The 70,875-nt window shown below is 44.3% G+C and overlaps 3 protein-coding genes across 5 annotated transcripts; 1 reads left to right on the plus strand and 2 right to left on the minus strand.

The window, feature by feature from the left end:
- The first annotated feature begins 7,227 nt into the window (after positions 1-7,227).
- On the plus strand, positions 7,228-38,219 carry SLC2A12 (solute carrier family 2 member 12). Its single transcript, XM_074580673.1, has 5 exons — positions 7,228-7,544; positions 15,677-16,999; positions 33,818-33,940; positions 36,100-36,232; positions 37,917-38,219. The coding sequence occupies exons 1-5, from the start codon at positions 7,421-7,423 to the stop codon at positions 38,011-38,013; spliced, it is 1,800 nt and encodes a 599-aa protein (XP_074436774.1). The 5' UTR covers positions 7,228-7,420; the 3' UTR covers positions 38,014-38,219.
- A 6,020-nt stretch (positions 38,220-44,239) lies between these two features.
- TBPL1 (TATA-box binding protein like 1) lies at positions 44,240-57,870 on the minus strand. Of its 3 annotated transcripts, XM_074580676.1 has the most exons (8): positions 57,515-57,790; positions 56,561-56,658; positions 51,118-51,304; positions 50,739-50,821; positions 49,759-49,822; positions 47,927-48,030; positions 47,732-47,826; positions 44,240-45,495 (listed from the first exon to the last, which is right to left on the minus strand). In XM_074580676.1, exons 3-8 carry the CDS (start codon positions 51,250-51,252, stop codon positions 45,425-45,427), a joined length of 552 nt encoding a protein of 183 aa, XP_074436777.1. In that variant the 5' UTR covers positions 51,253-51,304; positions 56,561-56,658; positions 57,515-57,790; the 3' UTR covers positions 44,240-45,424. The 3 variants fall into 3 exon arrangements, with proteins under 3 accessions (XP_074436777.1, XP_074436776.1, XP_074436778.1); XM_074580675.1 differs by lacking the exon at positions 56,561-56,658 and having other exon boundaries at positions 57,626-57,870; XM_074580677.1 differs by lacking the exon at positions 56,561-56,658 and having other exon boundaries at positions 57,515-57,870.
- Positions 57,871-65,471: 7,601 nt separating this feature from the next.
- On the minus strand, positions 65,472-70,752 carry TCF21 (transcription factor 21). The gene is made up of 2 exons (XM_074578300.1): positions 70,117-70,752; positions 65,472-68,502 (listed from the first exon to the last, which is right to left on the minus strand). Exons 1-2 carry the CDS (start codon positions 70,564-70,566, stop codon positions 68,413-68,415), a joined length of 540 nt encoding a protein of 179 aa, XP_074434401.1. The 5' UTR covers positions 70,567-70,752; the 3' UTR covers positions 65,472-68,412.
- Positions 70,753-70,875: the final 123 nt, after the last annotated feature.

Below are 70,875 nucleotides of genomic sequence, written 5' to 3' on the forward strand. Positions count from 1 at the left end.
GTTTTTAAAGGGTACTTTTAAAGAAGATGCTAACAGAAAAGCAGCAGGAATAAATAGCTGTGCAGTGAGTCAGTAGGTGTTTTTCAGGCCCTAGAGGGAGTTGTGAAGAGCAATGAGCTCTGGACTGGATCTATTACTTGTTCTATCAAAAGAGGTCAAGAACTTTTCCAAAAGACTTTTGTAGAGTCCGATAAAAATACATTGGTATAAATCAGTGCCTCTCAAAGAGTAAGAACAAAATGCAAAGAGAATGACATAGTAAGAAACCACAGAACTCAGAATGAAGAAACTTGTGTTCTCAATTCTGTCATGTACTTGCTAAGTGACATCAGGCTATATTATTTATTTACTTAGTATTACCCACTTATTGATATATTTAGAGTTTATTCATTTGCAAAAATGACACAACTGGCATAGCCTAAATATTGCATTTATTGAATTTATCTTACACTTATAAAAAGCATCCTTGCAAAGCTACTCCTAAATTGCAATTCATTTGCTGCACAACAGTAATAACAATTATCTCCTCTATTCACAGTTCCTCGAGGATGGATCAATTCACTTTCTTGAGATAGCTTTCTCTGCCTTTTTTGTCTAGTTTTCATTGCTCTGTGACTGGAATTTTGGCACATTTTCCCCCTTGTGTGTGGGTGTCAATGCATCAACACTAATGGGAAAGGATACTTGTGCTTTTTTAGATTGGTACTTTTTTCTGGAATAAATGGTACATTTTTCTCGGGGTTTTTACTCTGTTGCTTTCTTTTCTCTCCGTGTCTTTTTCCTTCCCTCGTCCTCCCAGCCTCACGCACATTGTCCTGTGCTAGCTATCTTATGAGCCTCTTCTGGAAATGGTGAACTATTAGTTCTGAGAGCAAAGCTCAGCGACTACAGATGCAGACAACATAACTTCAGCTGGTATGTCAAGAAAATCCTCTCCACAGTTTTGCTGCAAAGCTTTATTTCCATATTTTAGAATAAATTAATTGGGAGAGTTCTACTCTCTTCTTTCTGAGTCATAAAATCTACAGGGAAATAAGATGACCTTCTTTACTCCAACTCTGGTAAAAGTGGCTTAAGAAAACTGATTCAGAAAGCTCTTCAGCTCTTGATTCATTCCTGTTGGCTTAAGGACAACTTTCCTGTCTCTCCACAGCCCCAAACTCGAGTGATGAGATTGCTGGAAACGCAGACAAATACAAACTATAACCAGAGAATTTAGCAGAATTGCCCACGCCAGCCTCACAGATTTTTCAGGCAGATTATTCAGCAATTTAATGTGAACATCTTATCTTACCTTATCTTCTTTTCCCAGCCTAACTGTGCATCTAATTATAAACTGTTTGGTCAGTTTTCAAAGCAAGGAATTGAAAAAGTATCAGAAAAGATGATTTCTTGCCAACTGCACTTGGACAAAGCCAGCAGGGGAATCTCATGACGGTGTTACACTCATACCCCTGGCTGGTCTCCTCACCCTCTCCCGCTTTTGGCTTTTTTATCTTTTCCATTCTTCTGCCTCCTGAGGCGCGTGACCCTCTGCCCGGCCTCACAGGGCACAGCTGCGGAGCTGGGGATCGTCCTCTTCGCAGCGTCCATGAGTTGTTTGCCTGCCCTGCTGTTTGGGATTTCTTGCTTTCTGGAACTCTCCCAACCCCCCTGGTTTCAGGGGAACTCCCTTCCCAGGCAGCAGGGAGAGGGGCAGAGCGGGTGCAATCCTTTCCCACCCTGCAAACCCTCCGGCAGCCCCCCTGCCCCTGCTCTGACCCACACCTCTCGCTCTCGGGCACACGGCGTGAGCCAAGGCCTTGTTTTAACAGCACAGGCTGGCCAGGCAGGGACAGGAAAAGAATAGCGAACTGAAAAGTAGCAAAGCACATTCCCTTTTTCCCTCCTTATCCCGTGCATGTCTTGTATCAGAGTTTTGCTTGTTTATTTCTGTTCTGCTGGGAAACAGATACAGGGCCCTGGGACCAGGACCCCCTGGCCACCAGCAAGTGTTTCACAGTCGCTGCATTTCATGAGATCCCTTTACGATTGCCTTGGCTGCAGAACCAGCACAGGCTGTTTGCTTTCCCTCCCTCGGTTTGCTTTCATTGGCTGGAACCGACCTTTTTCCCCGTTCCTTCCTTTTCTGGGATGCCAGTTAATGCCAGTTAACACCAATAACAAGGATGCCTCAGCTTTTCACCTACAGTTGCAAAAAGAGATTCTCGCACCTGCTGAGCTGTGGCTTTTCACTATCAGCTGGCTACTGATGATGCTGCAAAACATCCCTCATACCAATGCCATGCCAGGCAGCAGATCTCAGGACAAAATATTTCACTTTTTTTTTACTTATGGAGTAATTTTTCTCCAAGACCTTATGTAAAGAAATATTTATCACCCTGAAACAGTGTTTTTGGCACGGGGTGTAACTTAGGGAGCAGGTCGAAGCTCCCTAGTACCTCTGCAGACTCTCAGCTCAGCATGGCAAGGGTGTACTGCCCTCTGGGTAGCCCAAAGGCAAGGCCTCAGAATAACGACGTCTTACTTTATTTTTTGTCTGGCCATTATGGTTTGTGCTGTGTAGTGGCTGCCTTACCATCTGTGAAAGCTAGGTACCTCCTGAGGTCACCACAGGGGACAAAGCTAAGCCATTGCTATGTTGCAGCTGGCATAGATACTGTGAAATAAAGGCAGAACTAGGGAGGAAAAATGGGTTGTTTGGCCTTTATTTTCAGGAGAAGATTGCCCTGCTGGATTTCTGGGTAAACAAGTAGGTAAACATTTAAAAATCGGTCTAGGCTCTGGCTTCTGAGGGGAATGTAGGTAGCACTGAACTCCAGGTTTAAACACAGTTTTAAAAGAAATCCCACTGTTTGTCTAAATTTTTTTTTTCCTATTAAAAAAAAAGAATTAAATTCACTGGTATTTTCGCTTAACATTCATCGCTTAAAATCTGTTCATCACAAGATTTGGGAAGTCAATGAAAAGCAGCCTTATCTTTTTATTACTTACTCCTGGCAGGTAGTATGCTTCTTGTTCAGGGGAAGGTGCAGTTCCTGACAAGCTTTTAAGTTCTCCCAAAGTATATAGGTGCCAGCAGCTGTACATAATCAGTATATTTAGTTGAAGGACTACATTTACAGGGAAGGTTTTGAACAGAAAGGGCTGCAGTTGCATTACACCTCTCACTTCTGTCAAAATTAGAAATACCTTACAGCTGATGAGTCCAACCCAGCTGGCAGCTGAAGAAGGACACTCTACAAGTGTGACGGGAGTGGAGATGCCTGCCCAGGCTGTCTTCATAGAGATTTGCAGAATCAGTTTTGGGTGGAACTGGGATAATGAGGGGACAAAGACGGGCTGCAAAAGTTCTTCACAAATGCAAGAAGAAGCGATGGATACTCCCAGTCCCACCCATGCTGTGCTGCAAGCTTGTCTTGATAATTTCACACAGCCATCCTTATTTCAGCAAAGCAGACTCCGGTCAGCCGGATGGCAAAAGCCAGGAGTAAAATTAAGTAGTCAGTTCTTGCATACTCATTACCTGAGATTTTCTACGTGAAACCTTCTGTAAGTTCATATGTACAAACTTAAAAATTGAGAATATCTGAATAACCCTGATGCAAAGAGAGCGTGAGATGGGGGAAGCCCATCATCTGTTCAGGCTGTTCAGGACACTTCACTTCCCACTGCGCATTCCCCCTTTAAATCACCCCCCGCTTCTGCCAGACCTCACCGAGAGCCTGGAGAGCCCCTCATCAATTCTCTGTGAAGCTGAACCTGCCCTTTAACCAAATGCTGAACTGAACTGCGTTTTCCTCTGGGCTCCTCAGCAGGCAGCGGGGTCGCTGCCCTGGGGCCAGCCCTCCCCAGGCAGCAGCTCTGGGCAGGAAGAGTGAACCCCAGAGCATCCTCCAGACTCGCACGTCTGGGGACATGCGAATGTCCATCCCTTACTGGATGCGAGGGAGGAAAGCTGCAACCAAGGACGAGAAGAAGGCTGAGATACTTAATGCCTTCTTTGCCTCCGTCTTCAGCGGTCAGACCAGCTATCCCCAGGGTGTTCAGCCTCCTGAGCTGGAAGATAAGGATGGAGAGCAGAACAACCCACCCATAATCCAGGAGGAAGTAGTCAATGATCTGCTTCTGCACCTAGACGCACATAAGTCTATGGGGCCGGATGGGATTCACCCAAGAGTACTCAGGGAGCTGGCGGGAGAGCTCACCAAGCCTCCCTCCATCATTTATCAACAGTCTTGGTCAACAGGGCAGGTGCCAGATGACTGGAGGGTGGCTAATGTGATGCCCATCTACAAGAAGGGTCGGAAGGAGGATCCGGGGAATTACAGGCCTGTCAGCCTGACCTCGGTACCAGGAAAGATCATGGAGAGGATCATCTTGAGTGAGCTCTCACGGCAAGTGCAGGGCGGCCAAGGGATCGGGGCCAGCCAGCATGGGTTTAGGAAAGGGAGGTCCTGCTTAACCAACCTGATCTCCTTCTATGACCATGTGACCCGCCTTCTGGATGTGGGGAAGGCTGTGGACTCTGTCTATCTGGACTTTGGTAAGGCCTTTGACACTGTCCCCCACAGCATTCTCCTGGAGAAGCTGGCGAATCATGGCATAGACAAGTGTACTCTTCGCTGGGTTAAAAACTGGCTGGATGGCCGTGCCCAGAGAGTTGTGATTAATGGGGTGAAATCCTCTTGGCGGCCGGTCACCAGTGGTGTCCCTCAGGGCTCAGTTTTGGGGCCGGTTTTGTTTAATATCTTTATCAATGATCTGGATGAGGGGTTTGAGTGCACCCTCAGTAAGTTTGCAGATGACACCAAACTAGGTGGGAGTGTTGATCTGCTTGAGGGTAGGAAGGCTCTACAGAGGGACCTGGACAGGCTGGATCAATGGGCCAAGGCCAACTGTATGAGGTTTAATAAGGCCAAGTGCCAGGTCCTGCATTTTGGTCACAACAACCCCAAGCAACGCTACAGGCTTGGGGAAGAGTGGCTGGAAAGCTGCCCGGCAGAAAAGGACCTGGGGGTGCTGGTGGACGGCCAGCTTAACATGAGCCAGCAGTGTGCCCAGGTGGCCAAGAAGGCCAACAGCATTGTGGCTTGTATCAGGAATAGCGTGGCCAGCAGGAGCAGGGAAGTGATGGTGCCTCTGTACTCGGCACTGGTGAGGCCACACCTCGAGTCCTGTGTTCAGTTCTGGGCCCCTCTGTACAAGAGGGACATTGAAGTGCTGGAGCGTGTCCAGAGGAGAGCTACCAGGCTGGTGAGGGGTCTGGAGACCAGGTCATTGGAGGAGAGGCTGAGGGAGCTGGGCATGTTTAGCTTGGAGAAGAGGAGGCTGAGGGGAGACCTCATTGCCCTCTACAACTACCTGAAAGGAGGTTGGAGAGAGGTGGGCGTTGGCCTCTTCTCCCAGGTGAATAAGGACAGGACCAGAGGAAATGGTCTGAAGCTGCGGCAGGGGAAGTTCAGATTAGATATTAGGAAGAATTACTTTACTGAAAGAGTGGTCAGGCACTGGAACAGCCTGCCCAGGGAGGTGGTTGAGTCACCATCCCTAGAGGTGTTTAAGAAACGTCTAGATGTGGCATTTCAGGGCATGCTCTAATGACAGAGATTGTAGGGGTTTTTTTTGTGTGTGTGTATGGTTGGACTCGATGATCTCAAAGGTCCTTTCGAACCATGAAGATTCTATGATTCTATGACATGGCTTTGCTCCCTGCCTGCTGAGCTGCCGTGGGTGTCTCGGCAGTTCTCTGACTTCTCCAGGACCATTACATATAAAGGCAATCGGGAAGTGGGAACATGTCTGTGGCTATGAAGTTAGCTGAGTTTCCAGAGGTGGGGGCTGTTAAAGGAGGTTGGTTACACACCATGTTATAACAGAGAAATCCTGTCACAGCTCAGTTTAATCTTTGAAAAGGCTTCCTCTCCTTCCCCAGACTAAACATCAGAATGATTTATTTAAAAGTTGACATTACTTTTTGCACGTATCCCATGAGGAAACAACACCTCTCTGGCTGTGGCAAGAAATTGTTAACAGCCCTGATAGCATCCCGTACAGCCTGACAGGTGGAGATTTTACATGGAAAATATGTTAGACATGAGAGCAGAGCCAGGCTGACTCATTTAACTCCACACCAAAGGCACTACCAAAACCAAACTCCTGTGGGAACCGATGCCCCCGTGGCATCGCTGGCACTCCAGCTTCTGAAGCTGACAGTAATCAGCTGTCAGATGGGGCACTGACTGTGTCTTTTGTCAAATTTTCTTGTTAAGCAAGCACCGATCAAGGGTGTATCATGCCTGCTCCACTTAAGGAAGAACTGTTTATGGATTCTCCTTCCTGGAATGTTGTAAAAGCTACCAACTTTTCACCTCTGCCTTCCCTCTCATGCTATCTGCAGGCGTTAGTGTATTAAAACAAAAACAACCAAGACAAAACAGCAAGTAATGAAAGAGAGAAAGAGCACAAACAAGAAGCCTGCAGCACTGCCAAATTATACAATGGCGGGTCCCACTGGGGATAGCCTGGACAATTTGCCTCACTGAGGCTAGCGCGTGTGCTGAGAGCACCCAGACCCTCCTGCACCAGGACCAGCACCAGGACCAGTATCAGGATGGGGCAGGCAGCCCCTGTAGGTAGCCCCGCTGCAGTCCAGCCCCTGACCACTGCTTCCACCAAAGCTAGTAGGGATGGAGTGACTCCTAGCAGCCCTCAAAAGCAAGCCTTTGACTCAATGTAACTGAAACGGTCTCAATTTTCCCACAAATAATTGTCATGGGAGAGAGAGTGGCTTCCCTTTCGTTTGCTTGTAAAACAGCACCTGCATCTATGCCATGAAAAATCCTGACTCCTACTGTCACTGACTGCAAAGGGCTGCCATGGCTTTTTTTCTTCTCTGCTATTTCTCACCACAACTTGCTCATAATTCACGAGAATGAAGCGGTGCTGTGTGTCTGTGCTGGGTTGCCCTAACTTCAGCTGCCACAACAAACGCTTCAAATCCTCCCCATCCGCGCGCCTTCTCTGTTAAAAACCTGTGTGTGTGAACACCAGAGAGAAGAAAGTGCAGGGAAGAGAGAGACCCTTTAAGCTAATGGGTAAGGAACATGCATCGAGCTGCGCCTGGACGTCTGATGCCTCCAACAATTTGTTAAAAGGCAAAAGCAATACTTCCGACAGACGGCCCTCCCCTCGCCTGTAATAGGCTCCCAAGAATAGCAACAGCCTGTGTCACTGCAAAGGGCAAAGCCTTCTGAAATAGCAACAAAAGTTGTTCACAAGCCACTTTGTGGTTTGCGTTTGGTTTCAGCCAGCTTCAGCAAACTTGTTGCCATGGGGGAAATAACCTGTGCTCTCGCCGGCCGGGGAAGGACCGCTGCCCTCTGAAGCGCTCCCACCCCAAGGTGCACAGAAGGCGGCGATGGTACCTGGGCAGAGCACGGAGGACCTCGGCCAGCTGAGCCAGCCGATGAGAGCAGGGGAGGATGAGGAGAGCAGCCGGGGCAGCCGCCACCACCAGCTCCCCCAGCTCCCGGCTGCAGCAGGTAAAGAGCGGCAGAGGCGGAATTCCAGCTGTTGGGCAGCAGCTGCCTGCCTGCGGGAGCCCTGGCTCAGGGCTGGGGGGAAAACAGCCCCGGCAAAGCCAAGGGGCTCTCGGAGCACCCTGCCTCACTTCCTAAAAGTGCGAGAGGGGGAAAACGTGGGTAAGGCAGGGAAACGCCAGCGTGAATCTTGAATGAAGGTTTATGCGATACTTTTCCCAAAAGGCCTCGGTCCAACTGTTCGTGCATGGGCTGCCTGTTGTGTAAATCCCTTTCCTTTGTGAAGATCAGTCACCTGAAATAATCGGAGAACCCACTGCCATCTAAGATAACAACGGTGCTCCCTCCTTGCATGCTCGGGAGCAATTCAGCCCTTGTCACTGAAGCGGAGGGAGGCCAGGCAAGCACCGCACCTGCTCAAGCAGGGGAAAAGTGCGGGGTGGGGGCACGGGGACTCCCTCCTGCCTTTTCTCCCCCAACATTTCATGAAGAAACAGGGTTTCTGTGCTGGCAACCTGAAAAACCAACTGTATAATTTCTTCTGCAAAGATATTTGCGAGCTGAAGCTAAATTTCATAGCTTCTACCCAGCTGTCCTGGGTGGGAGCTGTGTAGCTGTAGCTACCCAGCTGCATTGCTGTCCTACCCAGCCAGTTTTTCTAAGTTACAGCAGGGTTTTGCATCTTGAGCCTCTTTCACTGATCAAGGGGAAAATGACCCATAATGGTGACATTTCTCACCCACAAGACAGCTTTAAGCAAACGGCAGAAATGACTGTGTACCAAGCAGATTTTTTTTCACTTAAAAATGAATGAACTGACTAACCCGTGAATATTCAGATGCCACAGGCAGAAATGCTTTTTTGGAGTGTAACAGTGATCAGTCCAGCAACATCTACTGATACTGGAAAGCAGAGGAAGCAGGGATTAATAAAGAACAGAAAGCCAGTTGGTGTGCAGACGTATTTAACATTACCTTAGGGTGCGGGGGGAGCAATGCAGATGGCTATAGGACAGCATTACCAAAGGGAAGCACAGCAGTTACAAGAAACAGACAGCGAAGTTACTGCAGCACAAGGGCTACGGCGTCCAAATTACACACTTGGCCTTACCCTCAGAACCTGAGGAATTTATAATTACCTAGGTAGGAATTAACCTGTTGATTCTTACTGGAAAACAACAAAACAAAACCCAAATCCCATTTAATGTAACGAAGGACCAGGCTGCCTGTTGACGTAATGAAAATACATGGCAGAGCACTAAGAGAGATGGAGAGATGGCCAGGGTGGGTCTGTCCAGGATCCGCTTTCCCTGTCTTTCCATCAGTGCCAGCGGGCTGTTGTTCATGAAATTCGAATATTCCTCACACAACGCATTCATCAGGCTTACGCTGTACAAAGTATACAGTGCTTCCCACCATGGCAGGGGTTTAGATCTGTGAAAATGTGTGATACATCAGCTTCCTTCTGCCTTCTTTTTTAGTTCAACTTACAAAATATTTGGTTTGGTTTTGCTTTTCACACTTGGGTGGGAGGAGTCACATATGTCAAATGGTTGTGACCCCACATAGCCCTGACATTATTTTTGGGCAAATTTAATATTTTCTGAGATTTTCCAGCTCTGCTTGCAACATAACTTTGTCCCAAAGCCACCATTTGTTCCATCCCGTAGGGTCTTCTTGGGCAACCATTTTAGATCCCATGCCAGACTTCTAGATGGACAGTTAAATCAGATGTATCCTTGCTAATAGAAGAAATGCATGTCTTGAGCAGCTACTGGATGTAGAGAAACCTCAGGCACTAGAGCAGATCAACAGGGTAACATATATCTCTTTACACCAGATAACGGGATGAGACAGAGAAGATGACTGTGACAGTGCAGCAAAGATCATGATGGCATAAAAATGGGATAATCACCTTTTACGAGAAGCAAACCCATGATTTAATTATGCAGCAATTCCCAACACATGCCATTAAATATTTATCCTACAAAACCACGTGATACGCATGCTTTACACTTTAGCAAAAGGCTTCTCTAAAGACAATTTGGGGAATTTACAATATTTCCTTGTAAAGGCAAGCTTTTTCTATTTCAGACAGCACTCAGATGGAGAAGAAAGATGTTGTTGAAGACAGTTTAAAATTTTCAGACACAGATGCTGTAGTTTTAAGATTTCTCGTGGGTAAAAGTAGAAGCCTTTTTCCCCAAAAAGTGAGATTACGTGCTGTGGATTTGTATCCATGCAATGCACTCAACTCATCATGATTTTCTAACCTGTGTTTATTAATCAAGGGTTGACAGAGCTTGATTTCACCTTCCAGATGCCTAAATAGATGAAAGAATCCCCAAGGATTTAAAGAACATATATTTGACCTTCCAGTAAAATACTTTCTTTCCCTCCCAAACTGAGACATTTCTCACCTCAAATTAAATCAAAGGCAACAGAAGAAAGCGCCATGTTGGAAGAGATTGCTAAATCCCCTCCTATCAAAATAGATGTATTTGCACAGGTCACATAAAGAAGTAATCTCCCCCCGATCCCATCCCACTAGTTCTCTGTAGGCACACTGCGCATTCTCTTGGGAGAACGGAAAGAAAAACTACATCACAAAAATCTCAGTGTCTGGACTAAGGCGGAGCGTGGTACTGCCCAGGGCTGGCAGGGGCTCCCAGGCACCTTTCCCAGAGCTCTGCCGCACATGAAGCCAGGGAAGAGTGGCGTTTCCCAGCTTGGACTGCTTGCAGATCTTCCCTGGCACAGATTATTTATCCGTAATGCCAATAAAATACATGCACAGACCAAATGTTTTGCCTTCAGAAGGACTGTATTTTCCCAAATATGCGCTTGAAAATAAGTAAAGGGGCACACCCTTACTACTTGGCCCCATCCAGTCTCATCAGCGGTACACTGTGCTATACTACAACTGCGCTTGGTCTCCTTTTCAGGAACCAAGCATAAACATTTCCAGAAAACGTTCCTAAATACAAGTTTGTTTGCCAAGTAGTGCTGCTTTTGACCTGAGTAACAGTTGTGAGAAACCATTTTGTTTGCGCGGGGAAACTAGAGAATAGACTTTCCAATCACTTGTCACATACCAGCCACACACTCGTTAGCCATGGTGTTTGTTGCAGGCAGAAGGAGAAATTTCTCTGGAAGCCATCATTAAAATATTTTATTCCCCTGGGCTGCACACTGCCATCTATTTTGCAAGCATCTCATAAAAATAAGAGGAATATATATTTCAAGAAGCTTTTTTTGAAAAAAAGAAATGCCTAAGAACTGCCAGCAACATCATTAAAAATGACACTTAAAAGGATTGTGAGTACAAGTACTGCTTTATCTGGAAATGTTAAAGGAAAACATATGCTGAAGTCAGAGGGAATTTTGTCTGGAGGAAGACCATGAAGGAAAACCAAGCAGAGATTTTGGGCTTTAACTCAGCAGGCAGTTCTGAACAAGCAAGTCTTAGGTACATCAGTTACAACAAAACTTCATAGTGATATAAGGATGGTTCTCGGCAGAATAGTGCCTGTGAGGGACAAGAAACACCAAGTTAACTTCTGAGTTTGCTGCTGCTAATGCAGAAAGATGATGTGTCTCCCTCTGCATCACATCAGAATCTGCTTTTCACTCAGGGGTCTGCTCTAATTACAGCCCTCCACTATGACTGCGGGCATGTGTCACCGAACACGTGAACAAGGATACCAGTTGACCCAGTAAAAACAAACCAAAGAAACATTAAGACATTTCTCAAGCTGGTGTACTTGGAGAAGCAAGAAATACATAGGTTTGAGTGCTTCCCTAGCAACTTCCCAGGTGTGCAAGCTCCCCACCCAGCTTGTACAGCCTCTCTGATTAAAAATAAATAATCACCTCGGTTGCTCTGACCTGAGGACCACAGGCTGAGGAGACCACAGTCTGGATTGTAAAGAGCAGTGCTGATGGTGGACTGCGTCAGGGTATTTGACTTGGCGCTGTCATTTTGAATCAGAAACTGGAACCATACAAAACTGACAGTCGCACACTTAAAGAATTAAAAGCTGTGCAGGACACAGACCTCAAAGTACCAATAGGAGACACTGCCCACGCTGCTGCGTTTCTGCTGCAGAGCCCTAAACTCAGTTTTTGTCCCTCTGTTATTTAACATCTTTTCTCAATTGCCTGGAAGAAGATAGTAACAGATTATTTGTGGGTGAGAAAGGTGACGGGTGATTAGTAAATGGTGTATGTCACTGGCTGAATGCAATTTGCATGGTTTGGCCTGCTGACTGCGAGTGAATGTGTTGTCTGGGGTTCCTCTCTGCTAACTTTAGACATCTGCATCTGAGCAAGCTGCACAGATTCCTTTTATAGGCAGTGGAGAGAAATAGGCATCTGACCTACTTCAGTCATCTAGAAGTGCCTATTTTTCGCAAGTGGTTACAGAAGAAAACTAGAGATGCTGTAGATCTCTCACAGTTAGGCAAGTTGAACCCATCCTATGTGTTTTAATACAGGCAAACGTAAAGTGAGTTGCATGCCTAGCTAGGATGCAGGAAGGCAGGCCACACTGAAAGGAAAGGCAGTGCCTTGGAAAGAACCCAGTCAGAAAAGTAATTTGTTGTCCAATTGCTGTCCAACCAGCAGAAGATGAGCTCCTGTACGCATCTGTGGCAATCCTCAGATGAGTAGAAGGGGAAATGTCCACCAGGAATGGGACAATTACATCAGGTTTCTATCTGGCACTGTGCAACCACTGCAGGAGCACTGGGTCTGGCTCAGGATTTCTTGAAGAAGTTGATAATTTGGATAGAGTTCAGAGAACAGGGCTTTGAACACTTAAGGGACTGGTAAACTTGTAAAGCCTCACAAGCTAAGTAGCTTATCAAGAAAAGGTCTGTGGGATGACTCAATGACAGGGTATAATTTTGTACTTAGTGAACACAGCTAAGTGCAGGCAAATGGCGAATAGGATGCAATTGTTGGAAGCTAAAGTTGCAGAAATTAAGTCTAGAAATAATTTACAGATAATTTACAGTGAAAGCAATTAACCATTGGTACAACTTATGACTTAAAGTCATTGGTTTTCAACCACTAGCAATTTTTAAATCAAATCTGAATACTTTAAATGTCCTCGTTCAAAATAAAAAGGTCCTTTATAGGTGTTTGAAGGTTTATGTTGTGTTGCTCATGAGCGCCAGACTGGATGACCACAATGGTCTCTTTTCGCTTCATAATATAAAAATTAAAGCAAAATCTTAGGTTAAATCTACATGGCTAAATGACGTAAAATGCAGATATCAGCACTGAGCAGTAGACTGGGTAGAGCACTGTGCTCAAATCAGCAGCGTAGCTTCTGATACCCAAGCTCATTCATTCAGCACAACACTGTGCTGTTACCAGCCCTGATTTCCAGCCAGATTCCTTGGAAGGGTATATTTTCCAGATCTAGTAATATACAGCGAGCAGGCAAGTCAAAAGTATAAAGGGGAGGGAGAAATTAGGTTTTGCAATGATAAAATGTATGTTGCATGCACGCATTGGAGGATGGAGCACATGTAGCACAAAGCAGCTTAACTGGAGTCAGTAGTGCTTCCACTGAAGTGCTGTTTAGTGTGTGAAGGAAATACAGCAGGACCTTGCCCTAACCCATGCACTAACCTCTGTTTAAAATAAGTGCAGTGATCTCAGATACTGCAGACATAAAGGAAGAAAAAGCTTTAGACATAATACAGACATGGACAACAACAATATTAAAAAAAAAAAAGATTGTTCCATCACCGGAGTATTTTGCAAATTTGTTTCTGACATTTCCCTCAAGCTGTCCCACCTCCATCGCAATAAATCTACCATCCACCCTAGCCATCTGAAAGACTGGTCACAATATTCCCATTTCCCCCATGCTATTATGTCCCATCGTTAACAAAACCACGTGGGTTTTGCCCATCTCTTATCTATCTCTGATTTGCCAGCCACACCCAGAGGCAGAGTGGGCTGAGGTGTGCTGGGTACACTCAATAGAATCACAGAATCATAGAATCATAGAATTGTAGAATGGTTTGGGTTGGAAAGGACCTTAAAGATCATCCAGTTCCAAGCCCCCTGCCATGGACAGGGACACCTCCCACTAGACCAAGTTGCTCAAAGCCCCATCCAGCCAGGGATGGGGCATCCACAACTTTGCTGGGCAACCTGTTCCAGTGCCTCACCACCCTCACAGGAAAGAATTTCTTCCTAATGTCTAATCTAAATCTACCCTCTTTCAGTTTAAAACCGGTACCCCTTGTCCTATCACTACACTCCCTGATAAAGAGTCCCTCCCCATCTCTCCTACAAGGCCCCCTTTAGGTACTGTAAGGCCGCTATAAGGTCTCCCTGGAGCCTTCTCTCCTCCAGGCTGATATAGCTGGGGGCTGCTGCTGCTTGACTTCTGCTTGCCTCAAAGGGACCAAACCCACAGCCAGGTAGGAGAGCTAATAGGTGATACTTACTTTAGTAGACTTAATGGACTTACACATCTCCCCTGACCCTGGAGAAGCAGTTCATGTATTATATACATACATATATGTGTGTGTGTGTGTGTATATATATACACATAACAGTATTCTGCTACCCTACAAGATAACCGACCTCCTGTGGAGTGGCTGCAGGGCATGATAGTGGGCTCATGCTGAAAATTGTTAGGAGAACCCAAGGTGGTGTGGGGCACAACCGTGCCAGGGACCATGCCAGCAATTTAGTAGGATATGTGGCCACATGCCAGGGTCTGGGCCTGGGCTCCGGCACTGTTTATTTTAGGAGTGCAGATGTACCACTAGGGCTTCCCTCCTCCCCTCTTTTCACAATTTGCTTTAGAAATGTAATATCCTCTGTCAAATGGGACTGATCCTCGCCAATGTGCTCAAATGTGACTGGCATGAAACTCCAGGCAGTCAGCGTGATCAAAGAGCCTTAATGCCTTAGAAAAATAAGCTAAAAATAAACAAAGTCTATGTATCATTTTCAATTAGACCATACACCACTTTCCAGCCAAGCTGGAAAGTACTTGTTCCAGGAGAATTAACTGAAATACAGACTCTGTTATGCTGCAAAAGCTACCTCTCCTCAGACACGTCCTCTCTCTCCAATTAACCAGAAAATCAGAAGTCAATTTACTCTTTTTCTAGTTGTGTCTCAGCCAACATCATGATGAGAGGAAAATCATGCTGGGAGAAAGAACAAGACCAACAATAACAAACTGATATATTCCTCAAGGTTTAGGGTGCAAAAGGCTTCACAGTTAGTGAATATGATCAGCTAAATCTATCTTGTAACAATAAACAATGAGTCGCAGTTGTATAAAATGAGTTTGCTTTAAGATGGATGTTCAAAGGCATATAATCTCCATTTGGTTTATGTTTTCACCATCTGTTTTTTATTCCTGACATTGTGGCTGTCATAAACTATGCAGAATATTTGATCCTGATATTCCAAAGAATCTGAGATTAGTGATGAGCAAAGCCTGGAAAGTTCACGAATTTGTACTTCAAAGATTGGTTTCCCTAGTATATCCCAGCTATCTGGATCAGCCTGGTGCTCAGTGGATAAGTTTCCATTTGGAAAAATAAAAACACTGGTAGCAGCAGCCTTCATGGCATCCTCAGGTGAAGCAAAGGAATGAGTAAGTGGCAAGGGAAAACTTAACTCATTACTTATTCAAGTGAAGGTTGAATCAATTTGGCTGGGAAACTGCTGCTTTCCTTGTCCATGACACACTATTGGGTGGGCAAGATTTCCTCAATTCAGTACAGGAAAACCACTGAAAACGTCTCATGGCAAAAATTTGCTTTCTCACTGAAAGGTTGTATTGTCAATGTTGCCTTTTGCAATAATGTTCTCAGGCAGAAGGTTTGATTATTTAGGGACTGATAGAAACCTTATTGACTTCTGATCAGGAAGATAAGGAACCCAAAAGCATTAAAATTAAAAAGGGTTTTATTTTTTTTTTTTCATTTCAAAAATAGCCTTTTTTGTCACCACTTTGTATGCACCTAACTGCTTTGCCTAAAAGTTACAAAAAGATTTTTTGGACTGGTATATTAAATAAAGTTATTATTAGCTGTCAGAATGTTGTGGAAGTCACACTTTTAAGTTTTTGTGGTTTTTCTCTTGTTTCAGGCTGTGGAACATTTACTTTTCTATCTTCTGCCATTGCTGCCGTAAGTGGACTTCTGATGGGTTATGAGTTGGGCCTTATCTCTGGAGCTCTTCTTCAGATGAGCAGCATATTAGCACTGTCTTGCAAAGAGCAGGAAATTGTTGTAAGTTCCCTGCTTTTTGGGGCCTTATTTGCATCCCTTACTGGTGGATTCCTGATAGATCGCTTTGGAAGGAGACTCGCTATAATTATTGCATCTTCTTTACTTGTGCTGGGGAGTCTGATTTTACTGCCCTATGAATCGTATGGGATACTTATTGTGGGACGGATTGCCATAGGTATTTCCATATCATTATCATCAATTGCAACATGTGTGTATATTGCTGAGATCGCCCCACAGCACAGAAGAGGTCTCCTCGTATCATTAAATGAACTCATGATTGTGATAGGCATTCTCTTTGCCTATATTTCAAATTATGCATTTGCCAGCATATCTCATGGCTGGAAGTACATGTTTGGCCTTGTGATTCCATTAGGTGCTTTGCAAGCTATTGCCATGTATTTTCTTCCTCCAAGTCCTCGGTTTCTTGTCATGAAAAATAATGATGAAGCTGCAAGAAAAGTACTGGAGAGGCTACGGGAAACATCGGATGCTACTAAAGAACTTACTGTGATCAAGTCTTCCCTGAAAGATGAACATCAGTACAGTTTCTTGGACCTGTTTCGTTCAAAAAACAACATGAGGGCCCGAATGTTGGTAGGACTCACTCTAGTCTTTTTTGTGCAAACAACTGGGCAACCCAACATTTTATTTTACGCATCAACTGTTTTGAAGGCAGTTGGGTTCCAGAGCAATGAAGCTGCCAGCTTGGCTTCTACTGGAGTTGGAGTGGTTAAAGTGGTCAGCACAGTCCCAGCCACGGTTTTTGTGGATCAAGTTGGAAGTAAAACTTTTCTGTGTATTGGCTCTTCTGTTATGGCAGTATCGTTGGTCACTATGGGCTTGGTGAACCGTAACATACATGTGAATTTCACCAACGTCTGTAGAAGCCAACCTCCAGAGGATTTCTTTCTCCAGAGACCAGGAAACGTCACGCATGTCTCCAATGGGAGTCTCAAGGACATCTTTGCTAGCTTGGCTTCACCAGAAAGATTGTCATTTGACGCACAGAGAAGCCCAGATGTTGCCAGGACAGAAGAACTGAACAGGACTGCCCTGGCAGGAGGCAAAAGCACAACAAGGTCTCACATGGAAAGTGAAGAGGTTCCTGTTGTCCTGAAATGGCTCTCACTGGCCAGCCTGCTTGTTTACGTTGCTGCATTTTCCATAGGTCTTGGACCAAGTAAGTGTTTCATTTTTCTAACTCTTTCTAATGATTTACTTACAACTGGATTAAGTGCTGGGATGACATGTCCAGCTTGGCACCAGGCAGTTCCCAAATTGGGCAAAGCAGTGTTTTCTGCTAATATGTGCTGGTTTTGTCACAGATCATCCTGGTGGGCCTGGGGTATACTTTTTAGAAAGAGGTCCTGCCCATTTAGGTCAAAGGCCTAATCTCCCTTCAGTTCAGTGATATTAACAGCTCCTCTTCAGTGAAGTTAAGAACTGCTGTGAGCATTGTACGGCAAAATTATGGGGGGCCTGGCTATCTTTCCTTTTCCTAGGCTATTATGCCCTTACATTGGAAAAATTAAGATGTAGGCATTTGCTGCTGCAAACTCATAAACCCAAGATAATGATAAGCTCTAGACTGCTGTATGGTATGACACCATCAAATCCATGAAATGCCAACATGCCTGAGTCCCACTGAGTATCTGGCCCCCTGACTTTATGATAGTCTTCAGATATAGGAAAGACATTCAAGGTATCATAGTTCATGAGCAAACTGTGGTATCATCGCCACTACCTGTGCTGAACAGCACAACTGGAAGAACACAAAGGTGCATCGCTGTACAACCGAGGTACCGCTGCAGCCGCCACCACACTTGCACAGTTCCCACTCTCTCCAGAGGAGAAAGTCTGCCATTCCCAGAGATTAGCGATGAAATATCTCCATTTTGTTTTGTTTTGTTTTAATAGCACTGGCGTATTATTGTACTTTGAAGGGGTTGATTTTTTAAGCCACGCTGCAAAAACCGTACGCACGGAGTCCATTATTTATTAACAGACTTTATGTGCTTTTGTGCCCTGGCTCAAACTTGCCTTGCAAACACTCTGTACTCCTGCTGAACTATTATTATAAAAAGCTTGCCACAAGAATACAACTCAACAATTGCACTAACAGCAACTCCCCAGCAGTATTTATTTATTTTAAACATTACTCACTGGGAGAGCTGCGTGAGATAAGCACTCATTGCCAGGGCAGCGAGCTTGACTGTGTTATTGCAGCATTATTCTTTCCCTTGCAGACCACCTTGGGGCTGGATCCTGCTTTTAATGACATAGGTTCAAAACCAGGAGTGCAACCCTGAAAACAAAATGTTACTTGAGCTTTTACTTGGGTCTTTCAAAGGCAGGGGCATGTGTTCAGGCTCGTCCGCCTGTTGGAAGCTGCTTTCCTGTTGACCTGGTTGTAAATGCGTTCTTAGTTCCATGAATTGGCCCGATGTGACATTAATGATAACAATGTCTACTTCCTTGAGGGCTATAGAAACTGAGGTGTGTTTGCCAGGCTAATCTGAGAAGTCTTTGAGGCCCGCGCTTGTTTTCTGACCTCTTTCTTGACTAAGAGCACAAATGCTCTCAAACAGCAAATGGGAAAGAACAGGCACTGTCTCAGCTCCAGCATGTTGAAATCGTGTATGATAAAAAGTCGCAGTGAGGCAATTTAAACTGACAGATGTGTTTGCATAGCAAGTGAAGGCCAAGTCCGGGAGAGATACAGGTATTTCAAAATGCAGAGAAGTACTTTCAAGGCACTTCCATACCTTTAAAAATAATAAAATGTTCAGTTAAAATTGACAATGTATAGAAAATGCAAGAGTCAGAGAATCAAGAGGCTGTTGGAATCTGCAAAGGATCTATTGTGGTTAAATAGTCTGGCTTGGGACGTGAGGTTATGATTTGTGTTTCATGCGCAGCCTTCAACATCTGCTGCTTGGAGTACAAATCCTTTGCTGTATTTCAAAAGGCTAGCTTTCTTATCCTTACACTAAGAAAGTGTGCCTTTCTTAGTGTAAAGAAAAAAAACAACGAGCCCTTCTGCTTATATAAAGTGAACAGTTTTAACATGTTTATGTTATTCATCTCTAAATCTGGTCTGTGATCTGGACCAGAGCATTAGCCGTTGTCTGCTCTGCAGCGGGAGGGAGGCATCGAGGCTGCGTTCGCCGGCTGCTGTGGCCAGGCGATGCCCGGGTGCCTGGGGACAGAATCACTGTAACCTCAGTTACATCTCATACTCCACCCAATATCTGCCCGTCCTGCTGGCTAAGGTGAAGGTAGTGCTGGGGATGTGTCTGTCTGTAACCTACAGATCAAATCAGCCTCTTCTGGACAAAGAGCAGAGAGGATCTTCCTCTTTTCCCTCCACCCCACAAGGCCATTTCTGGAACAAATTCACCCACTTTATTTTCAGTCCATGCTCCTGATGTTCTGTGGGGATAAAAGAGGGTCTATGTAGCACCATTAGGAAAATGGCACACGCTTCATAGGGCAGATCACGCAACCCGAGCTCTATTGTCTTTTTTTAAACTACTTTGTCCTTTTTTTTTCCCCTTCCTTTTTTGGGATTTTGGTCAAAGAGCTAGTTATAGCCCAGATTTGCATAGCAGACATTTATAAATGTTGTATTTTTCCATGATTTCTCTTTTGTCTCCAAATTACACGAAGTATATGGATTTTTTAATGAACTAAACATATGCTAAATATATTTATCGCCATTTATCAAAGCAGCCAGGCAGCGCAGCGATGAGCACTCAAAAATAGACAGTGAGAGATAAAAGCCATTTTTGCATTATAAAAGAATTCACAGACTAGCAAGCATCTGCTTACTCACTTTTTTGATTCTGGGGTGCTCTGTATTTATATCATTTATCTTAGGCAAGATAAAAGGAGTATTTCTGCTGCTCTGTTTCGGATTAATTATGTTTGATGAATTGCGATTCAACTGCTTGTTCACACTCAATTTCACACAATTATGAGGACGTTTTGTAGGGGCAACAAATCAGTGTTACATCACGTCGCAGAACAGCACATGCCGTCTCTCCACGGGTGTTTGCAGAGGTGTTTCAAGGTGGTTATTAGCTAAGGGGACTTACTTGACGCCCATCTTTGTCTTGAGTTACCTCTGTCTGTATATCAGAAAGGTCAAACGAGGATCAACCATTCTCAGCAGGAAAAGATGGCTGCAGAGCCCAAGAGAAACCTCTCTCTGGCTGCCACGTGAAGGGTAAAGAGTGCGAGAGGGCCTCTTCCCTGTTTTCTGCGCACGTTTGCATGGGGAGGCATTTGAACCTGCTGGATGTGGAGGGGGAAACAGGAGAAATCTGAGCCTTGCAGAAATGCTGCTATGCCTTGCACAGTGAGTTGCAAGCTAATGAGTGCAGTGGGGAGGCAGATCACTAAAAGCTCAACGTGACCCTGGAAATTAATTTAATACAAAGGACACAAAGAGAAATTCTAGTCAGGGGCCACAACCACCATGACCATTTACTAAATGACACAGATTTAACTGAAATAGTTGCAAAGCACCTCATTTGCCAGATGCTCAAATGATGCCATTTGCTCAAATCCCTTGAGGGGCAAAAAACAGTGGTCTTTTCTTATAAAGAGCTGTCACCTCCTCCACTCATCACTGTTGTGTGGTACAACATGTTGAGATGCAGGAACCAGGAAAAACAAAGTCCTGGAATATCAAACTTATTTTCCAAAATAAGGCTGTAAAGATCTGCTTCTCCGCCCTGATCATCTTCTTTTGCACCATTTAGGATCAAAGACTAAATAGGAACAACTTCCCTCCATATTTTTCTATATATCTCCTGAGTGAGGAGGTCTCACTGGGTGATCTCACCAGTAAGTAGATGAGAGACAGCAGAGAGACCATACACATTGATACAGGGATGCAGTGTGGCCTGGAGGCAATTCTCTTTATCAAACAAAAATCAGAGGGGCTCCAGCAAGCCCTAGGCTGAGAAGCAAGTAGTGAAAACTCAGTCTGGACCCAACAGCACATCTGTTTTCCCAGTCTGAATTTGTTCTAGCAAATAAAAATCAAGTGAGCAAAACAAGACTTGGGCAGTACCTCATTACACGTATTGTGGGAGTGCAGTTCAAGCGGATCCATGCACATCACAGGGATTTTTTGATGTGCAGTGGGGAACACTTTTATTGAGAGGGGGATGTCGAATGAGTGCATTTGGACTGCATGTATGGCATTGGTGCCTTGCACAAAAGAGCTCTTCCTCCTCTGTTAGTCCTTTAAACATGTTTCTGTATAACTGCAAAGGCGTTTAGGCAGTTGGCCAATGAACTTTGGGATAATCTGCTGGTGCAAATCACATCAGCTCCGCTGACGTCATGGAAGTTCATGCTGAGCGTGTGGATGCAAATCAACAAAAGCACCTACAAGTGGGACTGAGGGGAAGTTTCATGATGTGAATCATCCTCAAAACCATTTAGATGCATAAAGTCTGAAGGTATTTTTGTCTCTGCCAACCTAGGACTGAAGATGTTCTATTACTTTATGTCCTGGAGCAGCCACCAGCTTTCTGCAGCTCTCCAAAGCCAAGGGCCAAACTCTCAGAGCTCTTCTCTTGAAGGCCATCACCGGCTCCGCTTCCAACGGACTTCTCAGAGATGCAGGGATGCCCTGTCCCCAAGCGCTCAGAGCCCACTTGGCACACACACAGCTGTGGCCACAACACACCCGAGGCAGATCAGTGTCTGCAGCTGGAGAAATGTCTTCTGGGTTTCAGGGCTTGGCACAAAAAAATACCACATATACCCATTGACGTAGATATAAAAAAGTATTGTTAACATATTTGTGGTCAACAGATAAGTGCCTAACAGGGTCTTAGAGGAGGGATTTAGAACTTACTGCAAAACCTGCTTTTCCACATAGCTGTTACAGTCCCATGGAAGCACAGCTCCTGTGAGTGAGTAGGGCTGGCATTACCTTGGTATTGATTAAAACCTGTGAAACAGAGGAATTAAATACCCATGGTAAGCCTTCTCAGACTGGGATATTATGCCCCTGTTGCCATCTGCTAGCCTCAGGCATTGGGTGAATATTTCTGATTGGAAAACTGGCAGTTGGACTAGATGATGGTTGTAGGTCCCTTCCAACTGAACTATCCTATCCTATCCTATCCTATCCTATCCTATCCTATCCTATCCTATCCTATCCTATCCTATCCTATCCTATCCCATCCCATCCCACCCCATCCCATTCCATTCCATTTGTAAATGTAAAACCCCACTTGTTTTGTCTACATCTTACTGTGAGTTGTTGAAGTCATTTAAATGCAGTTTTAAACCCACGTTGGGGACAGTGGAGGAGATGGAAGAAGGATCAGGTGAGAAGGATCAAGGAGGATGGAAGAAAGCTCAAGGGTTCACAAGAAAAGGGAAATCCATGGACATGAGGAAGGAACTAAGTCTCTCTTTCAATCCATCACTGTCCTTCTTATGCAATCTTATGTGGTCTGTGGCAGTCTTTCTTTATGTATTTTATTGGATTAAGCAAGCCAAAACCCAGAGCTGGAACATTCCCCTAAAGTCCAGAGAATTACACTGGAGACAAATTCAGTTCCCTTGACTTTGTTTCTGTGATTCTTAGATTAACCGGCTACCTGAGTTAAAGTGTGATGCATTAGCATGGTTAAATGCAGAACCTTTTCTGTGCCTTTCACCTCAGTCACTAAATGCATCTATAACAAAACCCAGAACAGCTGGTTTCACATACGACACTGAACGGCCCAGAGACTCGATCACAGAGGTCGTCTCCCTTGCCACACTTACGAACCAGATTGCATAGGACTGCTTTTTCTCTTCCCCAAAGTGCTCTTGGACTTAATCTTGGCCAACAAATGCTCTACTAGAAACTGGAAAATCTTGTGGGAAAGAGAACTGTCAGTGTGGAAATTCTGACCCTCCATGGATTTAGTTGCTTGTTCCTGCGTTTTGAAATATTGTAAGCTTTATGGCCTTGCACTAGCTTGGAAAACACTGGTAAAATATAGGGGTGTCTAGAATTCACATCAATATCTTTGACATTAGAGTAATATTTCAGGCTTTTACAAAACATGTGGTTATCGTATTAATTTATAGAGCACATGAATTTGATGTTAACAGGCATTCATGCTCAGCATTGCCTTGCATGGCATTTGTTTGCAATGTTTTATTTTTGAACTTCCACATTTTACAGAGCAGCTGTGGCCTGGCCTTAAATTTCACAGAAATGAGCAGCATCGATGTTATGTTTTTTTGTGGTTTACTCTGGAAAAGGAGACAGTGGTGGGGATTAAATCAAGTGATCAAAAATAAGCAAGTGCTTAAATGCTTTGCTGGATCTGAACCAGGATAATAAACCTTGGAAATGTGCATGTTTCACTGAGGATCAGTATAGAAAGTCTTATTTTATTTTAGTTAATTAAAAAATTATCTTGGATTCTTTTTTAAGACAAGATTCCTAGCACTGTTCGTTTGTACTGAATCAGCTTTTAACGCATGCATCCATGTGGCTTGAATATGACACTTCTAGTATTTATCTAGTTCATTATTCCTATGCTTTTCAAATAGTGCCTCATGTGGCCTTTATTTCACACTGTGTCTGTACTACCAAGCTGCAGCAGAATGGCAAGGCATGCCAAAATGAAAAATAAAGCAAGGATTGTGAATTGCCCACTTCTCTCTATTTCCTTGCTTCAGACAAGGTTTATCTGAAGCCCCTTGTTAACCCACCAGCTAACCCAGGAACAGGTTTGCCTTTGCACAGGCTGATTGGTAGTGGTGAAGTGCCAACAAATTTAAGATATTTTTGGATAGTTGGATGCTGAATTACAGGATTTCAAATTGCAGGAGCTGTTCTCTAAAATACCAGCCAAGCAGGTTAATCTTGTTTAACTTGATAGAAACTACAATTTTGAGAGGCTTTTTTAAGTGTGAAAAAGGTCGTAATAAGGGAAAAAAATGCTTTTGCAGTAATGAGATATGGCAACGTCAGTGGGAGCTCCTTAATTATTTTAGAACTCCATATTGCAAAGAGCAGAATAGCCTTGTCCAACTCCAAGAGTGAACTTAAACTATATACCAAGGTCCACATCTGAAATCTGGGACGTCCTTTTCACTGACGTCTGTGTTTCTGTACATAACTTTACTTTTAAGTATGTGAATGAGGGAAAGTCTGGGCAGAGCAGGCCAGCGGCTTTCTCTCCTGAAAGACAGAGCCCTTGATTCTGTGAAAAGAAGGATTGAGAACACCATGGCCCAGCCAATATTCCTGTGTCTCTGCAACGGCGGTGGTTAAATCTGCTGTTGCTGAGCACAAAATTTGACCCTCCAAGAAAAGGTAGGGGACTACCTGTGGTTTGGTGCACTATGCTTCACTTAAACAGCGATTTCAGTCAATATTCTGATCTTGGTTCTCTGGCTTATATAAATATCTCTCTACTAATAGTTGTATGTTAATAAACCTATTGACACAAAGGCACTGCTTCAGAGGAATGGCTCCTGTGCATAAAATTAGGCATAGTTTTAAAGTTGGACTCAGGTTAGTTAGTAGCCACTGGCTAAAATGAAGCATTTCACTTCCAGACCCACTTTATAAAAAAATCTAGAGAATTAATATTGCTGTGATTCTAACTAATAATTGGGCCTAACAATCCTCTTTTGTTCCACAGGGACATTATCTTCTGTAAAGTGGTGCACTGTCAAGTGGGTCTAGCATAACATCTTGTGCAAGCTTTCACGATAGGCTGCCTGTGGTTATCCAAATTTGCCATTCTTTGTAGATCAAATGTTGCATTTAAGCATTCAGTAAATATTACTGGGCTTTGATAAACATATCAAAGACAATGAAAGATTTTACATTCGTTTCCTTGACCATGTTCTGGGAAAGAAAATCATTGTGACACTGAAATCTGTGAAAAAGTTTATAGGGCATATGTCAAGCTTCATAAAATCCAGTTTCCTTTGGGAGAGAGGGCTGGGAGGAATTTCCCAGAGGCAAGCTGATCTTGGGCCAGCTTTGTGCAAAAACTAGAACTGTCAGTAGGACTTCAAGTGCAAAGACAGTGTTTTGTTTAACTCGTAAAGATCACCAAACTAAACCATGTATTATAAAATATGAGAAAATAATTATGCCAGAAAGGTAAAAATGTGCAATCCCATAATTTCCTGGCACTGCTGAGGAAGGGGTAGACTGGCAGCCAAAATGCAGGGAGGATGGCCTGATGGTAAGCCAGTGCACGCATGAAGTCAGGAGAGCGTTTCTCCCCAGTGGCATCTGAGTTCCTGAGTCATATTGAGCTCTGGGAGGAAAGCCAGGGAAAGGGGACACAGGAGGGCCTTTGAAAATCAGCCCTATGTCACAAAACTGTTATGAATGAAGGAGAACTAAAAGACACTTTGTGGTGGATGGACCCAGAGCCTTCCCGCCTTCCTCCTTGCTGCTTCCCCCACCAAAGCATGAGCAGCAGCGACCAGTGAGGGACTTAAACAAATGGATCATTGCGGGCCTCTCACCGAATAAGTCACTATTGTAAAAGGTTGCTTATCCTCTCCACTGGGAGTTTTCTGAAGTATACACACAAATCTCTGTTTTGCAAGAGCAAGGGCTTAAATTGCCCCCAACTGCTTTGTCCTAACAGCTCTTTTCTGTCGTGCACCCTCTTAAGGACCAACATTAGCCCTTGGATACTGGAAAAACAGGTTCATTTACCACACCCAGCTGAGTAATTTCTCCTCTCCATATTTTTTGGAAGTGAAATATGTGATAATCTGAACTAATTCATGCACAACTTCCTTGTGAATTAAAACCTCTGGCTTCTGCAGTCATTCCTCTGCAAATGCCTCAGAGGATTATCCTGGATTCAATATTACGAACAAATAAACACCTACAAACAGAAATACACATTTCAGGATTTAATTAAAAGGCCTTTTTTTTTTTTATGACAGTATGTGATTTATTATAATAAGCACATTCTCTCTTGAAGGCTTGTTTTCATTTTTACTTTTTCTCTCTCTTTTTCTTTATCGTTGCCCAGCAAATTGTTCTGTCTTGATGCGACAGTATAAGGGTCTATATAATAAAAGATGAGAGAGTGAGACAGTGGTTGTGAAATCCAGTTGCAAACAAAATTATCACCTCATACGTCAGTTCAAATCAACTTCTATTAGGGGACCTGAAAAGAGGTACAGACTATTACATACCTGCCTACAGTAAAGCTATAATGCATCCTACTGATATATTTGCTGCTGAGTACCGTTATTGGGCAAGATGGGCCACAAATCACATTAACTAAGACAATTCTACCATTCCTAAATCCTTGTATATCCATCACTTCTTGCCCAGAAATCCTTTAGACAGAAATTGCTGTCTATAACAAAGTTCTTCTTGTTTGTGACTATTATTTCAAGCTGAAAATGGACGGTAATTGAAAATCACTGAAAATAGATTTAAGAATACATTGAACAGCTTGCATGAAACAGGAACACTCATACCAGGCATCACATTTTTTCAAGTTCATGAAGATGAAAATTCCAATAGTAAAAAAAAAAGAAGTGTTAAAATGCAGGGTCACACTGGTGAGAAGGTTAGGGGGGGAAGAATGGCTCGGGGAAATCAGAGGTGAAGCACGTCTCAGTGCCCTCCTCAAGTGGCCCAGAAAACCGGGGAAGGAGGTAATGTGTTGGTCTCACAGATTCTTCCCCCACAACCCTCCTGCTGCTCTAACGTAAACTGGAGGAGGCGCGAGTGAAGGGTGATTTCCGTGGTCCCCTGCAAGGTTCCTTGAAAAAGCAGGTGCGAGTGTTCAGCCTGTCTAGTGATGTGCTAGCGATGCAAATAGTACAAACACCGGACAACAACTTTTATGTACTAAATCTCACTTGTCGTAACATATGTTACTTTAAGGAGTCAGCCTAAAGGATTAACCATTAGAAACAGAAACGTAGCGTACGAGAAGAAAAGAAGAAGAATTTAAGTTTTGCCACACCACATCAGCTCCTTTCAGATCACCAGTGGTATCAGGTATCTTGCAACCAGTAGTCACAAAGCTGCTCGGAGAGCTCCTCAGAAGCCATAGAATGAGGTACATAATGCCTTTGCCCGCAGACATCAGGATGCAGCCAGGGGCGTGAGATTAGCTGAGGCTTCTCTGACTCCCCTATCTCCCAGCAACAGAGCAATTCCACTCCTTTTCATGTGCGCACACAGGGTTTGACTTGACCCTTGGCAGGCTGGCATTCTGCTGGCAGCTCACATGCTCTCCAAAGCAATACGGCCGCCCATTTGCTCCAGAGCTGCCAGTTATTAATTTTGAGCAGCCAATTCAGTCTCATATTACGGGGCAGGGCCAGAGAGACAAATGGCCCTCATTAAGCAGAGTCATTGATTTTTAACGCCAGTCACGATCGTCTGCTTTGGCCTCTTACACAAAACCCCGTGCAGAGTTTCAATCCATTTCTCTTGCGTCCTATCTCTTTTACCTGCTATGGAAAAAGACAAACTGTCTCTCACCCTCTCTTTTTCCCAGTCAAAGCATCCCTCACTTTTGCCAGCCCCACAAATCTCCTTCACGGGAGCTGCTGCGAAAGCCTTTGCAGGGGTTGCATTGCGTGGGTTGTGCTGGTGCGTTACAGTAGCAGGTCCCACTGTCCCCACGTCCCAGCTCTGCCCCAGTGCCACTCACCCTCACGGGTACGCACCTCATCACCATCCACACCGCGAAGGCTTGTGCCATCCCCTGCAACAGGCCCTTTGAAATCAAGGCAAAGCAGCGCTGAAGCTGGCCTTTTGTGAGAAGCAGTTGGCCATCTGGCTATTTGTGTTAATACCCAGCAGAGCCAAAAAATAGGTAAATGAGAAGCCTGTGGGGTTTAATAAGCCTGGAAAAAAAATCTGGTCTTGGCAAAGCCAGTCATGAGCCATGTCCTTTGACTTCCTTCCTCTCATGGCAGCTTTGCAGTTGCTTGCTTGCATCCTTCCCCAACATTGATCACTTATTATACTTTCTTTGATGGTCTGCCTGCATTACTGGTGGGATAATCCCTTCCTTATCTTCCCTTGGATCTCGTGTTGCTAACAACCCACTCCTCCCTTTCAAAGTCTTACATACTTCTGCCTACTTCCCTTCTAAGCTGTAAGTCCACTTAATCTCTTTCCAGAGTTTATATCCCAGAAACTTGAATTCCTTCAAGTATTGCAATGGCCACTTTCTAAATCTCACCATAAAGAACCTGATCTTACACAATACAGGTATAGGAAAGGAATAAATGCTAAGTAGCAAATGAATACCAAGGGAATCTAGTATTTCATTAATGAGAGCTGCTGAGCAGCTTCCAATTTGCTTCTGCCTCCTGGCAGGAATAAGGTCAAAACAAGGACATTTTTCATTCATGTACCTCACTTAAATGTTGAGTACCCTCAAGCTCACAGTATTTCTCAGATGTTCTTAGATGTTTCTGCTTCTCTGATGTACGTCTGTTATCTTTTTTAAATTAATTTTTATTTACTGCATAGCTGTAAAGTAAGGAAGAAATCACGTGAGGGCTTGAGACATCTCTTTCTTGTGGACGAAATATAAAGCTCATTGAGATGGCCATGTTGGCTCAAACAAAAGGGCCACTTGATCAATCTGTTACCCTGCTTCCAACAATAGCCAGCAGCAGATGCTGAGAGAAAATACATAAGGAAAAGCCCATGCAGCATGCGCAGTGTGACCTTCTGCCTACCTGTAGTTTAGGGAACTTCAAGAAAAATGTTGGCGATTTATTTTCGCTGTTGTGAACAATAGTTTTTGATGGATCTTTTTCCACACATACAGAGAAAAATTGTTTTAACACTCAGCATTTAATCCTTTTAACCCACTAATATTTTTTAGATCTGAAGTATCTTGTGAAAGTGAGTTCCATAGTTGAACTACCCAGTGTCTGAAAAAGCACCTCCTCCCACCTCATCTAACTGCTGTCCCTGATAATGTCACTTGGATTCTTTCGGCTTGTGTCTTTAAAAATATAATGAAAACTTCTCCTCTGTTCGCCTCCACTTCAACTCTGTTTCCCTCTGCTGTATGTCATCTAAGCTGAAGAGCCCTCGTCTGTTTAATTGCTCTTTGCCCATTCCACACCTTTCTCCGTGGCTCATCTAGTTCTGAGTTGACCAAATCTGCGCGCAACATGACAAATACAGAGGGACAACAGGCACGCTCAGTGACACATTCAGTGTACCCTTCCTGATATTTGCCAAACCTCTCTTTATATCCACAACCTGTGCCCTGGGGGAGCTGATGCTGTCCCTGAACTGCCCACAGAGGCTCCAGCACTTCTGCCCTGAGAAGTGGTGGCATGCTCCTGTGGGTACTGGTGGCTGGTTTTCTCCCTGCATGTTATTTTGCATGTGTTGGTAAGGAATTTTATGGGTCATTTTTTCAAAGTATCCTTTATCAAAGTATTTGAGATCCTTTTGCAATTCTTTATGATCCTTCTTCATTTTTATTACCCTGAATAATTTTGTACCATCAGTAAGTTTTGCACATGCATTCACCTGCCTTTCCTGAGAGACCTGGAAATACCCTGAGCAGATCTAGTAATCACCTTCCATTGTGAAAACCAGCCTGTCCTTTATTTCCTATTACAAACAGTTATTTATCTATAGGAATACCTTCTCTTCTATCCCATGACACTTCATCAAAGCTCTTTGAAACTGAAAAGCGCGGTGGCTCATTCGTTTTGATCCCCACGTTCCTTAGCTCTTTCAGAGAGACATGGCTTTCCTCATCAAAAACTGGACAACTCTTCCTCAAGATACTGTAGGTATCCTCCTTTCCTTCTTACAGCTGATATCACTCTAGCTTTATCCTAGCTCCAGCCAGCGGATCCGTACAGAAGTCTATCAGGGTGACCCCTTCCTGCACCCCTATGGAACATTTTCTTCAGTGCTGGCACGTGTCGCCTCCTCCATCCCTGGCCTCTCCTCTCTCAGCCAGCAGACTCTCAAAATACTTGGCTGCCTGATGATGGCAAGTAACCGCCTGATATGGCAAGTAACTTTTCAGCAGTTATGCTGTGTTTTCTTTGTTTGGACACAGCGTACACTCTTATGGAAGGCATATTTCTATTTCTAACAACTTTCTTTGTTCAGTTGTTTATCTGTGCTGAGCTATTTCTTTTTGTTTTATTTGGTTGTGGGAGTATTTTAAGCCTCTAATCAGGTAATTTAAACATTCTCCATAACACCGCTGAAGCATTTACCCTGGTTGTCCTTTTAATTTCTTTATAGAAATCAGGCTGCTTCTAATATTGTTCTCCTTTTGAAACAAAATGTGGTAGGCTTTTAGTTCTTCCATTTCTACAGCAATATTGAATTTGGAATGTTATAACTAATATAACAGAGCCTCTTTGTGAGAGTTACATCTCGAACTACCCCTGCTCAGCACTGAAGCAAGATTTGCTTCTTTTCTCTCATTAAGTATCAGGCAAAGCGCTAAAAGAAACCATCACCTATGGTATCTAAAATTTAATCCCAGCACTGTGCTCCATTATGCAATTTATTCAGCCTTAATGGGAGCAGATGAAATCTTCCATTATTATTCTGTTTTCTGCCTTTACAGCCCCAGTAACTTTGTTTAGAGTAAAATGTCACCATCCCAGTCAAGGGCTTGTTTGTATACCTGAATCCTCTGCTCTTCCTACTTGGGCAAGGAAGGGCAGGGCACCAAGTTCTGTGATACTTAATGAAACAGTTAAGCATTCTGATTCAATGAAATATTTTCTTCTGCATTTGCAGTGGGTGTTCTTTTCTCCAGATTGTATGATAATAAAAGACCATTCAACTTTAGAATTTTTCTTATCTGCTGTTAACGTACAATGCACTGCAGATCAGCCAAGGTGAGTTATTACCTGCAGCTGCTGCATGAACAAATCCCGCAGTTGTTGAATCTAGCAGAGAGACTCATGCTGAGCCCTTAACCTCATCTCTTGCGCACATCTGACCCGGAGAGCACCAGCTCTCTTCCCATCTGTTCCAAACCACCAGCCCAGGGTGGCTGGAGCAGACACTGAAAACTACTGAGTGCGTGCAATGTGGTAACTATCGCAGCATCCTTTTGAACTAAGGTTAGATTCCACAGCGGAGGGAGAGGTGGTGGGGCTTATTTGGACCCTCTTTTCAAGGACAGGCTGATTTCCCCCGTAAAATGCCACTGCTTAGGCTGGTGAAGGCAGAGCACATCGTTGACTTTGCTGTGACTTTGGGAACGCGCAGGTTAATTTTCTGCAGCGCTGTGTGCACACAAGCACACAAGGTAGCAGCAGTCATTATCAATGGGAGCCCAAAGCTAGTTACTGGCTCCCCAGGAGAAAGCCACATCCCCGCCGTGCCTACAGCAGCTGCTGCTTTTTGGCAAAGGCACAAATAGCAAAAACAATCCCAGAGAGGTGCTAAAAGCAAAGAATCGATCGTTATCGCTGCCTCAGCTTGGGGAAAGGGATAAACAGAATGTAATAAGTCTCAGATTTCTACAACGGCTCTTTCTCCGTGGGGAATAAGCCTACCCACTCCTCACCAGCTAAGCAGAGGTCAGGGCCATGCCAGAGGAGGCAGCTACCATCAGTAGACAAGAAGAGCAGATCTGGTATGTCGGTGGGATCTGTCTGAACTAAGTAACTGGTTGAAATAAGAGCAGCTAAGCACTACTGCGGCTGATGCAGATGCTCAAGTATTTTGGTTTCTTACTGGGAAAACAGTACGTTTCAAACCTCCAGGCAGATTGTAGTCAGCCTGAAAGGGCCAGTCTCTCCTTGGAAAAATGCATGGCACAGGAGTGCCATAGCGCCACACATTTCAGCTGTGGCATGAGCCGTCCCTCAGTGCCCATAACGCTGCTGAAGCTCATGAAGCTCAGGGCTCACCCCGCCTGGCGGGGCTGCCACGGCAGTGCGTGGGACTTGAGCCTCCTCAATCAGTGTCCCTCTGAGCAGCCACTGCAAGTTGCTTGACCGCAGGAAAATTCTTGAAGAAGCCAATACGGACCAAAGTACCCACCGAAAAAGTTTATTCCTGAAGGTTGGTTTATGCCCAGTAGAAAGCAGGTTTGAATTTTTTCAAACTTTATTTTAATCCTGTCGAACACGAATATGAATATCTTCTTTGCCAGTCTTGGTGTATAATCGTTTTTCCAGCCGAGCTTGGCACACACTGCTGAGAAGGGCTCCTTTCCATCTCGCTTACTTGCTGCTTTGCATTTCAGCTAGCACTCCCTGTCATAACATGCTGTATTGGCTGTGACTAATGATATGTATGTCAACAGCCCTGGTGCTGAAGGGGGCCAAAATCCAATCATGAGATGCCCAGGGCTAGTTTTAAAGCTCAGGCACAGGCCTAGCTGGCCTGACAGGGAAAAACACCTGCTTGAGAAGCCACTTCTCTTCTTTTTTTGCTCCTCCCTCGTGTGTAAAACCCCCTAGAACATGCCCAGGGCATTTCTTTAGAGCAACACTTGTCTTGTCAGCGGCAAGTGTATTAAGCTTTGCTGTGATCCAAGTCAAGCAAAAAAAGAAAAGCCTCTCTAGGGCTGTTGTTAGACACCGTGTCTGTGTTATGACTGTGCGCCACTTGACTATGTGTAACGGTGTCAGGCGTTATGCAGTGCTGTCTTGATTCTCTGGAATAAAATCACCACTCTGCCAGGTCACTCCTACTGTGGGAGTGAAGCTCTTTACATTTTTCCTTAATAAAAAAAACAAACAAACGAAAACTAAAAAAACAATCAATCAGGGCCAGCTCCAGAAAACATTATTGAATTAAAATCTGTGGCATAAAGAAATCTAGAGTTGGCTCAGATCTGCTCTGTTGACTTAAGTCTCAGGGTTTTTTTTTCCCTTTTCAGTTGGTCCTTTCTAGTCTCCTTCCACAGCACTTTTTTCTTTTCTACCTTTACCAGTACTGTCACGCAGGAATGCTACAAGCATCCGAAGGGATATTGCAGGGTGACACACACTTGCACGTACAGGAGGCTATTTTTAAAGCATAACTTTAAGACTGTCCAGGGCAAGTGTCCCGAGGAAACTCCCATCTGTCATTTTGCAGAAACAACATCACAGAGGAGGAACTTAAAATGGCCATGGCCAAGGGTCTGAAGACACAGTTCATCCATGTGGATGGATGAACTCTGCTCTTGTGCTGGTCATCTGCTAACCCACAACCTTTCCATGCAGCAACCTCTTGCTAATGCATTTTTCTTATGAACAAAAGGAGGGTGGAGGGGGTTTTTTGTTTGGTTTTTGGTTTTCTAATAACCAGGAATGCTGAAGAAATGTGGTGTCTTTTTTTCTTTTTTTTTTTCTTCTTGTTTTTTTTTCTTTTGCTATCAAGGTGGTTACACAGCCAGCTCTTCATGTCTGAATTTGTTTTTGTGGGCTAGCAACACCAGCATTTAGATCAGCTGTGGCGTGGTGTGATGTGATATGAAGGAGTCAAAAATCAGGCCCTCTCTCTTCATTTATACCTCAGCAATCTCGTTTGTGTGGAGCGGAGAGCTGGAATAGCAAACCTGCTTCGGTGTGGCAGGTTGATTTATAAGGTGGCAGAAACACATAGTGCCGCTCCAAGGCTGAAGATTACTTTGGTCTGCTGCCCCGCTTCCATTAGCATTACGTCAATGGAGAGTTATTTAGTCAGAGCTCCCTTTCCTACCCAGATGTACAGTCAGAGCTCTCTTCCCCGATGCCTTCCATGTTTCCCTGGTTCTGTGTCCTGCATGCTCACTCGTGGGGCGCCAGGCAGGGGTGATGCCCCCGGGTGACGCTGATGGCTGCGCACGCTGCTGGCAGAGCACAGGTGGTCCTCCAGGGCTTGGGCCCCCACAAACCTAACATCCCTGAAAATCACCTTATTCTTTCAGGGGGCTTCACCTGAATTCATGGACTACCTAAATTTACAGCAAGGAAAGCCATCCTTTTGAAGACAATATCTTTTGTTTGTTTTTTTCTTCTATTTCAGTGTCCTGGCTGGTCCTGAGTGAAATTTTCCCTGGTGGGATCAGAGGACGGGCCATGGCTTTGACATCCAGCATGAACTGGGGTATAAATCTCCTCATCTCCTTGACGTTTTTGACTGTAACTGGTAAGACTTCTCTGTGTCCTTCCAAGTTGATACTCTCCTAGTGGGCGAAATGAATCTCTGATACTCTCCTAGGGGAAAAAATGAATCTTCCCTATACAAACAGCATTGCCAAAATTGCAGCCACGATGTGCCAGGAGCCAAATTCAGGTTGCTGTTTTTGTAATTTCACCGTTTCCACTACATCCTTCTAAATTTGTGCTAGCAATTACAGCCTCACAGTGCTGGCTATCAGAGCACCTTGCGCATCAGCTCTACAGGCTGTGAACCCCAGCTCTTAAAAACACCCTTTCCTTAATAGGTTGAAAGCCCATAATATTTAGGATTTAGTCCTGCACCTTCTGAAGTCAATGGAAGTTCTGCTCTAGATTAGACCACAGCTTTTCAGATCATTTTAAAAGACAATCTCCTTGAAATCACTCCTTTTCACAGGAATGTCCTGACTTCCAGAAAATTTTCTTTAGGAAACGGTGTCTTTGTAAAGTTAAAATGTTTCATGTTTTAATGCAAGAAAGTAGACTACCATATATAGATGATAAACAAGGGAAAAGGTTAAATGCTGATGATGAAATTCATTGATTGGCAAATATTTTTTTTCTGATTTTATTTTACAAGAAGTTCTGCAAATTTTAGTTTTCAATCTTAGTCTGAGGAAAACATGTGCTGAAAATCAAAATATGTAAGGGAACAGAAATTCCATGTTTCCTTTAACTCTACATTACTCTCCACCAGAGGCAGGCAATCAGCCCACAAAAAGTTGAGGTGGTTTTCATCCTGTTAGATGCATTTTGAGACACATTTGAAAATAAGTGTGATCTCTGACTATAATGGGTTTCACATTGGTGTTTTCTTTTCTTAAAAAAAAAAAAAGAGAGAGAGAGACAGAAAAAAACCCTGAGTACTTTCTTGATTACAACTAGGAAAAATATGCCACGTCGAAGTCATTGTGTCCAGACTAGCACTTTAGTTAGATCAAGGGTCCTCTTCAGAAGCAAATCATCCAGTTTCCCCCACTCACTGCACTTTGTTTTTGCATCGCAGAACTGAACTCCACAAGCTTTTGGACAAAATCAAACCAGAAAATGCAGAGTGAATGCACTCCAGCTGCCAACACTTTCTCAGTCCTTGGACCAGATTTAAGAGCTATTCCTAAGGCAATGTCCCCCAAAACAGATAGTGCAGACCTCAGGTCCTCAGCATCATCTGCTTCACCTCCTGTCGTGCAGCATAACTTGTGAATGCACACCTAGCCCTTATTCTGTTCTCAGTTTCAATTAACGTAAAGCCGCAGTAACTTTATTGGCTTAGCTGGGTCTAATCTGGATTTATGAAAGTGTAACTACAGCAAATCTGCGTTCCTACTCTGTGGCAGAAAGGCAGAACTGGAGATTCTGTCTTCAAATGAATACATGTGGAGGTCACACTGGCCAGCAGCACCTGCACTTAGGTATCTGATGCAGAAGATATCGGCTGGATTAACAGCTTCAGCTGCAATTTTTAGCTCATGACACAACTGACGAATGTCCCAACCATCTGGCTTAGTTTTAGCAGGGAAAAGGCTAAGGGGGCTGCAGCAGCCTGTTGGGTTTATATATGCTTTACTTGCCAGGGGCTGCAGAGTGCATCCCTCAGCCTGAGGACCTTCCTGCCCCTGGACTGTAGGCTCAGAAAACCACTAGTTCTTGGCTTGTCCCATTAGGGCTTCACTCTTGGGTCCCTTTCTGGCAAACTGACAGGGGAGGATTAGCTGGAGACAACTGCAACTGTGAAAAATGCTTGGGTTTGCTCCATGAAAGACAACAAAATCAGACACGGGTGGAAATTTGAGGCGCTTGTGACCCCTGGTGCCTTTACACAAACCAGTAACAATGCCTGCGCACTGGTTTTCATCCAGAATGACCACAAACAACACAAATCGATAGGTTTATGCTAAATGGGTCAATATGGGTCCTTCAGTTTTCTTTCATAAGGACTATTAGAAAAAGCAAAACCGCTCCTCTTTTTCAAATTATAGCCAGGCACAAATAAGTGAGCCAAGAATAACAGCCTAGCTTCTTTCTAACTTCTCCTGTGAATTAGGGACTGTATCCCTATAAAAACACAGCAACAGAAAAAATTATAATATCTGAAACTTAAAAAATATGTGTTTTCTTCCTTTGTAGAGCTCATTGGCTTATCCTGGGTGTGCTTCATTTACACAATAATGAGCCTAGCATCCCTGGCTTTTGTTATTGTGTTTATACCAGAGACGAAAGGATGCTCTTTGGAGCAAATATCCATGGAACTAGCTAAACAGTAAGTACCTCATCCCCTGGGTGCCAGAGGAACAAAGCCTTTCAATGCTGCATGCATTGCTGATACACATGCTATTTACTTACAGTCTCCAACTGCAGGTATCACTGACCATAAACTAGCTGGCAATTTTTACTATCAATTTGCAACTGCCCCCATTCTTTTCAGTTGTCTTTGGCCATAAAAAAATTCTAGAAAAAACTTAAGCAGCCCTGTTTTTTAAAATGCAGCTGTCTCCTGATCTGTTCAAAGAGCTGCTCTACAGCAGCTACTTGCTTTTTTGGGCTCATCTCAGAAGTTATCAGCATAATGAATAAAAGGATAAAGAAATGAGAGGGGAAACAATTTATCGGACAAAATTTTTGCAGGGCTGATGGCTTGGTGTGAGAGCCAGGCCTCACTGTAGCTGCTGCTGTGCTGCTGCAAGCCAGGCAGCATCCCCCAGTCACCCGCACAGCCAGGAGCGATGGGCCGAGTGATGGGGCAGACTCCTTCACTCTCTCCCCGCTGCCCTGTCCGTAAGACAAATGACACCCAAAGAGGCTTGAAGGCACTGGCAGAAATATTCAAACTGGAAATAAGACGCGTACTTTTTGACAGCGGAAGTAATTAACGTGTGACCAGCCTAGCGCATGGGTCATCCTGTATTTGGGTTTCTTAGATTACTAGAGAATTTCTTTTTTTCTAAAGGGCACGCTGCAACTCAGCCAGGCTTGAAGGAGTTCCCTAGTTTACGGGTTAGGAAAGAGCAGTTATCCCAGAGCAGAAAGCCCGGAGCTACTGTGCTGCCGGAGCCCCCGCGCTCCCCCTCCCAGCGCTGCACGGACAGAGAAACTGGCGCTTCTGGTCCGGCCTGCGCTGCCTCCGCCGGGCACCCCAGCCTCCCTCCGCTTCGGGGAAACACCGAAACCCACGGGGAACCGGAGTGGGTGGGAGCCGGAGCCGAAGCGGGGGGAGCCGGAGGAACCGGGGCTGGAGGGGGAGAAGCCGGAGCGGAGGGAGCCGGAGGCGGAGAGGGGAGCCGGGGGCGGGGGGAACCGGGGCCCGAGGTGGGGAGCCGGAGCCGAGGGGGGAACCGTAGCCGGCGGTGAGGGGACGCCGGAGCCGGAGCTGGGAGGGGGGAGTCTGGAGCTGAAGGGGGGGAAGCCGGAGCGGTGGGAGCCGGAGAGAGGGAGAACCGTAGCCGGAGGTGGGGGGCCGGAGAAGGAGGGGGAACCGTAGCCGGAGGGGGAGAATCGGTAGCCGGGGCTAGAGGGGGAGAACCCGGAGCGGAGGGAGCCGGAGGGTGAAGAATCGTAGCCGGGGGGTAGCTGGAGGGGAGGAAGCCGGAGCGGAGGGAGCCGGAGCTGGAGAGGGGGAGCTGGAACAGAAGGAGCCGGAGGGGGGAGAAGCGTAGCCGGAGGTGGGGAGCTGGAGGGGGGGAAGGGAGCCGGAGCCGGAGATAGAGGGGGGGAAGGGAGCCGGAGCCGGGGGCGGGGGGGAGTTAAGCCGGCGGCGGCGGCAGGATCGTGCGGCGGGGCCGCCCCCCCGCGGGCCGCCGGGGAAGCGCCGCGTCCGTCGGAGCATCCCGGGGCGCTGGGGTGCCGTGCTCAGCTGCGGCCCCCCCCAGTCCTCAGCCGCCGGCGTGTGCGGCGGGGAGAGCGCTCCGCCCTGGCAGACCTTGGTGGGGGGTGTTTTGCCTCTCCAGGAAATACGTGAAGAGCCCCTTGTGCTGGATGAGCCAGCGCAGAGAGAAACTGGTGCCGGTGGAACTTGCCAAGAGAGAGAAAAAGCAGCTCTACTAGACCCGGGGCAACCAACGCAGCCTTCAGCAAAAGACTAATATAAAGGAAAAAAATAAATGATTGTTCGGTGATGCTCACACTTTGATGGGACACGTGGTATCTTTATTATACACAAGATATTCTCTCTTTCATTTCTTAGTAGAGCTCCTTTCGGTGGCAGTTTACAGCCAACATTAAAGATTGCTGTAGTTTATAACTTGCTGGAACCCTGGGCTCCGTCTGTTTCAAAACACCATCCCTCACCCCCCCCTGAGGTTACTCACCTCTTACATATAGGAGGTGAATAGAAACTGGAATATTCTGCACTGTTCTAGCTATCCGTATTCAACAAGAGTTCAGCGTGGAAGGGGTGCAGAGAACGAGTGGGGTGCCAAGGAGGAGGAAGAGCCCATCTCTCAGAGGAGCCCACCAAAGACAGGTCTGTTTAGCCTAGAAAAATGGGGCTGAAAAGGGTTAACAACTCTCTGTCAGCACAGGAAGACAACACTATGGAGCAAAAATGGACAACTGGGGAGTGTAAAGGATGGTGTTAGTGCAGAACAACTGGGTAAGAACTGTTTACGAATTAATTTGAGGCCTCAGCTTAAGAAAACTTGAAAAAGGATTTTGTTTATCAGAACTTGATTATTTATAACACAGAGCATGCTGAGCTTATAAGAGGAACTTTGCATAAAGTTCCCTGGGAAGGTCAGGATTCAGAGACCTAGAAGTATTCCTCAGAAAATATAGTCAAACTTTAACGGGGGGATATTTGCATAATTAGTTACTCTAGATTCAGGATTGCCTTACAGAAGAGGAGGCAGGATTTCTTTGGCTTCACAGTCCCAGGAAGGTTGGAAGCTGGAGGTACCAGAGTTGATGCCAAAATAATTTTATTTCTCAACACAGGGCACACTAGACTTTGACTTTTGGATTCAGAAAGCGAGAATTGTGTGGTACAGGGCAGCACAAAGGCAATTCAGAAACCATAATCACTGCCAATCATAGATTACGTCAAATTCTTGGTTACTGCTTAGCAAGTGTATCCTGAAGTATTCAACAGGCCTCTACAAAGGGTTATCTATACGGCTCCCATAAGAGAGCGTATGCCTTTGTTTCTTAGAAGGTTAATAGATTCTGTTAGAATGATCAGTAGATAATATTTATTAACAGATAAATAAGTGGTTCTTTGTTTAAAGAAAAAAGCATGCTTTGAAAGCATCCTGGCTGTCTCGGCAGCCACACAGCAGCATTTCTTCCACCATTTAATTGAGGAAGGAAGACTGACACTGTCAGCTGGAGTGCAGATACTACTTTGAACTAAGCACATGATCCCACTTTATTTGCTGTCTCATAGCATTAAAACCACCTGACTGTGTCCAGCACTGAAGGAACCGTAGCTTACTGATCTAGGTAAAGTTTTACTTCTGAGCAGAGCGGATCAGTTCCGATCAGATTCTCCTATTGTCACACTTCTAGATACTGACGTGGTAGATTTATAGGTGTATGTCTATTCAGACAGTGAGCATGTGTTCAAACCCTGAACTGAAAGAAACTGTTGAAGTCAAGGATGTGATTTGCCAGAAGTCACTGGAAATTTAGCTACCTTGGGATGTGACCCTACCAGCCAAATCTGTACCACAACTTTCCTGCATTGTAAGCTTTCAGGGAACCAGTTTAAAAACCCTGTTAGACTTTTGGTACAAAGGTCGGGTAAGTTGTTATCACAACGCAGGATTTTCAACTATGCAGATCCCATGTCATCTGAAACAAGCAAGACTCTGGAAGAAGCTCTTCCCCTGGCCACTGGCTAGCAGGTTGGCTTATGGCTGCCTTATTTTTTCCGTCCTGATGCTAGAGCCAGCAGTCCTCACGATAACCTCATGGGTGCCACGAGCCCAGGCTGCTTTTAAGAATGCTTATGATAGTATGCATAAGGCTCAGCAAGATACAGTTTTTTGGCATACACAACGTACCAAATATTAAGTAAAATCTTCTGATAAGGGTACACGTGAGCCCTTTCAACATAGTCTGTAGGAAGCAACAAGAGACCAAGCTCACCCAGGACACACGGACAGACAGCAGGGCCGTGTACCTGAGACGTAGGTGGCTCAGACCAAAGGCCCCATCAGAAGCAGTTGGCTCAAGAGCCCTTTGCTCTCATTCCCTGTGAGGAGTTTGTAGGTTCCCATCCCAAGCTAAAATTCCGCCCTGGATCTTGGGTGCTTCCACTTTTTCTACAGACATAGAAAACTTTGGTTTCTTTTACTTTGAATTTTCCAGTAAAAATCAAAGGCCTGCTTAGAAAATTTTGTTTGAGGTCTACAGTTCTGGTATTGACCAGAAGAGGCTAGAAGAAGACCTCCCTTTGCCCCTGCCTGGGAGAGAGCCCATAGCAAAGAGTCTCCTCCTGCTTCCCTGACCTCAGCAGTAACAGTTTCACTCCACGCTGCAGCAGAAGGAATTGGCAAAGGTAAGAGAATTCCTGTAACTTCTGCAGGCAGTCAGAAAAAGGATATAAAATGCATTAGAGCTCAGCCACACACAAGTTTCACAGTGGTGTGAAACAGGGAGAGCTGGGTTTGGGGCCACGGATGAAGGCGGCACATGAATTGCAAGGAGTCAAAGATTGACTCTGGGGGTGGGAGGGAAGGGGCAGCTGAAGTTTTTAAACGTATGTTTCATGCATAGCAGATTGAATTTTTTACCTTAAATTTTCACACTTAACTTGGAGGTGTGAGGAATTCAAGAACCAGAACATGGCCCTACAAGATTTGGTGGGGTTTTTGTTGTTTTTGTCTAGTGGGTTTTTTGGGGTTTTTTGTTTGGTTGGTTGGTTGGTTTTTTTTAATTTTTTATTTGGAATGCTCATTTCAGCATCCTGATTTTTGCACTTTTGGGATCAGCTCACATTGCGATACACAGCCTGAATTTAAGTTTTTTAACTATAGTATGCCCAAGCAAAGAATGGTTTTGAAGAACATCAATGCCTTCTTGATAGAGAAAACAACACATTCTATTACTGAAACAGAAATAATAATAAAATATGGGGTACGTTGTTCGTGCCATGTATTAGTATGGAAGCCTGGCAAGCATTTGTTGAAGAAAAGCAAAAGATGTAGAAGAACTTCTCAAGCGCCAGCAAAGGGCCACAGGCTTGACCTGCTAATACTGTAAAGCCTTTTTCTTAGATCAACGGTGACATTTTCTTTTATAAACCCTACGAATTCCACTAGCAATTCTGAATGCTTACAAAATTATCTTGTCAAAAAACAGAGTCTGAACCCACCGTTTTCTGGATTTCTGCATGTTAGTACCTTCCTCAGTTTTTTAGCATTGACGTCTACTGAAACCTCTCTGCCTGCTTCATGTTTAGGCTGGAGCGTGGTTATCAGTGTCATGCCTTCTACTACATCAGCTTCAGAACAAGACATAAATTTAAGGTGACTCTGGGTAGCCTTCCAAACGTGCCGTTGGTTTATCGACATCATTCTTACGCTAACGAGTGCCTGAGATTAGATCGAGTAATAGAATGTATTTTTAATAAGACTATATTGCAGCAAATTCATCCATTTCCTGAGCTGTGACTTCGCCGGGTAGTGGATTACTTGCACTTCCAATAGCATCCCCATTTGCTCTGGTTGGTAGTTTTCTGATAGTTGTCTCTATGCAATCCAAGCCCATGCTGGCTTACAAATTCTATTACATCACATTTAGTGAAAGGGGCTTCTGCAAAATCCTTCTTAGCATCACAGCTTCCCGAAAAAACCCAACCCTCTGCTGGGATGATAAATTTTGTGCGTGTTCTCACAAAAATAGATTTAACTCAGAAAATACCATAGAAATCATCTCTACCCTTACACATGCTGGGTTCATTGTAAGCTCTTCTAAATTTTCCCCGTGCACAACTATTTAGTGCAGAAACAATAAGTAAAAATATCATCTTTCTGTAGAAGGCATCGTTTCAACACTGATTTAAATGCAGAGGCCCCAGTAGCTTCAGATATCTCTGAAAGGTGACGATGGTGATATCATCATGGTTTTTATCACGAAGGTGATAAAAAGTCGAGGGCTTTTTAAATCATTATAGCTACAGTCTTAATTGTAGTCCTACAGACTGAGCCCTATGTATGTAGCCCTAATTGTACTGGTCTTTAATAACAAAGCCTGCACACCCGATGACACAGAACTGGCAGTCACAACATCATCGACCGTGAAATTACAAGGGGAAAAAGGGACACGTCTTATAAATCACATCCCTGTATCTCCGAAGCACTCCACAAAAAAAATTGTCCCCGATCTAAAATTGTTTACTACCTTCATTAATGGACTGGATTACAGAGCAGAATACGCTTATTAAATTTGCAGGCAATACTAAACCGGGAGAGACTGGGTTGGAATTCAGAGCTTTGCAAATCCGTGAGAAGGGTCTGAAAAAAAGCAGGATATAATTCTGAAAGCGCTAAGTGCAAATTTCTCTGGTAAGGCTAATTGCAAGTCAGAGAACGATAAAACGGAGCTAGAAACTGCAGGAAAAGATCTAGTGGCTATGACAACTCCCAAGCTAGCGATGAGTCAGAGTTATCGTTCTGCTGCAAAAAGGAGCCCTTAGTAGGTCATACAAATAGAACCAACTGTTCTCTGTAAGGAATGTGAAATAAACTTTTTATGGCGCTGCTGGTGCCACAGCTGAGCACCGCGCAGAGTTTTGCATGGGATCCACCTGGAGAATCCGGGGACAGATGGAACAGTGCTCTAGAAAACACGGCCACTGAGGAACAGCCGACCGACGGAGAGGGAAATGTTTACCGTAAAGCAGCGCTCCCCACACTGGAGGCGAGAGGTAGGGCGCTGGGGCACGTTCTCTGCTGTGGGGTCCGTAGCAAGAGCCTCGGTGGAGGCAGCAAAGGAAGCAGAGACCAGCAGGTGACGATGGGGGCAGGTATGTGTCTGTGATTAGCAGAAATTAGGAGCAGCAAGGCTTGTCCCAGACCGAGGTGGGGACCTACTGATTTAGACCAGTGATGGGAGGGAAACAGTGACATCCCTGAGCATAAGCGTACACTGCCAAATGCCCTTCATCATCAGAGGGTTTAAAGCGTATCTGTCACAAACGGCGTGAGGGGCCCCTGGAGCTAGGATAGGTGAGCACACATTTCAAGGAATCTTTTATTTGCTATTATTCTTTTTCTCAATACTACCCTGTATGTTTAGTAGCGTGCCTTTCCGCTCCCTTACAGACTGTTACGAAGGCCTGAAACCACTAGTGTGGATCTAAGCAGTACTTCAAAAGAAACAGTTCCCATTTTAATACATCGCAGCTTATTATTACCTTTCATTTTTGCTCTAACAGGCAGATTTCATACTACATGACACTGCTATCAAAAAAGCAAAATGTTCCTCTTTCTACACAGATAAATTTAGCAGACACACATGCTTGATAAAAGCTCCAGAATTTCACTGGTAGCACTCAAGTGCTTTGTAATTGGATCCAAAAGAAAAAGAGGCAAGCCTAATCTAAGACAGCTATTGTAGCTATAATGGCCAAATCCTCATTCATCAGTTTAAGACTACATTTTGTTCCCGGAAAACCCATTACAATTTTGTTCATTGTTCAAATAAAACCTTCTGGTTTTTCTTTTTAAAAACTGTAACAATAATACACTAGTGTTCCCTAATGGCGGTTTCTCTCTTGCTCTCTATGACTTTTCACAAAATCCTCATTAGTGTCGGGAGTGCTGAGGTCTGCATTATCTTCTGTACAAACTGGGAAGTTTCCATATAGCAAGCATCCCTTTCCCTGCTCTTTATCGTGAGTTCTATGACTGTTGAACTCAGCTTAGTAATTTCATGGTTATAAGTCCTCTCTTTCCTACCTACACTGAGCTTAAAAGGGCTTTTATGAATATGTCGCTTTAAGGCTTGTGGCAGTGTTGCTTCTTTCTTTTTCTTCTGAAGGGTTTGGTTGAGGATTTCCCATACTATTCCTTCCTTTCCATAATTTCTGCATGAAGTCACCATGGACAGCCCCAACATCTATACCATCCCCTCCGTCAGATTAAATACATTATGCTAGGCATTTGCTTCTTCAGGATGTTCTTCCAACTTTCTTTCCTAGCTGTGACTGCTGGTACAGTAACAGCTCGTGCTTTACTAATTTTAGCACCCTCTAAGACTGTACGTTACCTGCAGCACACGATAGTAGCATTACATTTCTCTTCAGTGACATAGGGAAAAAAGACATACATACATTTATACATATTTATTGTATCTTTTTAAAAGTAGCATTTGCAGTTACTTTTAAGCATTCACCTCTCTTCTGCTTCAAATGTGCACTTATTGAGAGAAACATCTACTGGCTTCCAAGTCCAAGATTAATACCAATAATAATACATGCCAGAATCAAGCTTCGTTGCTTGTTGGCAGCTCCTGTCATGAAAATATTATACAGTAAGAAGAGCGTAGAAAAGGTCTGTGTTAATCATTCAGCAATAGGCTGGGGCTGGATTAGCGTGACCGTATTATCTTCTCGAGTTGAAGCATAATAACACTTTCCTGAAAAAACGAAGCTCACATAGTAACTTCTTCCTTCCGCATCCAGTAGGTGGACAAGGCAGTTGGTTTTTCTACAGTAGCTTCTTTAGTTGATAAGATTTCCTCATCATCTATAGGAAAACACTTGCTGTAGACCTTTATATTTAGAAATGTCTTCTCTTCATGTAACAGCAAGAAAATACTTGAAATCTGGCATGTAGTTAAGAGAACTGGGAACAAACCAAATTTCATCCTCAGATAAACATACGTAACTACTATAGATTTCAATCTAACCCACGCACGAAGTTTTACACATACTACAAATAGAAACAGAAGGTATCAGCAAAAGACTATTCTTACATTGTTTCAAATTAATTTGCAACTATACAATTTTAACTGTAATAGAAAAAGAGAAAGGAATATAACAGAACAGGTATGAAGAGAAATATTTTCCAAACTTTTATTTGTGCACATTCATCAGGTGAAAAAGATAACTTTTACAGCTTCTTTGGTGCCCAATATTCAGCATACAAAAATGTAAAAGACTATTCACAAATAAAACACAAGCTCAAACTAAAAAAAAAAAAATGTTTTAAAGGTAGTGCACATCGTGACAGCTTTGCTTATGAATACACAGAAATTACTGCAAAAATAAATAGAATGTCTTTTTAAAAGCAGCAATTTCATATCTTGTAAACTTCCGTTTTTACAATACAGCACTGTTAAGAGTAAAATCCAAAAGAACTGGAGTTTATACTGTGGCCATGAGCAAGTAAAACAGTCTGTATTCCTCTGCTATGGTTGGTCCAGTTTTCCTTTTTGCTTTTAGTCCAATGTGCAGCAGTCTTTAAAGGTGCTTGGTTAGGGAACCTAACCATTAAGTGGTGAATTATAAAATTTATTTCCTGCTTTCAAACACGAATGGGTAGATCTGTTCCACAGCACTGGCAACAGCCTTTACGTTTGGCCCTGAGACATATTAAAAAAAAAAACAAAACCAAACAAACAAACCAAAAACAAATTAAAAAGAAACAGTAGGAAGAGAAAAATCAGGGAATCAGAAATTAAAACAACAACAGTACCTTTAAAATAACCTTAATATTTTTAGCTACCACAACTTCATACTGTAGACAAAAATCATTTCTCCCCCATTTTTTCCAACTTAAGGTGGTGTTCCTCTGATCACTTTTACTTACAAGAAAGGACTCTAGCACGCAACCTCTAAGATGTTCTACACTGGTCAATGGCTAGACTACAAATAAATAATACTGTCATTTAATTTCTTAACAACTTGGGTGCTTTTTGATTTACTGGCTTAAACAGTCAGCCCAGAGAAGAAGGCAGAGGCTGAGTGGCAGACGTAAAAAAAAAATACTTTTACTTATGCTAATCTTCTAGGAATTTGTATTACTCAAAACTTAGCCACTTTTATCTCTTCTTTTAAAAGCCTACCAACAAAACCTACTGCTAAATAATGCTGGATTTAAGCCAAGTATGTTTCAAGCAAGATTGTTTTATGTTTGAAAATTCAGACTATTACATTCTAGTCTGGATTTTGTAAATAGCTCTACCACTGATCTCGGGACAAAACCTGCAAGCCAGGGAATTGTTATTGTCTCAGGATGAATCACCTGAAGGTTATCTAACATGACCTATGAGCGTCTGGGGAAAGAAAAGGAAGAATGAACTATCGGTGGTTTCTAATGGTGCAGACCATTTTATGCAATCAACAGTTAAGATTGCAAATAAGCGAGCAGTAACATGCCAGAAAAAATTCACCCTGGATAGAAGTTTGGTGACGCAGATAAATGGCAACAGCAATTTTTAACGTGCTTTGATGCCTGTGAACTCAGGGGTTTTTTTAACTCACTTTAAACTTCAAAAGTTTCTTCCAACTACAGAGAACTATTCAAAATAGTTCCCAAGAATCATAAATAACTTAATAAATGACTTATTTAAATCTAGAAATATTGTTTTAATATACACGTTCAGTCAGAAAGAAAATGGAATGGAATAGGATTCTTTCTGTATTTTCAAACTTGTCAAGTTGAGTTAAACACTCACCTAAAACTAGCCTGGTGAAAGATACCTGCCTTCTGGGCAGATACTGCACTTTCCTTCAATTTGTCTGCTATTACAGAAATGCAATTTCTAGAGAAAGCCTTCAGAAAGCAAAAATATGAGTAGGCAAATAATTCTTGTAAAAAACCTGCTACTCCCTAGAGGGCTGAAGAGATATAAAATCTGGATCATCATTGCAGGGAGTATAAGAGAAGAAAAAAACCCAACAGAACAAACAAATAAAAAAACCCACCAACAACAAGAAAACCCCAAAACAACCACGTCATCACTCATTTTGGAGGAAGAAAAATTAATACTTCTTCCTATTAGGTATCAGTTCTTTTTATTTTCTTTTCTCAATGTAACTCTAAATCTTTTTATACTTGTCCTACTAAAATAAACTGCTAAAGTGATATAAAGTGATGGGTTTTAGTTCTGTACCATTTTAACACGTATCCTCTAAAAACCTGACTTCTCGTATCTGGAAACCTGCGGTGGACACCTCACAAGGAAACATAATGAAGAACAGAAAATTAAAATTAGGAAAAGAGAGGGAAAAACATGGCATGGCATCTCCAAGACCCAGGACAATCACATCTCTGGTTAAATGGGAAAAATCCCTGATGTCTACAATTCAGGTGACGGTTCTCTCTCAGTTGAGCTCTAACACAAGAGAGCACAAGTCTGAAGAACTACAAATATTGGTCAACTTCAGTTATGAAAAAATGCCATGCTATGCTATACGTTTCCACAAATCCCCAGTTTGGAAACATTTATTTATGAAAGGGATGTTAATGCTACATGCAGCATCGTTTACAGCACTATGAAGACCAAAAAAAGGAAGAAAATTCAAATGTTTAAATAACCAGTAGATACCTGCATTCTCAAGTCCTATCTCACTTTTGTATTTATAAAAGACAGACTATGTACATTCAATCAAAGTAGTTTTTGAACCTACCAATAACACTTCCTCTACAACTCTTCTAGCACTTTCACTCAAAAACAAACTAGGGGCTAACACTGGGAAACAAAATCCCTTCAACATATCTTTTGACTGTTTTGAACATCTTCCTTTCCTAAACCTACTGGTCCTAAAGTTAAATATTCCCAACAAGTTAAATATTTATTTTTGACATCAAAATACCTGTAACTGTGATACTGCCTGTGGAAAAAATCTGTAAGGTAGCTCTGAGAGTTTTTATTCTGTAACACACGGCAGGATGAAGTTCTGGTTCATAACTAGAAAACAAAATAAAAGGTAAAAAAGATAGATCTAGAACTGGAAAAGAAAAGCTTAAGAAATATAGCAAGACTGTAATTCTTTAAAATCCTACCGTACCTCGCATGAGGTCTGTTATTCTTCGTAAATTCTGGCAATCTGATCTCAAAGGGCATGTTGCACACTGCTAAAACATTCACAACTTTAAAATCTGTGAAAATTACCTTTTCGAAGGAGAGGAAAAAAAAGACATTAGAAATTCAGTTTACAGTGAGGTAGAGGTATGGGTTGCAAAAAAATAATAATATTTTGATGAGATTTCAAAACTAAAACCTTGTTGTGACTGATGCATTTTTAATAGTATTCTAAACAGTATTTAAAGGACTCAAATCGCTTACTTTATCCTTCTATGATACAGTAACTATTGAACTAGATACTTCACAGTTGTATTATGTGATTATAGTACAGTTAAAGAATGAGACACAGAAACAACTCATACTGCTGTTCTAAACACCTCCAAATTGAGAATAAACTAAATTAAATAGCTTATGAAACATCAAAATAAGCAGAGAAAAAGCTTAAATTTCATTCTTACAAGAACTTCACGCAATTTGAAAAAACTTTTTTCATGCCTTGTTGCTTGACACCATTTTTGTTAAAGCTAAGAATAAGAAAAATGGTGAAAATTGTTTTGTTTCAAATCTCCAGTGGCCAGTATGGCAAGCTTTTTTTCTACTTCTTTGCTTTCTGAAACCCAGCTCAAACTGCTGGCTTTCAGTTATTCTTTACCACATGCATTTTAGATGACAATAAAATAGCCAACAGACAATTCCTAAACAAACAAATGCACTGCTCAGAAGTCAGTGTTCGCAGTATCACTGAAGAAACTTTTGATCATTTTCTGAGATTGCCTAAACTTAAAATGACCATTCCTCAGTCAAAACTTTTTAGAAGTATTCTACCAGTAGAAGCAACTTGTCCTTATAAAAGGTCAACTATCAATTTCATCTTCAAAATATATTCCATTTAAAGTGGTCACTTTTCTAATACGACTTGGCGTCCACCCTGGAAGCACTGTTTACCTCACTGATTTAATGTTCCATTCCAACTTTAAGAGGCTGGGTCTAATGTATTCATTCGTAACAGTAAGAGTGTCGAACTTCTGCTTGGGTCTGATGCAGCATTACCAGGACAGCCTGTCACCACTGCCTTCATGTATTACAATCAAAGGGAGCCTCTCCCTTCCTGCCAAAGGACAGCCACTGTGTTTATTTAATTGTCTGTCCGTAAAGTGAAACTGGAGGTGAACGGCACAACTGACTACCATGAAGTTTTACAGTATTAAAATGTGTCCTTTTAAGTCATTCACATTGCTGGTTTTCAACATTTAATATGAAATGCAAGTGATGTTTTTCACTGGTAATGTTAACCCAAACCCAGAAAAAAGAGGGGTTTCGTGTCCTAAGTATTTTCTTTGGCGCATTTCCTGCTGTGCAACCTGACAGAGCAGAAGCACTTTTTAAACTCAGTTAAAGAGGCTCAAACTTGCCCTTAACAAGATGGACATGTGTCTGCTATTCCATCAGAAACGAGGGAAAATGGTGTTCAAATGACGCCTAGGTTTACACTCTTCAATACTTCTTCCAAATAAATCTTTCAAGATATTGTAAATTCTATCCAAGAAACATTTGTGGGTGGTTCATTTATTAAACAAATTTTGTTGTTCATTAAGCCAGTGAGGAAGCACTACTCCAAGCTGCCAAACGAAACTCAGATCCACAAAATAAAACAGCTTGTCTTTAAGCAGCATCTGGAAAATGTATGCTGACACAAAAGGGGCATCTCAGTGAAAACATGCTCACTGATAAATTGCTCCCTCCTTTTTGTTTCTTTCTAAAAAACGGATTACCAGCATCGCTTGAGTCATACAAGTCCTTTTTCATTAGAATTACCTGAAAACCTAGTTTCTGTAGACTACGAGCTAATCGTCTGGCACCAAATTTAGCTTCTTCTTCACTATAAAGGAGAAAGAAAAGAATCTAGCATTAACAGAAATAGAGTATGTATTTGTGTGCGCATATACCACAACAGCTGTTCAGACTACAAAATGAACTGTTAAATCATCTACCGCATGAACCATGATCACAGGGACAGCCTTCACTTTATCCTGATGCACGTATTACATTTTGACTATCTAGATATTCAAATGGGGTTCTTTATGCCCAAGAATAGCTTGGCACTTAGCTCCAGCTGAAGTGGGAGATATTTTGATCATACATGATACTAAATACTCTTAAGAGACAAATATGAGTAGTCTGGAGTCCTGAACAATCATCTTCCATTTTGAGAGGGAGATCATATACAGAAAGATCATATACAAAAATATACATATGCAAATTTACTATTGTACCTTATCCTTACTCCACGATGCAGGCAAATCTTAAAGGAACTCAGCCGTTAAGAGTTTGGCGAGCCTCGGTTGTATCTGAACTAAAAGTTTGCTTTTGCTTCTTTCCAGTCCCCCAACATTGCATAACATCGATAAAATTCAGGTGGGTTTTCATGAAATAGTAAGAGATATCCCTCAATAAAGGTCATCTCTTCTCAAGTTTCAAGTTCTGGTTAAAACCATAGAATTCTTAAAGAGTTCTGAAATGAAAGCTCTAGGATTTTCTTCATAAAGTATTTTTCACTGCTGCTCTCCCACAAGACTGAACTGATGATGCTTAAGATTTCAACTCAGTCTGAGGCAGACACTCCACATAGAAAACTTCCTCCCAAATACATAGCTTAGCAAGGATCTACGTGTGATACAGTGTGAGTGAATCTTAACAGTGGTAAGTACGGACTCTTGCCATCTTCTTAATTTACAACATTGTATTTTGAAATACACAAGAATTTACAGCTAGAGAAAGAATCGTTGTGAACCTACCTTGTGGCTCCTGTGCAAATAACTTTTCCTGAGGACCAAATGGTGGCCGTAATCCTAGGTTTCCTAAGCTTCATTAATACTTTCTAAAAAGAAAAATAAAAGTGTAAGAATTGGACATTAGCGGTAGTTCAATTTCATACAGGAAAAAAAAATTAAAAAAGCAATTGTTAGACAAATCAACTGTTACACTAATAATACTTCCTTTATTTTTGATAGCCTTGAACTGTTCCTTCATCTCTTTCAGTAATTAAAAAAAACAGCTCCTGAGAAGAACAAAATAAGCGTGGAGTATCTCAGCCAGTGATTCAGTGTTCACAAAACAGATTAAATGACAGTATTTTCCTGTGAATAAAATCTGGAGGTATGTTGAATGTCTTACCCCAACATCTCGCTTGTATATAACATTTGCTCCCTCTAATGCGATCTTCCTCAAGTTCAAATGACATCTTGTTCTAAAAACACACACTACGTTTGTGATTAAAATGTCCAATGCAACATCACTGTCCGCATCCATTGGGGTGATTTACAACTCAGCTTTCCCACCAGCTCACCATGAAGTTCACATCCTGAGAAGGGAAAATGATAAAATTAAACATACCAGTAGAAAATTGCCTACTAACGCCATTGTACACATCCATCCCTTAAATGAGACAAGAAGCAGAAGTGACTACACTCTGACTCATTTAAGTTAACTGTGTGTGGGGAGGCGGGGTGTCTGCATCCTCTATGCTAGAAAATAGGAGGTTACTTGTTTGAAGACACAGTTGCCAGACTTAACAGAAATAAAGTGTGTATACATACATACGTGTATATATATGTATAAAAAAATATTTAAAATTGTCCGTTACGTATGTTACAACTCTTACCAGCTATATTAGGACACAGTAAAGATTACTGAAATTTGTTCCATAGCTCCAGTGGATAATCTTTCCTCAGCTCATTTGAGGATGTCATTAAACACCTCAGGAAAAGGCAGTTCTCTGACTGCCGAAGCTGATAATTCTGAACAGCCTGACGTTTGTGCTGGAATGGATGAGCCTGCTGAATAACTCTGAACTAACACAGGCTACACACACCACAACCTGCAGACAGCCTGCTACCACAGCTTTGCCATCTTCATCCAGCACTCTTGGCCTATCTCCCCCAGTATAAAAGCATAATGCACACTATACAAAACGTCCTAGTGGCAGCAATGGCCTGGGCTGAGCCTCAGTGGCCTCTCACCCTCTTCTGCGCTGCCCACAGGAACCACATAGAATGAACGCATTGTACACGCACAGCAAAATTGTTTCTGCGGAAAAAAGGCTGGATGAGGCTTTGAGCAGCCTGGTCTCGTGAGAGGTGTCCCTGCCCATGGCAGGGGGTTGGAACTAGATGACCTTAAAGGTCCCTTCCAACCCAAACCATTCTATGAAAAGCATGAGTAACTGTGAAGGCAGGGGATGGCCGCCCCCTGCACGCACAGCAAGTCTGAGGCTGGCAGGGAGCATCCAGCCTGTCCAAGCATGCTGAAGGTGACACTCCTCACACACACCTCAACTGGGCAAGAGGATCATGAGATGGGGAGTTGGGATACCACTCAGCCCAGCCCGAGACCGCCTGGCATCTCCTCTATAAGCCTACCAAAGCCAAGATGGCGGACATCTCAAATAAATCTCAGGTGAAGTATTTGGGGAAAGGAAAGGGGAAAAGAGCAGGAACATTGGTATATAGCGAAAAGGACTTCTATCAAAATACTGTAGTTCGTTAAGGAATTTTACTTTGTAGAAAAATGTAAAAATCTGAATTTTACTCCAAGAGAATTAGCTTAAGTAGAGCATACCCTAAGAGACAGAGGTAACATTGTCTTGATCCATTCATATACAATTTCATCCAAAATGAACACAACAGAAAGCAAAGAGCAAAATCAAATAAAAATAGTCAGATATATTAAATGCTCTACATGGTCATTGCCATGGAAGAAGCCGGAGACTATGCCTCAAGAATAACAGTATACATAATGGACTGTAATGCATTTGTATCACTTTAAGTGTTTTGGCCTTACATTCTATATCAGAAATCAATGTTATTATCAGTATTTTCATCTGACTATGACTTCCCAAACATCATGCCATAGTCTCTAATCGAGAATTCGCGCAAGGTGTGTCTTTGACTACAACTCACTGACAACACAGAGGTAATAAACTACAAGGCAGGTGTGCATAATCTACTGGGTCAACTGCTGGGTGTGATGGTTGCTGCTTCTACTGTGCAGCTTGTTCCCGGCTGAAAGAATTATTCTGTAATTGTTGGCTTGTCTACCGTAAGAAAAGGCAAGATGGGTGATAACACAGAAAAGAGATGAAGGAACAGCAAGAGAAAACCAGAAAAACCAAAGGCTATGTGTGGGGGCTGGGAGGAAAGCAGGCAAAGGAGAAGAGAACAAACAGTATCTAATTAGTATTCCCAGATAATTTTTTTTTTTTTAAACAAAAAAATTACATGAATCCTCAAAGTTAGAAATTATTTATCCCATCTGGTTTTGATGGACTACTACAGATTGGGTTAGCAATTTATGGCACCGGCTCCAAAGATAGCACATGTACAGATTTTGAATGGCATGCAGGCAGGGCCAGCACAGAGCAGGGAGCTGGAACCCATGGCATCTTCAGAGAGGCACTTGTTTTCCACCCTGGCTCCAACTCCTGGCTCCCACTGAGTTCACTTACTGGAACCCAGGAACCACCACTGTATAAGAAAACAGGACACCTCCAATCAGCAGCATGTCCCAATTATCAGCAAGTTTCTACTGGCATCCTCAGTCTCTACATTCTGGAAGAGTAACACTGTAATGAGTAACATCCCTGAAAGGTTATTAACCTCTAAGCAAACCATAATACTGTATGATGACATCCCCATAAAACTCTGATGGTTTGTCTTAAACAGATCCGGGGAGAAAAGACACGTGCTCACTCAGGACAAAGGAAAAAATGTTTGAAAGAGAGGAAAATTACAATTTCAAAGGAAAAGGTATATCATTAAAGAGGGATCTAGAGGAAAAAAACACACATTAATATGCTGTGGAGCTGTCAGGATATTTTCAAAAACTATGGTGTATCTTGGTTAGAAGTACAATCTACTTACATAAATTTTAATGGGAGAAAAATTAACCAACATTACAGCAATGTGCCCCCATTTTCATAAGACAAGTTCTGAAAGTTTAAGACAACAGATATTTACGGAGGAGCTTTTTAATTTGAAATTTAATTTGAGCTGTAGTTAATATTCTAGACAACATGTTGTGACATTCAGTTAGGAAGGGACGTAACTGTTATAGAAGCAGTACTTGAATACAGCATAAAAATACTGAAAAATGCCTTTATTCTACTTTAATGTTACTTGATCTAACAGAAGCATTTCAGTGTTCAACTTTTCACTCAAATATTGAACATTTCAAATATTAATTACCAAGTTTTTTCATTTGTATTGAGAAAACTCTTTATTTGCTGCTGCTAAATACTACCCATGTTCTCTGAGAACCTGATAAGTATCAACAATTTTGAATACACCCATTCCCATTTAGTATACAAATACAATGTCAGCCTCTTCCAAGGCACAGTTTAGAAATATTGGGTAATCCAAAACATTTCTAGACTCAGGTACTTCTGTCCAGTGAGCGAGCATAATCTATTACAACCTCTGCCTTAAGCATCGATTTTAACGTCTCGCACTACACTGACAACAAAGAAAAAAATCTAGAGAAAAAACGTCCTGCTACCTTTCTTTGGGAAGTCTCAGAGATCTGTATTCATAGGAATCACGTGAATGAAGCAAGCTAAACATTTTTTAAAAAATAATAATATATGCACTATATAAAAAAATAGATCTGAAGAACATGTTTATGAAAAAAGTGTAACTAGTTTTCAGAAAGAAAGATAGATAGATGGATGCTGTTCTTATTTATATGTGTCTCCGATAACGTAACTAGCTGGAACACAGGAATCCTAAACACCACCTTGATACTCCTCTTTCCCAGTTTTCCCTTGTCTTCTGTGCTACTGATACACACTTCTGTATCCCCACTGCATAGCCCTGACCCACTACGTTATTTCCCAAAACTTGAATTTCTGCATTTCTGTTTCCTATTTGCAAAATAGGGAAAATACCGTTCCCATGCTTTTACAAAGACATTTTGAGATCAAGCAACAGCCTTACATATAGGCCTGTTACTGTTCCATATTTATGCAGTTACACTTGCAGAACAGAGGGACTGAGTAGAAACCAAACATCTGGTTCTTTCCCGTTATGGATTTGCAAATGCCTAACTTGATTTTATTGAGCTCAGCTTAGGTTTTGTTGATTAATTTTGCCCAAAGGTTCTCTCATCTGAACCTTAGAATTTTGGCAGCTTAAATATCATTTCTAAAATTATAATTTGCCAGTTAGTGCTAATTTAATAATAGGCTCAAATTGAAAATAAAATCATTAACTTGTCTATCTATTTGTATTATTTTATTTTATCAGGGACACTTTAAAAGTTTGTTCTTTATTTTCAACATAGATTTCAGGGATAACTCTGAAATATTACCCTAAGAAGAAAAAAAGAGGAAGGAAAAAGAGATAGATAGGTAAAGCATGATAAGGAATATAAAAAATAAAAAAAAAAAAAACAACAACAAAAGCTAATTCAAGGATATTTGGCACTGCAAAGTAATGTATCCTACACTGAAACTAGAGAAACTTCCCAGAATAAGAAATATTTCAGAGGAAGGAATAAGCACTCAAGTTCTTAAACAAAGCATTACCTATACATCCCCAGTTAGGACCACGGCCATACTATTTTAGATACTATATAAACACACACGAAGACAAACACCCTGCACTGAAATCTTACAATCTGAAAAAAGCCAGCGCTCTCTGTCTTCGAAAAATTCCAAACCAAACCAACCACACCATCATCATCAAAGAGAGAGGAAAGGCATGTGGGATGGGGTATATAAACAAAGTATTATTTTAAGCTTTTGGCTACCTTTGATCTGAGAAACTCAGAGCTATAAAGGTAGATGGGGGCTATCTAACAATGGTTATGTTATGTCAGGACAGTTTAATAAACACCTTTTTGACCAGGAGTGTAAATATAAGCAACTTCTACTGGTTATTTTTAACCTTGCTCCAAAGCAGTTCACCAAGTGACCGACCCTGCAAACAGTCCCAACAGCCCAGCTGAAGGTATAGCTGTCACTGCTGTGCCAGTAGGCATGCATCAAACTATCGCTTGAAAAGAATTTGTTAAGTTAACAGGAATTTCCATACGAGGTTCCCATACGAGAACAGAGAATGCACAAAATAAAGCCCATCAGGAATAGGGAGAGAGCTGATTACACCCTTCCACTGAAGGTGCATTTTTTAAGACTTGTGTTGAGCCCCTCAGGGAACAGGTGCATATGAAACACTGGAGGTGACAGACCACTGAAATCTGCTTGAATTCTTAGATATGATACAGTCACAGTGGTAGGTGGATGACTCCTCAGAACCGAGAACAACATAGCTACTACTGTCAGTATAGAAAATCCTCTCATCCAAACACTAGCCACTGAGATAGAGAGGTATGGTTTTATTTTCTGTTGTCTCCAGGGGAAAGTTAAATTGTCCCTAAAGCAAAAGGCCATCTTGCAGCTAATATTCTCAACCTTTTGAGATTTGCACAGTCATGACTATTTCCTACAGAACTGAAACAAATATATTTTGGAGAAGGAGAAAATTTCCAAATATGCATAAAACCAGCGTCAAAGGAGGGATTTGTCCAATTAGACCAATGAAGAGAAAGATGATACCAGCCATACCATAAGCAAGTAGGACACAAATTCCCAATCCTGCTGTCAAATCTCCTGGATAAGCCTACTGCATCCCCATGGACCTAGGGTCTTCCAACAAAATCCAGCTGCAGGAATAAAGCCAAACAGCTTATAGAACAAGACCAGGAAGCGTATTTTTAAATAATTCATAACAGGCCATTTTCCTCAAATCTTTCTCATCAAAAAGATCTGTCGATATTCAAAGCAAGAAATCACTTGCACACAATTTTGTGCCATCTTTCCCTTGTAACATTCATCAATAGTCGAATGCAAGGCATTAAGAACAATCCTTTAGGTCTTTATGATATGTGAAAGTACAATAAAAATCAGAACCAGAAGGTTAGGTGGCTACCGCAACTCGATAAAACATTGAAGAAAAACAAAAATCTGTCTTGCTGTTACAAAATATTTTAAGACAACAGGTAAGCCTGTCACACACACACACAGTCAAACATCTACCATTTGCGTGTCTCGATGGAGGAAACAGAAGTACCCTTCCCGTTCACTAGCTGGGAAGCTCGCTCACTTAAAGCCCTGCGCGTGCCCGTATCACAAATAATTACTATTTTTTCTTTCCCCGCTCCCCTTCAGCCCCACAAGAAAACTTCTGGGGCCAGCCCAGGACAGACAAAGCGCAGGCAGGAGGCGGCCCGGCCACGCCGGTCCCAGCCGCTCGGAGCGACGCCGGCAGCCCCAGGGGAGGGTGTGCTGCGGCTCTTACAAAGCCCCCGAGGGCCAGGGACGCTACGTGGGGGACCCGAACGCGGGGCAGCCGGTGCCCCTCGGGGAAGCCTCAACGGTTGCCGAGGAACGGGCCGTTCCCCTCACGGGATGCTCTGCCCCCGTCCCCGCCCCGACACCGCCGGCCCCAGGGAGGGGAACGGGCACCGCGGCGGGAGGAGCCGGCCGGGCCGCGGCCAGGAGCGGGGGGAGGCCCCTCACCTCAGCCGGGGGGAGCGGGAGAGGGGTGGGGGGGGCAGGGCTCGCCGGGCCGCGGCCCCCCGAGGGGGCGGCGAGGAGGAGCTCAGCCCGTCGGCGGGCGGCAGGCGTTACCGTGCGGGCGGTCGGGCGGGCGGCGGTCGGGGCGGCGGGTAGCGGGGTGCCGGTGTCTAGGCGCCCCGCCGCTGGCGCCCGGCGGCGGTGCGGGTGCTGGGCCGACTCCCCGCGACAATAAACATCCCCCAGCGCCGCGGGCATAGACGCGGCGCCGGCTAGAGCGGCCGCCGGAAGTCACGGTCGGCGGGAGGGGACGAAGGGAAGGGGGGGGCCGCGCTAGCCGCGCACTTCCGCTTTCGTCTGCCGCCCCCTGAGGCGCGGCGGGACCTTGGAGGGGGTGGTTGGCGGTGGCGACACCGCCTGGGCGGCACTAGGCTGCCCCACCGCGGCTTGGTCGGGCAGTCACCGCCCCGGGCCTCGTTCCACGGGGCTGGCGCCCGGTAGTGCTCGCCGCCTGTGGTAGTGTTGGTGCTGGCCCAGCTCCCTGGGCTGGGCGCGGTGAGGCCTCGCCCTCAGCTGAAAGGCCCCTGAGTGGCCGCCTCGCTTCAGAGCTCCCGTAGGAGCTGTCGAAGCTGCGCAGCGGACGTGGAGCTTTTCTGGTGATTTTTTTTTTCTGCTTGTGGGCCACCCTGGCAGCCCCTGCCAGTGGCCGGTGGGCCCGTGGTAGGTGGCTTTTGGCCAACTGTTATGGGCTTGATCCCAACAATGTCACGTGAGGTAGCCCTTTTGCCAGCAAACCGGATGGAGATCTGATCCAGTTTGCAGATGAGATGGTCATGGCACGTACCTGGTGTTCCTGTTAGGGTACTCACCCTCAGACCTCTAGCTTGCTATGTATGCTTGCCTGCTTCATGCATACTCCGACCAAACCAAGTGGTAAGCGCTGGTCTTGACACAATCCATCAGTAGTTATTTAGGACGCACAGCAACAACATGGTGCAACGATTGCTGCTGTATATGTGCATGTTGCACTGCAGCAGGATTCTGGTCACTGCGTCTTGTCTTACCAATGCTTTAAAGATTTTTAAATTTAAAACAACATTGTTTGGTACTGAAGGAATAGTTCACAGCAGTAAGCGGTGGTACCTTGGTGTGCGAGTAGACTACTGACCCCAAGTGAAACAAAGAAGTAGGTGACTGAGAAGCCTCAAATATTCCCAAGTCCCCTGAGGACTATGTGGCCCTCAGCATTTTTTTGTGGTTTTAATATTTAAATGACTAAGACAGCTGCTTTGCCTTCTTCCAATATGCACCTTGTTTAATCATTGCAAAGTGGGTACCTCGATGCACGCTTTGAGGAGAGAGAGAAGGGGACCTGAGGACACAGTGGGGGTGGCTGGGATGGCACTGGTTCTCTCTGTCCAGGACAGTCCTCCAAATTTGGCACTATCCCACCTATGGTGTCTGTAGGGAGTAGAGCCTGTGATGAACTGTCTTTCAGCTATACTACATTTTCTCTTGGAAGAGCTGTTTGTTGCGTTTCACTTGGGAATGCAGGAACAAATGAATGTGGCTGCAGTGTGGCCAATTAAGGACACACCACCCTGACTGAAGAATGAAATAAAGTTACCAAGTCAACTAGGTTTATAAAGACACATCAGTCTTTACGTGAAAAATATGTATACGTATATTTATATGTGTGTAGTGCAAAGTATTTACTGGATGGACAATTTTTCTGAAATTGAGGTTCTGTAATTACGTGTGTGTAATTTCCATGTGTGAAGTGATAGCAGAATAGCTTTAATTAGGATAGAGGAAACAGTATGAAATTTAAATTTTGAAGTCTTCAGAGTTGGGATGTTTTCCTCTGCTAGATCCAATTTAATCCTTGAAATGCATTTCTAGGTTCACTTGTCAAGAATAATTATTTCAGATTCTTACTTCAAATCAGCTGCGAGTACATTAGTGACTGTACGGCTTGTTAATGCCGATTTTGTTTCCCTGTTGGCAGACTGGCTTCATACCAGTGTGCGGCAGCGCTGCCACCCTGCGGCTTCTTGCAGAAATGGATCCACGGATTAAGTGAAGACGGTCAAGCGACGCGAGCTTTTGGAAACAGGAATACTGAATTTAGAGCAGCTGTTACCACAGTTCAGTAAGTCTGCATAGGATCTCCAGCATTTTTATGGAGTGCCTTAAGGCTGTTTTAATTCTTTATGGGCTTCAGCCTAAAGGCTCCGAGTCATTACAATTAACACTGCCGATGTGGGGTAGATTGTTATGATTCTTCTCCCTGAGAAGATGAGTTCTTCTCGGTTCTTTCGAGCTTCTATATAGCTGTATCACAACAGGTGCTGATTTTTTTTCTAAATAGCTGATTGCATAGGCAAGTTATGAAGAAAAGCTTTATAATCGCTGATTTTGCTTGAATTCTGAGTGAGCTTCTGTTTTTTTTAGCATACTCATATAGGTCTACATAAATTTGACACAAAATGTCTTCTATCAAATACACATTCATTGTCTATTTCCACATGCTTGCCCTTTTCAGGATATAACTTTTTCTAGCAGGTGTTCCACAGAAATGTGCAGTCATTGCTGGACATTAAGAAATTTTTTTTTACTTATAAAGAGATGAACCCTTACCATTTCAAAGTTTTGGCTGCTTTGTCAGCCAGAGATTTTCCTGTTTAGACTAGGACGTGTTCTGAAGATTGCCTCTTTAAATATATATTTGGAAAATGTGCAAATGTATGCAAGTAGTTATGATGACATTAACATGGAATGCAAATAAGGTGATTGGGCGCCTACCTAATTTGACATCTAAGTTTATCAGTTGTGCCTGCAGTTTTATTCCACATGTAGATAGTTACAAAACTGGTTATTCTGTCCTTATGTTCTCCATCCTTCCGTGCAATTCTAACTTGGCTCCGTGGCTTCCTCCACTAGTATGACTGAGAAGCTAAGGATTTCCCACCTGCAGGAACTGTGTCCTCATCTGCCTCTTGCTATTGCTTGTTCTAACTTACCAGATGCTGTACTGACATAAAACAGGGAAGGCACAAAGGCCATTTCTGACACTATCGCTTCCTTACTATGTGAGTTCATTTTCCTATGCCTTTGTTTCTCTGTCCTTTGTTTGTGAAGTAAAGAGGAGAGAGAGGTGCAGGGAGGCTGTTTCCTGTGCTTGGACATTCTGCAGCATGGAATTGTGGGCTGCTTGGGACCATCAGTACTAGCACAGTAAAAATAAGGATAACCAAATTTTAGGACACTGCGCATATTTTTGTTCTGTAATTACAGCAGTGAAAGTGAATGAAGATGCAATTTTTTTTATGTTGCTACTCAGCTGTAACTGCAGGTTTCTGTAAAAAAATCACTCATCAAACTGAAGCAAATGCTTGGTTATCTGGATTTTTCTATTTTTACAGGATTAATTTTCAATCAGGTAAGATCCAGTGCTAGGCAGACTGTGGGAAAGTGTCGGGGGGAGAGTGGAAAGCTGGATGGCCCCTTGAGTCAGCCCACAATGAAGGCTAGAAGAGTTTTATACAGCTACGTCTTAAGTACTGTGGGCTCTGTGCAGAAGATTATATTGAAGTATTTATGTTTGAAGAGGAGGTACCTAGGAGCAACCTGTATCTCGCACACTCCATAGAAATGACATTGTGGGGAGTGGTTGTCATGTACATGCATATGATACTGCAGGTTAATTGTAAGACATCTCCCAAGCTGGCAGCCAGCAGGGAATGAGCTTAAACCTGTGGCAGGAGATCAGTCAGGAAGGGAATCCTTTGTTCCAAGGCTTAGTTTATCAGGTGAAACTGTAAACTCAACTGTGCCTTCTCACACTTCTCTGATGATGTACAGTATGATAACTGATGCCAGCACTGTTAAACCGTTACCTCCCTGCCGTAAGTGGCACTTAAATAGGCCCCACAACATCCAGTCTGTTTAATTTTATAATATAGATATTATTTTATATATTTGAATTTATAGGTAGTATATATTATGTAAATATTTATCCCATATTTTTATACAGTGTATATATATGACATAGTGTATGCATATATATATTGTGTAATATACGTAGCTAGATACACTATTTAATATAATCTAAACATATGAAGAAAATGTCAGTGAAGTACCCCAGAATCAAAGTCAAATGATCAGGATGAGGTTTTTCTTTAGTAAACTCTATAATGTAGTTTCAGCCTCTACAACTGAATGGTATTTACAGACTATGCATACCGACTTTTGTGGGCAGTAAGGGAGAAACATGAGGAAAATAGTAGAATCAGAAAACTGAGCGTGAGGGAAATCAGGGAGAAAAGTTTACAGGAAGATAGTAATGTTGGCTCCTCAGCAGTTCTCCCTGCTGTGCTACATGTAGCTGTAGCGGAGCGATCTGGGGGTGCTGGCCGCAGCTCACCCTGCCAGCTTGCTTCCTGCTCCAGCAGAAGGACACTAAGCAACGCACAGACAGCACCTACTGACTGTCTGAAGCCTTCCCGTGGACTTCAGTAGGGGAATATCTCAATGCCGGATCTTGGCATGAGGTTAACATGATGCTGTTTGGCAATGGCAAGAAAGAGATACTCTGAGGGCATATGTCAAATTTAGGCATTAGGGAACTCACAACTCTGGTAGAAAAGGTACTGCAGAGCTTAGTAGAGTTGGGCAACAAATGAACAGAAGTTTTCAGTGTCATAATTTAGGTTATAATGTTGTTTAAGTCTTGTGTTATGTTTGTTCTTGAACTTGGCCTCTTGCTTCTGGTGACCTCTAGTCTTAGTTACGAGATAAAAATAGCACAGAGGCTCCCCACTAAGAAGTTTTGGCCCATAAAAGAACATAGCAGGTTGGTCTAGAAAACAAATGAGAATAGCATGAGGTTGGCGTGACACAAAGGCATCAAGTATGTTTTTCACTCTAGCTTCTGAGGCTGCAGTGGCACTGATAAATAAAGCAGGGCCAAGGCTTATTTTTCAGAGTGCTTGGTTGCTAGCAGGGTCCTTGGCATGCCTTTGGTGTGTCTGACTAACTTCCTCCCAGGTTAAAGTGAGGTGAGGTGCCAGTGGTATAAAAGTCCCTATGTAAGAATGAAACATGTTACCAGTGAGGAAGAACTGTTCCTATTCTGGTCAGCTCAGCCATCAAACAGCATCACAAGAAACAGGATGCTGTAGCAAGAGGCTGCACTGACACTTGGATTGCTTGTCGCACACGATGGTCTTTGCCTCATCCCTGATGGGGGAGGGAAGTGCTGCTGCAGCAGCCTGGGAAGACATCCAGTGGGACAGTTATCCGTGTGAGCGCATCCCTGGGAACGTTCGCTGCCTGTGCCTGCTCCTCCTCCCCTGCTGCTGCCGCCCAGGATTGTGCAGATGTTCCTCCCAGAGAAGGCAGCTGCAGCTCTCAGCCTCGCAGTTTCCATCTTCCTGGTGGTCTGGCTCCACCCAGCTGTGATGGAGCTGCTGATAGTTCCTCCCTTCTCCAGCCCATCTTTTCACAAAGATTGAGCAGTAGTAGTCAGAGGAAGGGGAATTATTCTATGCCTTTTTCTCCCTTTCTGCTTGTCTTCTGTCTGTGTAGCTGTACCCTTCCCTTTTTTCCCTCGTATTTCTGATCTCTGTTTCTTCAACAGCGTGTAAACAACTGAGAGAAAACTTTAATGTGTAGATAATCCATATTTACAGTCGGATATGGTCTTACAGTTTACACAGCAGCCTGAGATGTAAATAAGGGTTAGGGTTTTTCTCCTCGCTTAAGAAAAATGGCTTCTTAGAATTTAAAGTGAAGGGAGGATTTGTATTGGTTTTATCCTCCTGCTTTTGTTATCATGTTTTTTTTCCCTTGGAAGGAGGTTTGGATCTCTCCACTCCCCATGCAAGGGCTGTATGCACGCATGCGCATCGGCTTGAAAATGCATTTCATGTGTTTACAAGTTTCAGTTTAAGGGCAAAACCCTAAGGCAAGAAAATGCGTCATCTCAGGACTGTCGTGACCCTAGGGTATGTCCACGCTGCAGTTGGGAAATGCGATGCCAGCATGCCTAGGCCTACTCAAAGTCGTTTTTATAGAGCTAGCTCAGATACACCAGCGTCTGAAGTAAACTGAAGAAATATGAGTTACTTGCAGAACTGTGCTGGGTTTGGAGTCTGCTGACAGCAATCCTCACAAAAGTAACACATTTTTTTCCCATCCCTCCTGGAGCATAAGTTTTAGGTCAGATCTCTTATATCGTCTCAGGGTTGCAGAATTTCACCAAGATGTAACACACCAGTAGCTTTGCAGCACTAGAGACAAAAAAAGCCATTATTACAGGTTGTGCCACTTCCCATCCATTAAGCATGCTGGGCTGAAGAACACGAAGCAGTCCACGGCTGAATAGTGAGCACAAAGTTGTGTTTACCTTGTGGGTCTGCATTTGGCAGCACAGCCTTAATACGGGAATAGTCAGTGCTACACAGCTAGCAATGAATAGGGACAGTTGAATCGCTGTCTGGTGCGAGAAATTCTGTATGGAGAGTTTTCTAGGTGTGTGTATATACATGGAAATTACAGAGTGCTCTGTTGTTTGCCACCACAAATTTAAATTTCATTGAAAATGAATTTAATTTCAATGTCACTGAAATTTCTTTTGAAAACCTTTCCCTTTTGTGAGACTACGGGTGATAATCTACATTCAGATATCCAACAATAAATTAGAAATACCCTGCACTTTTATTAGATTATACCCTCCAGATTGTGCACCAGATACATGTGAGTTTTGTTCTCTTATAGGCAGCTTATTACCTGCAATTAGGTAACATCTTTTGCATATTTTTTTTTTACTACAATTAATAATGAATGTTAATGATAATGGGGTTTTGGGAAGGATTACCTTTTGAAAAATAGAGGCAATTAATTTACAGGGAAGCATGTTTTTTCCAGGCAGACACAACTGTGGGGTTACCAATAGAAATGCTTCAAACAAACCTGTGCTTGGGATCCTGTCATTGTATCCGGGATTCAAACCAGCTTCCCTACAGAAGAAACCACACAGATTTTCTGTGGCTTTTCATGTCTGAGGTGAGCTGGGGATGTCGACCTCGAAGGCACTTTAAGGGATAAGCTATCTAGCATATGTTGTTCTTGTGCACCTTGCAGCTTGGGGGCACAACCATGACTGTCGCCTCGCTGTCCCAGTCAGTGCCCAGGACAGCAAGGCATTGTGTAGGTGTCTGCAAAGTGGCTTTCTTGCTATGCTGATGTTTCAGGCTGGCAGATTTCTATCCCAGCAGGAGGATAAGATAAGCCTGAAATGTATTTTCTGTAAGGGATGGACAAATGCTTGCTCCTGAAGACTTTGTGGACTGTGAAAATTGCTGCTAAGCAGTACAACGTGAGCACCAAAACCAAGAGCTTGAGCACTGAGTGCAGCTCTGCAAATAAAGGATTTTTCTAGTCTATAGCTGAACTGAAAAATGGTTGTGACGTAGTTGGGTGGAACTGGGTTTCCTTCCAAAAAAAAAAAAAAAAGAATAATAGTATTGAAATCAGATGGGACTAAACTGTTTTTAGAGAGTTCTTATCTTAAAACACATAGGTCCATAAGCTTGTGTCCTGTGAGTGAAGCAGCATTTGAAGCTCCATTCCATCTACCGTTAGCACTCTGCTCTGAATGCTCTGGTATCTGATAAGGGCTGAGTTCATGTTGAAACCTTTCCTTTAGTTGCAGAATTTAAAGATTTTTTTTTTCTTTTCTCTATTCAGCTGCCTGTTTTCACCAAAAAAAAAAAAATATCAATTTAGTTATCTTTGAGACCTCTGTCAAATTCAGCTGAAATCAGGCAATGAGTTCAGACATTATTAGGAGGGAATGTATACAGACACTCACGCAGCTGCATCTACATCCATGTAGATAAGGAAAGATAAATCGTCAGCTTTGTTTCCACATGGGGAAGGGATATATTTTGGTAAATATTAAAATGCATCACTTTGTACAGAAAAGCAAGAAAGCAGACAAAATATTTTCTTTAAAATCATTGACATCAATATTTAAAAGTTCCCTGTTTTCCCGTAGCACATTATCAAATTCCTTTCAAAATCAATTGCTTCAGTCAGACTAAACATACATTTTCTGTTTGCAAATATTTTTCTGTAAAATTGTGCTCAGCAGTGGGGAAGAATAATTTCACTCATTGTTCTCCTGAGATACGTGGTAGGACTCGTAATTCATCTAAGAAACTTGTGTCGTTGAAGCCAGCTGCTAATACTGTCAGGGCTGTGCCCTTACAGAAGAAGTCAGTGGACCAAGGGTTCCCAGGCACATAAATACCTGTGGAAATTAGGTTCGTTGTCTTCAAAATGAAGATAAAGCCACTAATTGTTTTACAGTCAGAGTAAAGCCTTTATTTACCTTTCTGCGTACTGCTGGTTTCTTTTCTTTATTGCTTGTTGCTTTTTGCCTGTTGCTGAACTGTTGCTCAGAGGTGAAGACTGAGAAAGGTGGAGGATGCTTGAGGAATAGTGTAGTCCTCAAGAGGCTTGCAATCTCGACGGCTAGATAAAGCGAATAGCAGCACGAGAAATAACGGTGTCTACAGCCTCCTCTTACTGTTCCGCTTACAGTACAGCTTTTGGCACATGGTTACAGCTGTGTCCCTCACATTTCATGGGGGACTACTGCATTTCTCCTTTCTCTTTCTCCATGTTGTGTTTCAGGTGGCAAATGAACACAGAACACAGCTAACTCAAAAGGGTGGCAAAGATACCGAATACAGTTAGTAACCACTGCAAAGCAGGGTGGCAAAGCAGCACGTGTGAGAATATTCAGAATTTAACTCTTAATTTTATGCGTATCTCAGACGCCTGTCAATTTCTGCTTTCTAGAAGGAAAACAACAATTTGCTATCAGTCTCCAGCAGGCATTAGTTAGTATGGATTTAAGTCGAGATTTTGAGTGGTTAAATCCAACAGTTAATTTCAATTCAGTGGGTAAATTAAGTGGTAAAAATGGTATTTGTGCATTTGCTGTATCAGTGATTTGCACTTAGCTTAAGTTCAGAGGGCTTTATTCTGTCTCCCTTTACGAGAACGGCAGTTCCCACTGAATTTCACAGTGCCTGTGGCAGAGATCAGTCCTTTCAACTGTGCCTACCAGAGCTGCTCATCTCTTCAGCATGAGCTGTGGCTGTTAAAGGTGGTGTGTTTGGCAGTAAAGTCAGTCAAGCCCCTGTGTGTAACTGCGTGTCTCAAGTGGTGCAGGCCCGCTTACGACAGTGAAGTTGCACATGGTTATGGCAGGCGAGGAGGTCAGCTTTTAATTGCACAGGATGGAGATAAAGCTGTGAAAAAGTGCAATTAAACAGCTCTCCCCTTCCTAAACCATTAGGAGGATAGAGCAGGCCCTGGCCCTTTCCATAATGAGGGCCGAGATGTTTGCACAGCCCGTGCCTCACAGCGAGCTGCTTTAATTAAACCTAGCCCACGCAGGAACCCGACTGGTGAATGTGGGTCGCCTGGAGGCTGCGCTTCCTCACCCAGTTGTCTCGGGGGGAAGGGGAGTATGAGAAGAAACATCACCCAGCCTCTGCACGGCTGCCGGGGTGGCTCCGCGCCCGCCCGCGGGGTTGCCCGGGGGGAGGCGGCTCCCGGGAGAGTCCGTGGCCCCCGCGCTGCCCGTCACCGCGCCACGGCCCCCAAACCCCGCAGCCCGGCCGGGACGGAGGGCTTGGCTGGGGGGCAGCCGCCATGCCTCCCCGGTCCCGGGGCGGCTCTGCAGCGCCCGCTGCCTCTCTCCGGCTTTCGGCCAGACAGTACCCAGGTATCAAACGGAACCGGGGGACAGTATTGAAAGAGCAAGTGAAGCGGAAATTTAAAGCCTCTCTGCTAATAATAACAGTATAAATAACCGAAGACGTCTTGTAAACAGTGCGGTCATAACCCTGAAACATTAAACAGCGCGGTGGGATCTGGCGCATCAGCTGCCGGCGGCCGCTGCCGGTGCCGGGGGAGCGCCCCGCACTCCTGTTTATCTCAGCCCCATCTCCCACGGGCGCGCTGATCGATAGAGGGGAAATGTTTAAGTTAAAAATTCCCGGCTTCGAGGACCGGGGCCAGAGGGGCATCCTCCGTCCGACTGTGCTTCATCAATAGCTAAACGGCTTCCGTCCCGGCGGTGCGGGGAGGTGCGGGGCGGCGGAGGCGGCTGCCACAGCTCCCGGGAGCCGGGGCTGCGAGGCCGTGCCGAGCTCCCGCGGCGAGCTGGGCTGCGGACCCAGCCACCCCTTTCCCTAGGGATTTGCTCTGTATGTGTAGCTCCGGGGAAGCAGCCCTCCCGGGGGCCGGGGCGGAGAGGCGGACTCCGGGCAGGGCGCTGGGCGAGCGCGGCCGGAGGCCAGCGGAGGAGGCGCGGGTCCTTTCCCCGCCGAGCCCGGGAGTCGGAAACGAAGATTACACCGCTCTGTGTTCAGTGGAAAGGAAGGTTTATTCACAGAAATAGAGCAGAACCTGCTTGAAGAAAATATATCTATATATCTTTAAGGTGAATTACTTCATAGAGATGACTGTCAAAGTCAGTTTTTCTAGGCATCTACATATTTCACAGGTCTCAGACAAAAGATACACGCGTGGTAGGTTTTGTTTGATCTCTGTCTTTTCTCTAGTAGCGCTTGGACCAGCAAGGCTCTTGTTGCAGGACACTCGACTGTACACGCACTTAATAAAGTTAAATAGAGTTGGGATCTCTCGGGGTGGAGTCTTTGCTAGGGCACATTTGGTCTCCTCTGCGCCGGGAGAACGGCTCTCCCCGTCGCTCAGTCCGGGGCCCGGGGCAGCGGCGGGGCCGCGGCGTGTCCCCTGCCCGCCCCGCCGCCCGCTGCCCGGCCGCGCCGGGAGGCTGCTGGCCCGGCCGCCGGGGCTCAGGATGCCGTCGGGCCGCACAAGCGGTTTGTGTTCACCACTTCTTTCAGGTCACTCTCGGGTTTGCCGGCTACCATAAAAGGCCAAGTCTGTAGCCAGGAAAAGACACGGGTGGGAAGGGGGTTACATAGGGAAAAATGCACATTGCAACGCTTATTTCGCCAGCGGGTCCGGCTCCTGAGCGCCCCGGGGGATCGAGCCAGCCATCCGCCGCCTGAGCCCGCTTCTGGCCGCGCACAGCGGGGCTCGGGCCGGGGAAGCCGCCGCTGGCTTCGGCGAGGACCCTTTTGCCTTTCGCCGCCGGCTGATGCCGCTTCGCTTCCCAGCCGCGGCGGGCTCCCCCCGAGCGTCCCCGGGGCGGCGGAGCGCGTCTGATCCGCGGCTGGAGGGAGGGAGGGAGGAGGGAGCCCCGGTACATCCGCGGCCCCCTGCACGGCCGCCGCGGGCATCCCGCCGAAGCCACGCCGCCCCCCGCGTTTGGTCGTGACCGGCGTGGGGGCTCTTCCCCGCGGGAGCCGTCCCACTCCCCGACGCGGGTCCGCCGCCGCCGCCCGGTGGCCCCGGCAGCCCCTGACCGCCCCCCCCCCCCGGCCTCCCGTGGCTCGGGGGACAAGTTTTGGTGTGCCTGTGTGTGGGGTGGGGAGTTATACGTGTATTGGGGGCTGGTTTTGTTTTACTTTATTTTTTCCCATGTTGTTGTGCTGAGGAATTTGTTTTTAGCCAAAAAAATAGCATCCAGGCCCTTATCAGCTGACACAGCGGATAATGTACTTTCCCCCAGAGTCCAGAGCTCAAAAGGCAGAGGTGGACCCCAGTGAAACATCGCCAGATCCCCTCTGCCATCCCTTTATCCAGCAGGGTCTGTATGTGTGGGCAACGTAAAGGCTGTATGTCTAAAAACAGCCCATGCAGATCTTGCCCACCCCTGGTTTGCATCAGTTGCACATATTTTTAGAGCTGGAAATGGGACATTTCTGGTGGCTGGGTAGGGCGGGGAGACCTTATGCTGCTCGGGAAAACTTTCTGTGAGTGGTGGGAGCAGCAGGAGGGACACCGTGCAGCCCAGGGAGGCTTTGTGGAGTGTGCCTAGGGCAGACACCCCCCTTGGGGTGTCTGCACTGGTATTTATTTCTCATTTGCCAGTTTAGATGGGTAGGAGAAACGTCCTGGACCTAGCAAATCCGAGCGGCTGAGTGCAGAGCCCCGAGAGCTCTGTCTTTAAAAAGCTAGGGTTTGAGGATTATTGTGGCAGGAAATGTTGGGATAGAGAAGAGGGATTAGAATAAATCCTGTGTCCTTGGCTTGGGTCCTTCCTAAAACATACCTTTCTCTACCCAAATTCCTATAACCGCCTGCTTTCAGGTAGAAAGCTGCCATCAACCTGCTGACATTTCTCAGGCATTTCTGGAGCAGTAAAGCCTGTCCCTGCCTATCTGTGGCCAGTGTGGCCCCTGCCTGTCCCCAGGAGGGGACTGCCAGGAGCAGCGGATAGGGCATGGGAGGCTCAGCTTTCGGGGCACAGGGCAGTAGGGCAGCTGGGAGCATGTCCCCTCACACAGTACCCCTTGCTACCCCACTGGCACCAGACTCTATGAGAAGCACAGCAAAGGTTTCTCCCCGCAAATGCCCCATACCGGCTCCTCGCCCACCTCTCCCCATGCACACCCACATAGAGTGCCTGGCCCCCGTGGGCTGTGACTTACCAGGTTGACTGGGTGGATGTAGCCATTTTCGTACTTGTCATTGGCCAGGATCTGCCTCAGGTGAGCGATGTAGCTGGAGGCCAACCTCAAGGTGTCCAGTTTGGAAAGCTTGGTGTCTGGGGGCACCCAGGGCAGGGTAGTCTTAAGCCTGGAGAAGGCTTTGCTAAGGACCCTCATCCTTGCCCTCTCCCTGGCGTTGGCAGCGTTTCTCTGGACCTGCTTTCCCTCCTGGCTCACTCCATTTAAAGGGCTCTTCTTGGGGGGAGCTTTTTTCCTCTTGCCCGAGGCCCCTCTCCCCTTCTGAGGGGATCCATTCTCGCCATTGGATCCCTCCTCGTTGCTCTCGTTGGACGCCCCAAACTCTTTGTTAGTATCCATTTTCAGGCCATCGCACTCCAGCATCTCCACCTCCTGCAGATCTTCCACATCACTGAGGGACCCAGTGGACATGGTCTGGAAGATGCCAAAGGACCAGCGGGAAAGGGGGAGGGGGGGAGGAAGAAGGGGAGCTCTTCAAATCTACTTCAAGGCGGTGGAGGAGAGAAGGGGCACCAGTATTTTTCTCCCCTTCCCTCCCCCCCCCAGCACTAAGGCGCAATACCAGTCCAGAGAGGATCCCCGCCCTCCCGCCCCCCAACCCTGCTTTGCCCGTGTTTGAGGGAGGGAGTGAGCGCGTGTGAGAGAGGGAGAGAGAGGGAGAGAGAGAGAAAGCCGAGGAATTTAGTGAGGACACTAGTAATTTATCTGGGGGATAAGAGA

Source organism: Larus michahellis, chromosome 3, assembly GCF_964199755.1.
Source record: "Larus michahellis chromosome 3, bLarMic1.1, whole genome shotgun sequence".
NCBI lineage: Eukaryota > Metazoa > Chordata > Aves > Charadriiformes > Laridae > Larus > Larus michahellis.

Bases quoted from the DNA above. Each gene is read 5' to 3' on its own strand.
- SLC2A12 (XM_074580673.1), top strand. From the start codon at position 7,421: ATGGTACCTGGGCAGAGCACGGAGGACCTCGGCCAGCTGAGCCAGCCG. The intron at 17,000-33,817 runs GTAAGTGTTTCA...CTTCTATTTCAG, and splicing joins TTCCATAGGTCTTGGACCAA to TGTCCTGGCTGGTCCTGAGT. The intron at 33,941-36,099 runs GTAAGACTTCTC...CTTCCTTTGTAG, and splicing joins GACGTTTTTGACTGTAACTG to AGCTCATTGGCTTATCCTGG.
- TBPL1 (XM_074580675.1), bottom strand. From the start codon at position 51,252: ATGGATGCGGACAGTGATGTTGCATTGGACATTTTAATCACAAACGTA. The intron at 50,822-51,117 runs GTAAGACATTCA...TTTTCTTTTTAG, and splicing joins TATACAAGCGAGATGTTGGG to AAAGTATTAATGAAGCTTAG. The intron at 47,827-47,926 runs GTACGGTAGGAT...TTTGTTTTCTAG, and splicing joins AATAACAGACCTCATGCGAG to TTATGAACCAGAACTTCATC.
- TCF21 (XM_074578300.1), bottom strand. From the start codon at position 70,566: ATGTCCACTGGGTCCCTCAGTGATGTGGAAGATCTGCAGGAGGTGGAG. The intron at 68,503-70,116 runs GTAAGTCACAGC...TCCTGGCTACAG, and splicing joins ACATCCACCCAGTCAACCTG to ACTTGGCCTTTTATGGTAGC.